This window comes from Leucopleurus acutus (genome assembly GCF_964270905.1).
Source record: "Leucopleurus acutus genome assembly, chromosome: 8".
Taxonomy (NCBI): Eukaryota; Metazoa; Chordata; class Mammalia; order Artiodactyla; family Delphinidae; genus Leucopleurus; species Leucopleurus acutus.
In genome coordinates this window covers 62,617,499-62,689,587 of record NC_139151.1, presented here as the reverse complement: position 1 = coordinate 62,689,587, position 72,089 = coordinate 62,617,499, and the positions used below count along the sequence as shown (strand labels likewise).

Below are 72,089 nucleotides of genomic sequence, written 5' to 3'. Positions count from 1 at the left end.
GAAGGCTGCCTTGCAGACAAGGTGTTCTGCATCAGAGCGGAGACCAGCACTGCTGTGGGAGGAGGCCCGCACAAGGTTAGGCGGGCTGGTTTCTGGCACGGTAGGGTCTTTGATGTTTCCCGTGACAGTGTTGCCTGAGTAGCTCACTCAAGAGAAAAAGATGCAGAGAAAGGAGGGCTTTGTCCATGGCCATGGTGCCGGGCTCTGTGTTCCTCCTGGATTCAAGCTTTCTGGAAAGCTGACTCTCATTCCACCTCCCACTCCCCTTTTTGCCCCTCTAGGACTGAGACCTGCACTCTTCTCTGCCCACAGTGACCTTGCTCCTGCTTCTGCCTCTTCCTGACTCTTGAAAAAATATCCTTGTGATTAATGGACACGTTATCTGTGGTTAAGCATAGAGACAATTCCCATTCCATTATGATTTCCTAGAACGGCAACTCTGTTAAAATAATTGAGGGTATTAATTAGCATTAGTGGTTAACTTCATATTTAACTGATGTGTTCCACTTTGAATAAGACCTAAAGAAATGCCAACTTCTAGGCACAATTAGGTAGCTCCTTGGCTAGTTTTTAACTGTGGCAATCACTGCCTGCTCTATCGCGACTGTCCCTAGTCGTAAGTAAAACTAACCCACTGAGTGTGTAAACCTTGAGTCAAAACCTTCCTGGTGGTGCTAGAAAGACCTTCGTCTCCAAATATCAGCTCTAGACAAATAGTCGAGGTAAGGGGACTCACCATGAGGCTTGTACTGTCTGGATAAGAAGAAGCAAAGGTACTACTTACTAAGCAGCTGCTCTGTACCAGGTCTTGTGCTAAGCACTTGGGTTAAAACCATATGACATGAGTGTTTTTGTAGTTCAGAAGCAGCCAGCTGGTGACAATTTCATATTGTTCAACCTCAGATCTCATTTAACTCTTACCACGCCCTTACCATTGTTGTTACTCTCTCCATATTACACATTAGGAAAATGAGGCACAGAGAAATTAAATAATTTACCCAAATTACGGAGCAAGTAAGTGGGGCCAGGTGCCATCTTTGGAAGACCAAGAGCTCTGATTCCATAGGCATCCAACTCTGATGCTGTACCTCTTATCCAAATGTTCCCACAAGTATTTCATGTTTCAATCAACAAAAATGGTCAAAATGGGGGGCTTCCCTGGTGGCGCAGTGGTTGAGAGTCCGCCTGCCGATGCAGGGGACGCGGGTTCATGCCCCGGTCCGGGAAGATCCCACATGCCGTGGAGCGGCTGGGTCCGTGAGCCATGGCCGCTGGGCCTGCACGTCCGGAGCCTGTTGCTCCGCAACGGGAGAGGCCACAACAGTGAGAGGCCCGCGTACCGCAAAAAAAAAAAAAAAGTCAAAATGAACCTGGTATATATTGTGTGCTCAGGTAATGCTCATTAAATAAATGGATGAATACATCCAGAACTGATTGCAGGGGTGTCTGAGGCTCCAGTATCAGAAAGGTGTGCAGGAACAGGCTGGTTGGCTACTGCTAAGCCCCCGAACACGTGGCCGAGGCTCCTCACGTTCTCTTCTCCGAATCTGACTACCCACACCAGGTTCATTTCCAGAGTCAAATATGGGCCAGACAGGGCTGGAGGGGTGGGATGGGGGGCAGATAGACCCAGAAGCTACATGACTATCAAGGCAGAGCACTAGGGCTAGAGGTCATTTTGGAGGCGCAGAGAAGGCGAGAAGAGGGTGAGAAGAACCATGAGCCACGTGCTTCAGCTGGGAGAAGTAGAGCCTCCCTGGATCTGGGTTCCCTCTCTGGACGATCTGCAAAAGGCTGTAAAGTGTCCATGAACGCTAGAGAGTCCTTGTGCTGCATCCTTCACTCTCTGGGGACTGGGCGTCCTTTCTCTCTGAGCCCTGTGTCTGTTCTCTGGGCTTGCGTTAAATCTGCCCTCTCACAGCCACCTACACCTCAGCTGCTTCTCTTAACATTGCCCTGTGGCAGTGCCCAGGGGACTGAGGTTGAGCATCCTCAGCGGTCAGCTGTGGAGGGAGGCAAAGCCACGTGGGCATTGACACAGCAGGTCCAGAGGCTGCCCCGTCGTCCCATGCATGGCATGAATCAGTGGGGTTGGACTGTGATTTATGTATTTATCAATTTTTGGTCAAACATAGCTAAGAAATTGCAAACTGTAAAATGACACATAATTATATGCAATTGAATAGCTTTGAATAACAAGAAATGTTGCTTTTGGTTCCGCACTAAGTAGTGTTTCAAAAGGGAGAGATTGATTAGCAGATGCTGGTGTTGCCCGTCGCCTTCCCTTTGTGTTGCCAGGCACATTGCACACAGTGATGACAGTAGAAGTCCATGATGACAGGAGTCCAGGGGAGGCAGTTGGTGAAGAGGGAGGCTTCAAATTCTAGGCTGTTGCCTTGAGGCCCAGACGGATGAGTAGATGGGTGCCAAAGCTGGAACAGCTAATCCCTGGAGAATAGCAGGATGGAGAGCCTTGCCTTCTTTGGGTCTAAAACCTCTAGATCTAGGTCACTACTAGGGGTCTTCTGAAGAAAGAAATTCAGTTCCATTCAATGACCTACTCGGCATCCATGTACTGCTCTTATGGGGTCCTGGGAGATGCGAGAGGAGAATCACCCACATGCCCTGCCCTCAGAGAGCTTGTATATTTTGCCTGGCTAAGACCCTGACTTATCTTGGATGTCACACTCAGTATCATTACCATCACATTCCTGCCCCCATGCACCATGTTTTATGATCTGTAAAGCTCTTTAATTCATTAGCTTGTTTAATTTTGCAATGACCCTATAAAGGGAGAAATAATTATTCCCAGGGGAAACTGAGGCCCCAAGAGTAGGTGACCTTTTCAAGCTTATTCAACAAGTCAGTGACAATGAAAGGACCACAACACCAGTGTTTAGTTCCGAGACCAGAACTCCTCCCATAAAAGCACACGGCCTCCTGGGAAGGGGTGGTACAGAGGAGGAGAACTCTGCTATGCCTGGATTGATCCAGTGTGGTATGAACAGGGTAGAACTCATCTGGCCTCTGGGACCCACACAGAAAGCATGAGTCTTCATGAAACCACGGTGCAAACAACCTTATATGGGTGGAAGAAAGCAACAAAGGGACAAATCATCTTCCAGACGTTCTCACACATGCATGAGTGTCCTGAGTCATTTATCATCCATTCAACAAATATTAACTGAGAGCCTACTGTGTGCCACATGCTGTCCTGAAAGGCGTTTGGGGTCTGGAAGACGTCTGTCACAATCCCCAGACTCTGCCGTCTCCCTCCTTCCCACTTTCAGCCTGGCTGTCACAACCAGCAGACATTGGTACCACGACAGCTCAGTGACAGGGATAGGCCGGGAAGGAAGGCAGAAGGCGCCACCCACCTCCTGTCTTTTCAGGAACATCCTCACTTCCTCTGGGAGAATCCAGGGAAAACCTGACCTCACCCTACATCTCCCGCACATTAAAGTCAACGTCTACCCCATCCCTTTGGCATATGGCACCCAAAGGCCAGGAAAGATTATCATCTGGATGTTCCGAGGCTGCTCAGACAGGTCACCCAGATCTGTTCTTATTCCTTATTCCTTCCTCATCTGCTTTACTTTGTGACACTATTTTACGTGACTCTGAACTCTTGCTCCACAGCCCAAACTCTGATCCTGCCACTGTCCTTTTGGACTTCAAGTGTATTCTGGGTGTTTCTAGTGCGTGAGCTTTGATTTTTCCTAAAATGGGACCTGATTTAGCTTTCCTCTGCCTTGCCTCGAATAGGAGCTCCCACATGGCACCCAGACCCACAGGTTAGCCATATTCTGTGTCCGCTCTAGACTAAACCTAAAGAGACGATCGGTGTGGGCATATCTTCAAAGTGGCTCACTAGGAGAGGAAGGAAAAGCTGGAGTTTAAAAATAGAGGGAAAGCCAATAGACAGGAGAGGTTGCAATTTGTTATTGATAGAGAAGGGCATGAAAGGAGTTTCCATATGAAGTTTTCTATTCTTTAGAGTTTTCTGATATGAGTGAGGGGAGGTTAAAGGAGAGGGAATAAATTCTGAAATAGTTTCTGCAGAAAGCCAGAGATAGACATACTGGGGACCAACAGAGGGATGGATGGGTAGTGTTGAGGGTGTGGCAGAAAAGAGCCTATAGTTTATAGGATTCTGGTCCTTGTGTTTGGTTGATTGTCCCCAGTAGCACTCAGCTCCTTGCATGCAGAGAAGGAATGATAAATGCTTGGACTGACCCAAGATTAGGGCAGTGGGAAAACAGAGGTCAGTGGGGTTGAGTGTGTTGACAAGACAGTGGTTAAAGTGATGGATCGCTGGAAAGATCAAGAGGAACTAAAGCCAGGAGAAGGCTGAAAGACTTCTAGGAAGAGAAGGACTTGAAGAGCTGCCAGGCACAATAAGGACCAAAAGAGTAGAAGGAGGGGCAAGGAAGTGTGAATACCCCGAAAGTATCAGGTCGTGGTCACAGGGGAATACTAGAGAATAAGGCTTCAACAGATAAAGCACTTTGGGTAAGGACAAGGTCAGGATTGCGCCTATAGAGAAGGAGCATGGAGGTGAGGGATGGAGTGATGTGCAGATAGAAGAAGGAGGTGGAAACACTGAAAGGCCAGGGTATTGAGTGGGTCCCCATAGATATCAGAGCCTCTCACCCCACCCCCGTGATGGCTAAGAGTGCGTTCTAAGGGGCATAAGTTTCAGGAGCCATTCAAGAGCCATTGACAACTATGAGAGTTTCATTTATAAGAATTGTGAGAGCAAAGTTGAGGCACTTAGTGAAAAGAAACTCCATGGTTTCCTTCCCTGCCATCAACACCCAGTTAAGCCTACATCTAAAAACACTGGGTCAATATACAAGACTTAGGAGGAGTTCCATTGTTATGTCTCTTATACTCTGCCCATAAGAGCTCCCTTGAGCTATGCTTAGGTCCTCTCTGGTCACCATTTCTCAGCCTGCAAAGGAACGTCGTGGTCAGAGTTGGGGACCTGTGGTAGGTTGCAAAAATGGCTGCAAATTATTCTTCCTCTATTTCCTCTATTTTGAAATGTGACTTGCAGCATCTCCCATCAAAAGTCTTTTTCCTAACCCTTGAATCTCAGACAGTTTTGTGACTTGTTGGCCAAAAGGATACGGCAGAAGAGACATTGGACGAATTCTGAACCTAGAACAAAAGAGGCCTTGCATGCTTCTTTCCAACTTGAGCAGCCACGTGGGCAAGTCCAGAGTACCTTGCTAGTTGATGAGAGACATATAGCCCAGTTGCCACTGTTCCCCCAACTGACAGTCAGCCAATGTCCAGAAGCAGAACTATCAGCCGTATGAGTGATGCCATCCTGGGTCATCCAGCCCATAGCTAAGCCTCTAGCTGAAGGCAGACACATGAAGAAGCTTAGCCTAGATCAGTGAAACCAGGTGCAAATCAGCAGAACCACCCAGCCAGTCCAGGGACTCATGAGCAATAATAAGTGGTTGCTATTTTAAGTCACTAATTTGGAGGAGTGTCTTAGTCAGCTTGAGCTGCTATAACAAAAGACCATAGACTGGGTGGCTCAAACAACAAACTCCTATTTCTCAGAGTTCTAGAAGCTGGGAAGTCCAAAATCCAAGTGCTGGCTGATTTGGTTCCTGATGAGAAATCTCTTTCTGGCTTGTACATGGCTGCCTTCTTGTTGTAACCTCACATGTGGGAGAGATAGAGAGATCATCTCTTTTGTGACTCTTCTTATTAGGGCACTAATCTCTCATGAGGGCTCCACTCTCATGACCTCATTATCTCCCAAAGGTGTTACCTCCAAATGCCATGACCCTGGGCACATTGGGCTTCAATATGTGAATTTGGAGGAGACACAAACATTCAGTCCATTGCAGGGAGAGTTGGTTTGTTATGCAGCAAAGGCTAGCTGATACAGGGTGGCATGGAGAATAGATAAGAGGTGCATTGTCCTAAGTAATAAAAAGATTATGTGATAATCACAGTATCTGACTCATCACAGGGCTACTTCTCTTCAGCTAGAGGTACCCTCTTCTCCCTTCCTCCAGGTCGGTGCAGCCCCACACAAAGCCGTGTGGCTTGCTAAAGAGTGTGGATGGAACGTTAAACCCCACTTGCCCCCTCAGCCAGACACCCTTGTACAGGGCACCCCTCACCCAACTGTAAGCAGCCCCCTTGTACGCCATCCCAGTGTCTGATATCACCCCCACTAGGCAGCAAGTGCTGTGCTATGTAAATCCCCCAACACAGTCAACTGGACAAGACTTTGGTATCTGACCAGGAGCTGGCAAATCAGATTCTTGTGTTTGGAAATCTGGATTATAAAATACAGAGAAAATCACTTAGTAGCAGGAGCAAGAAAGTAAAAAGGATGCATCCAGAAATGACTTGCAGTTGAGTGTGTGGCCAGGAGTCCTGAAGGGCCATTGAGGGTTAAGGCAAGCGGAAATCGACAAAGTATGAGTTAAAAGGAGCTGGAAACTCAACAGGCCTACAGAGGGTGTGTGGGAGAGGAGGGGCAGACTCGCAGGGTTAGTGATGGAGCATGGCAGTGAGGAATATGAAGACCAGCCACAAAAGCTCTGGAACCTTCCAGCCCAGGCTCATGACACCTTGCATCGTTAGGGTCCTGTCCTTGAGTTGCTGGAAAATGCAGATTCCCTGTTTTTTTGCCTCCCTTCCTTGGGATGCTCTGTTCCTTGCCCACCAAAGACCCCTGAGTAAGACAGAAAGTTATCCTCCACCACCTGAGGCCTCAGAGCCAAAGTCAAGTGGCCCCCCCCACCACCACCACTATTCATCTATTACCTTCTTTCTGGTCCTGGTTTGGGAGCCAGTGTGGGGTTCCAGGGGTGGGATGACAAGAGCCGGTTATCTGCTTCTCTGGGCCCCATTCTTCAGGGTACCATGGGGGACATATAGGGTTGTGCCTAGGGAAGGGACCCCTGAGGACAGGCTCAGGGCCCACGACCCAATCGTGCTGCAGGGCTAGGAGATGGGGTGGAATGGATGGACGGGGGAAAGCTACCTGAAGCAGCTTTAACCTGATAGCTGGGGCCGAGCTATGGCCGCAGAGCTAGCTACACAGGGGTGGCTGCCCCCATGTGGGGGTGTCCTGAGGGCCTGTGGCGAATCCTGACCCCACCCAGGCCCACAGTAGCCTAAGCGCCTGGCGGGGCAGGTAAGTCTGACCCCTGGAAAAGAGAGAAGGGACATGCCATCATCGGGTCCAGCACCCCTGGACAAGCTTCCCCTTAGCAGCTCACCAGGGGGGTTGGTGACTCTTCAGCAAGAGAGAGGACCCCTTATCTGGTCATCCAGCTCTTTGACAAGAGGGACAGTGGTCCTCTTCCTGCTCTCTAGCCTGCAAAGTTGTCAGCTGGTGATCCCAGAAACTGTTGCTTTGGTTCCCATACTCACAGTGCCATCTGCTGGGAGGATGGAGGAGTGATCCGGGGGCTGCCCTGCATTTGGGCCCAAGCCAGAAGTCCCGTCCAAGGAAAGCCCCTCTCTCTTGCTAGTCCCAGCCAGAAGGTCCCAGTCTCCTTCTCTTCCTCTGACCTCCCAAACCCTCTCTCATACCCCCTCTGGGTACCCATCCCTCTCTGTCTTGGGTTCCTCGCCTCCAACTCCCTACCTTACCCTGAGGACGGATTCAGTCCCGAGCACGGAGGTACAGGCACAGAGCAGGAGATTTGGGGCACGTGGCCCCTCCAGCAGAAGATGATGCCTGTCCCCTCTGGTATGCCAGACGAGGTCAGGCAAGGGAGAGAGGGCCACAGGGCTCAACCTGTCATAGGTCTGGAGGGGAGGCTACATGGATATGCTGCTTCCAGTCAGCCCAAGGGCTGCCAGCCCACAGGTCCAGGCCCATTCCAGAGCTAGCTGCACATGAAGCCTGGAGGGGAGAGGCAGGGTGGGGTGTGACCCTGCTTGTAAACTCTGCAAGGAAGTCAGGGGAGTCAGAGCCACGTAGCAGAGCAGGGAAGAGAGGGAAGAGACCTCTGAGACCTCCCACCACAACCCCACTTTATGGACGGGAAAACTGAGGCCCAGAAATACGGTGCATCACACTGAGCTTTCAGATAAGAGGAACTACGAAAGCACATTCTTGAAGGACTCAGAGGACATCTAGTCTAATCCTTTCGCTTATGGATGGGGAAAGCAAGACCTGGAGGGTAGCAGGAGGGAGAGATGCTGATGTGCTCCAGGTCGTGATGCTAGTTAGTATCTGTCCTGTGCTTTTTCTGTGCACCAGCCTGCCCAGTTTGAAGAGGTCAGCTCCTAATGTAGGATCTGCTTGAAGGCAGGAGGGCTCTGGGAGAGGAGATGGGCAGGGAGGCCGCCTAGCCTTCTGGTGAGGAAGAATGCTGAGGCAGCAGTCACCGACTGCCCTGTCCTGCTGTGAGTTCTTACCGTTCCCCTTGCTGCCCAGAGCAAGGCCAAGGTAGGAGGCTTATTTTTTCCTGCACTTTTATTTATTCATCTTTTATTCATTCCCATCATGTCAGTGTATATTGTTTATATTGTAAATCATATGTATTCCCACACTCCCTCTTAACGAAAATGCCCAAGAGTACAGATTGTTGAAAAGCTGTAAAAAAAAAAGGTGGCAGCTGCAGCACATCTCCATCCCCCTTGGGGGCTCCCAGCGGGGCTGCAGAAAGTCCTCATTCTACCAAGCTGAAGGCTGAGACCACCTAGACCTCCCCAAGCACCCACTCAGGGCAGCATGCTCCCAAAAGATAGAGCATGAGAAGGAGGAGGAATGAGAGTGCATGGGGGTCTGCAGGGAAACCTGAGGATGGCATTTTCCCCACGCCTCCTTCCTGAGCTGACCAGGTAGGGCTGGACTGGGGTACCAGCTGCCTGAAGCCATCTGAAGGAGTGAGCCGAATCCATCGTAGTCTACAGGAAAGCCTCAGGTCAACATAGAGATGGATTGGAAATGCCAAAACCAAAGGAGAAGAAGCAGATTTGTGAAGAAGTGATGGAGACAAGAATTGGTAACCTACCAGGGCATGGCATTCGAGCAGAAGCAAGTCAGGAACAGAAGCAGCAAGCCCAGGAGGGGCTTGGTGGGCAATCGCAGTTTGCATTTATAAACTGACTGAAGTGGAGGGAGGGCCTAGAGCTCTGGCCAGACTGGGATTTGAAGAACCAGGCTGAGCAGATGTATCCTGCAGCTGTGAGACTGAGCAAGTGGAAACTGCTACATATATCTCTGAGTAGTAAAAAAAAGAATCATTATTTTTTTAACATCTTTATTGGAGTATAATTGCTTTACAGTGTTGTGTTAGTCTCTGCTGTATAACAAAGTGAATCAGCTATATGCATACGTATATCCCCATCTCCCCTCCCTCTTGCATCTCCCTCCCACCCTCTTTATCCCACCCCTCTAGGTGGTCTCAAAGCACTGGGCTGATCTCCCTGTGCTATGCGGCTGCTTCCCACTAGCTATCTGTTTTATATTTGGTAGTGTATATATGTCCATGCCACTCTCTCACTTCATCCCAGCTTACCCTTCCCCCTCCCCGTGTCCTCAATTCCAATCTCTATGTCTGTGTCTTTATTCTTGTCCTGCCCCTAGGTTCATCAGAACCATTTTTTTTATTCCATATATATGTGTTAGCATACGGTATTTGTTTTTCTCTTTCTTACTGACTTCACTCTGTATGACAGACTCTAGGTCCATCCACCTCACTACAAATAACTCAGTTTTGTTTCCTTTTATGGCTAATACTCCATTGTATATATGTGCAACATCTTCTTTATCCATTCATCTGTCGATGGACACTTAGGTTGCTTCCATGTCCTGGCTACTGTACATAGAGCTGCAATGAACACTGTGGTACATTTTTGAATTATGGTTATCTCAGGGTATATGCCCAGTAGTGGGATTGCTGGGTCATATGGTAGTTCTATTTTTAGTTTTTTAAGGAACCTCCATACTGTTCCCCATAGTGGCTGTATCAATTTATATTCCCACCAACAGTGCAAGAGGGTTCCCTTTTCTCCACACCCTCTCCAGCATTTAGTGTTTGTAGATTTTTTGATGATGGCCACTCTGACTGGTGTGAGGTGATACCTCATTGTAGTTTTGATTTGCATTTCTCTAAATATTAGTGACGTTGAGCATCTTTTCATGTGTTTGTTGGCAATCTGCATATCATCTTTGGAGAAATGTCTATTAAGGTCTTCTGCCCATTTTTGGAGTGGATTGTTTGTTTTTTTGATATTGAGCTGCATGAGCTACTTGTATATTTTGGAGATTAATCCTCTGTCAGTTGCTTCGTTTGCAAATATTTTCTCCCATTCTAAGGGTTGTCTTTTCGTCTTGTTTATGGTTTCCTTTGCTGTGCAAAAGCTTTTAAGTTTCATTAAGTCTCATTTGCTTATTTTTGTTTTTATTTCCATTTCTCTAGGAGGTGGGTCAAAAAGGATCTTGCTGTGATGTCATAGAGTATTCTGCCTATGTTTTCCTCTTAAGAGTTTTATAGTGTCTGGCCTTACATTTAGGTCTTTAATCCATTTTGAGTTTATTTTTGTGTATGGTGTTAGGGTGTGTTCTAATTTCATTCTTTTACATGTAGCTGTCCAGTTTTCCCAGCACCACTTATTGAAGAGGCTGTCTTTTCTCCATTGTATACTCTTGCCTCCTTTATCAAAGATGACCATATGTGCATGGGTTTATCTCTGGGCTTTCTATCCTGTTCCATTGATCTATATTTCTCTTTTTGTGCCAGTGCAATACTGTCTTGATGACTGTAGCTTTGTAGTATAGTCTGAAGTCAGGGAGCCTGATTCCTCCAGCTCCGTTTTTCTTTTTCAAGATTGCTTTGGCTATTCAGGGTCTTTTGTGTTTCCATGCAAATTGTGAAATTTTTTGTTCTAGTGCCGTGAAAAATGCCATTGGTAGTTGATAGGGATTGCATTGATCTGTAGATTGCTTTGGGTAGTATAGTCATTTTCACAAGGTTGATTCTTCCAATCCAAGAACATGGTATATCTCTCCATCTGTTTGTATCATCTTTAATTTCTTTCATCAGTGTCTGATAGTTTTATGCATACAGGTCTTTTGTCTCCTTAGGTAGGTTTATTCCTAGGTATTTTATTCTTTTGTTGCAATGGTACATGGAAGTGTTTCCTTGATTTCTCTTTCAGATTTTTCATCATTAGTGTATAGGAATGCAAGAGATTTCTGTGCATTAATTTTGCATCCTGCTACTCTACCAAATTCATTGATTAGCTCTAGTAGTTTTCTGGTAGCATCTTTAGGATTCTCTATGAATAGTATCATGTCATATGCAAACATTGACAGTTCTACTTTTTCTTTTCTGATTTGGATTCCTTTTATTTCTTTATCTTCTCTGATTGCTGTGGCTAAAACTTCCAAAACTATGTTGAATAATAGCACTGAGAGGGGGCAACCTTGTCTTGTTCCTGATCTTAGAGGAAATGGTTTCTGTTTTTCACCATTGAGAACGATGTTGGCTGTGGGTTTGTCATATATGGCCTTTATTATGTTGAGGTAGGTTCCCTCTTTGCCTACTTTCTAGAGAGTTTTTATCATAAATGGGTGTTGAATTTTGTCAAAAGCTTTTTCTGCATCTATTGAGATGATCATATGATCATATGGTTTTTATCCTTCAATTCATTAATATGGTGTATTACATTGATTTACTTGCATATATTGAAGAATCCTTGCATTCCTGGGATAAACCCCACTTGATCATGGTGTATGATCCTTTTAATGTGCTGTTGGATTCTGTTTGCTAGTATTTTGTTGAGGATTTTTGCATCTATGTTCATCACAGATATTGGCCTGTAGTTTTCTTTTTTTGTGACATCTTTTTCTGGTTTTCATATCAGGGTGATGGTGGCCTCGTAGAATGAGTTTGGGATTTTTCCTCCCTCTGCTATATTTTGGAAGAGTTTGAGAAAGAGGGGGGTTAGCTCTTCTCTAAATGTTTGATAGAATTCGCCTGTGAAGCCATCTGGTCCTGGGCTTTTGTTTGTTGGAAGATTTTTAATCACAGTCTCAGTTTCAGTGCTTGTGATTGGTCTGTTTATATTTTCTACTTCTGCCTGGTTCAGTCTTGGAAGGTTGTGTTTTTCTAAGAATTTGTCCATTTCTTCCAGGTTGTCCATTTTATTGGCATATAGTTGCTTGTAGTAATCTCTCATGATCCTTTGTATTTCTGCAGTGTCAGTTGTTACTTCTCCTTTTTCAGTTCTAGTTCTGTTGGTTTAAGTCTTCTCCCTTTTTTTCTTGATGAGTCTGGCTAATGGTTTATCAATTTTGTTTATTTTCTCAAAGAAGCAGCTTTTAGTTTTATTGATCTTTGCTATTGTTTCCTTCATTTCTTTTTCATTTATTTCTGATCTGATCTTTATGATTTCTTTCCTTCTGCTAACTCTGAGTTTTTTGTTGTTCTTCTTTCTCTAATTGCTTTAAGTGTACGGTTAGGTTGTTTATTTGAGATATTTCTTGTTTCTTGAGGTAGGATTGTATTGCTATAAACTTCCCTCTTAGAACGGCTTTTGCTGCATCCCATAGGTTTTAGGTCATTGTGTTTTCATTGTCATATGTTTCTAGGTATTTTTTAATTTCCTCCTTGATATCTTCAGTGATCTCTTGGTTATTTAATAGCATATTGTTTAAAGTAAGGAAAAGTAAGGCTTAAAGTAAGGAAAGCTTTCTTAAGCATACAACCCCAAAGCCTTATAGGAAAGGCTAATAAATCAGGCTATAAACAAGGCAAAATCTCCTCTTTGACAAAATCTGGTTACTTCCAGGTAGCAGAGTGGATATTAGCTTTCTTGTTTGTATCTGTATTGTTTCTTATAATAGACATGTATTAGTTTTATAAAAACAAAATCACTATCTTTAAAAAAGGAAATCAAATAATTAAAACAACCAATTATTTTGAAATGTCAAGAATTAAAAGCAACCATATAAAAATTTAACTCAAAATTGGTAATATATCTAAATGTAAAAATATAAAACTCACAGAAGAAAATGTAGGAAAAAATCTTCTTGACCTTGGGTTAGGCAAAGTGTTCCCAGATATGACATCAAAAGCACAATCCAAAAGAGGAAATATTGATAAATTGGACCTTATCAAAATTAGAAACTTTTGCTCTTTGAAGGATACTCTTAAAAGAAAAATATCAGCCACAGATTTGCAGAAAATATTTACAAATCATATACCAGATAAATGGCTTGTACCTAGAATATGAAAAGAATTCTGAAACTCAACAAAAAGAAAACAGCCCAATTGTTTAAATGGCAAAAGTTTTAAATAGACACTTTACCAAATAAGCACATGAAAAATGCTCAACAACACTAGTCATTAGATAAATATAAGTTAAAAATATTGGGACATTCTGGTATACATAGATAAGAATGGATAAAATTAAAAAACAAAAACTGACAATATCAAGTGCTGATGAGGATGTGGAGCAACTGGAACTCTCAGACAGTCCTGGTAGAAAAGCAAAATAATACAGCCTTCTGGAAAACATAGTGTGGCAGTTTCTTTAAAAGTGAAACACACAGTTACCTACGTCCCCAGAATCCCATTTCTTTGTATTTATCTTAGAGAAGTGAAAGCCATTTCTCTACATACAAAACATTTGTGTACAAAAACCTGTACACAAATGTTTATAGCAACATTTCTTAATTGGCAAAAACTGAAAACAACTCAAATATTCTTCAACAGATGAATAAACTGCTGTGTCCACACAATAGAATGCCACTCAGCAACAAAAAGCAATGAACTACTGATACACACACCAACTTGGATGAATCTCAAATGCATTTTGCTAAGTGAGAGAACTCGGTCTCAAAATATCACATACTATATTTTTCCATTTATAAGACATTCTGAAAAAGGCAAAAACATAGAAACAGAAAACAGATAAGTAATTGCCAGAAGAAGGTGTAGGGGGAGGATCTGAAGACAAAGATGCAGCACATGGGAATTCTCTGGGATGTTGGAATTGTTCTGTATCCTGAGGTGGTGGTTATAAGAATCTACGTACCTATAAAACTCATAGGAAAAAAAGTGAATTTTACATTTGTCAGTTTTAAAATTAAAAAAAAATCCCCAGTGATTCAACTTTCCACATTCAAAATGCTGATGTGAATGAACAGCTGTATCAACCCAGAAAGTGAGGGAGAGTGTAAAGATCTATAAGGTGCCAAAACTTTATGAAAACATGCGACTGTATCCTTGTGGTGACACTATTTATTCACATAGCTGCATCAGTTTCGTAAGAAAAACAAAATTAAAAGAAGACCACCCAAATAATTACCATTTCAAAAAATATTGAAAACAAGGGCTATTGAGGAGAGTTTCTGCTACTTACCAGTTTTGCCACCCAATTTATTTCTGCCTTTTGTTTTGATCGCATAGTAGTGAGAATATTCTGATGCCAGAGAAATGTAGTGAAGACAGCAACATATTTTAAGTTTGCCTTTCAACCTCAGGATAATCTTCAATTAACCTGTTTCAGAAGCTTGAAAGTAAACAGTAGAAAACTTTTATTTTCCAATAGAGAATCACCAGTTATCTGTTTGCATTCCTTATTGAATAAAGTGTCACAAATGAAGAACTCCAAACTTATCACCTTTTATGAACACAATTTATAAGAAATCCAAATATATTTATATAAATGGCAGAAGAATGAAGAATCTTTATCCTTAGGCTGTAGTTTTTTTTAAATGAGTTAACCTGACAGTGCTCGTTAATACAACAGAAATTGTCAATATATTCAAATTTAATATATACTGCATTCGAGTACGTGGTCTATTCTCAAAATAGTTAAAAATATATTTGAAAATAAAATTAAGAACAAACATCAAAGGAAGCCCTGCAGCACCTGAATTTCTACAGAACACCATTTAAAAACCACCCAGCCACAGCATGGTAAACACCATCTAAGCCAAACGTAAGAATGTGGATGATCAATCATTCACTGTAAACCTGTTCCCACTTTATTTACCCAACTGTGGTTTTCAGCTGTTATATAATAGGCATGTAAACTGATTTCCAATCAGTTTAGTTTTTCCAAAGCACTTTGTCTGTAGAATCTAGACATTATCATCTTCATTCATTCATCCAAATATTATTGAAATTTACCATGTACCAGGCACTGCTCTAGGCACTGGGTATGCAAAAACAAGCAAACTCCTTGCCCTCATGCAGCTTATAGTCTAGAGGAGAGGGGCAGGAGAGAAATGAAAGTAATAAGCAGCAGAAGGTGATACGTTGCTGCTGTAGACTTAATGTTTGCATCCCCCTGAAACCTAACCCCCAATGTGATGGTACTTGGAGGTGGAGACTTTGGGAGGTGATTAAGTCATAATCTCATTAGTGAGATTAGTGCCTTTATAAAAGAGATCCCAAAGAGCTCCCTTGCCTCTTCCACCCTGTGAGAACACAGAGAAGACGGTCATCCATGAACCAGGAAGCAGGCTCTCACTAGACACCAAATCTGCCAACACCCTGATCTCAGACTTACAGTCTCCAGAGCTCTGAGAAATAAGATCTGCTGTCTCTAAGTCTGTGGAACTTTCTTACAGCAGCCCGAACAGACTAAGACAAGTGCCATGGAAGAAAATAAAGCAGAACAGGGGGGCTAAGGGGTGTTTTACCTTTAAAACGTTGGCCAAGGAAGATCTCACTGAGAAAAGTGACATTTGAGCAAAGACTTAAAGGAGGTGAGGGGTCAAGCCATGCAGATGGTTGGGGTAAGACCATCCCAACAGAGAGCACAGTGTAAGGGCTCAGGGTGGCACTGCCCAGGCACGTGTGAGTGACAGCAAGGAGGCCAGTGTGGCTGGAGCTGGAAGAGACATCCCGGGAGATGTACTCAGAGAGGTGAGGATATTTACGAACCCTGGCTGCCTGGGACCCCCTAACTTCATAGCAGGATCCAACCCCTGTCTCTGCCCCTTTCGCTCGAAGGATCACCGTCTTCCAGTACATTTGGGAGAAACAGCCTTTGCCTCAGGTGCATTCTTGACCGGATACACTGCAGCCTACTTCTCTGCATTCACCTGGCCGACCCACAGCCCTCCATCCACCTTGGCTGTTGGGATTAGCATTCTCTACTGCTTCAATGCTGCTGCCTCCGCCCTGGCCTTACAAGATGACAGTTCCTTGCTCCGAGTGGAGAACAGTCCCCTCCCTTATTCCCTAGCACCAATGACACATGTTGTGTCAGACTTTTCTAAAGGTTTGAAGAAATCATAAGAGGAATCAGTGCAACAGGAAAATCTGGATATCACTGCATTAAATCCATAGGCCACCAGGCATTGCCCATCCCAGGGAGCTCTTTCCTGGCTGACTCTCTATTAGCCCAAGCTCCTCCACAAATCACCAGCCTTCAAACCCTGCCTTCTCTTCCCCAGACCCTAGGCTGTCAAATTCCTGTCTCTGGGTCGCCAGAAGTAGCCCCAGATTTTGCAATATAACAATATCTCATTGAAGGAAAACATCACTTGAATTTATTCTGAGAAGCCCCTTTGTCTTGTCTCAACTCAGTCCAGATGACCCTCTGGACCTTGCCTTTGCCTAACCAGAAGATTTCTGGACGCATTTTCCCTCTGCCAAGATCAAGTCTTTCATCTTGCCTAGAATGCAAACATGTCTGCTGGCAACTTTTCTAAAAATGGCAACATTTTACTTATATGATGCTTGATACAATTAAAAACTGTTATGTGTCATGGAAAACAGAAAGCAGCAGCCACATTACTAAAATGCTTTAATTTCTCTTAAAGTCAGAAGGAAAGAAGGATTTTTAGGTAGAATAATAATATATGTATATATATGTATGTATAATAATATATGTATATATATGTATGTATATATATATAATATTAACATACATGTCTTTATAGCAGTGCAGTCATAAAATATAATTTTAAATATGTTTTTTGGAGGGTGGGGCTCATGACATTCCTACTGTGACCCTGCAGCCAGTCAGAGCTGCCATGACTTGAACCTGACTGGGCATTCATGCTGAGCAGTAGTGTCTATGCCACTCAGATTTGGTAACAAAATTACAGCAAAACCAATGCGGCCCTTAAACAAAATAGAATAATATTTAATTGCTCGTTGTTAGCGATCAATAAGAAGACAGTAAAGCTATAGTTACTGATTGCATAAATATCTCCCAGTGAGAGAGAAAGTGGGCATCAATCCAATCAAGTTATGAAAAAAGCCCAAAGGGAGGAAATTAGCTAGAATTAAACTGACTTCTTTATGACTCTTCTCTAGGCTCTAGGTCCTTGATCCTTCGTCCTTTCTGGAAGCAGGTTAGACATTGAAAAATAACTATGTGCACTTAATAATAATAGTAGCAGTGATGGTAGTAGCATTTAATCTGAGGTAAGCTCTCTTCTAAATGCTTTGTGTGCAAATTCACTTATTTGTTGCAAGAGTCATGATACTTTCAGTTGCAAGCGATAGAAGTCCAACTCAAGTAAGCTTAATGCACACCCCAAAAATGGGAGGAATGTATTGGCTCATGTAGCTGGGGTAGATTCAGGGAAGCTCAAGGAATCAAGGAAGCAACAGGAGCAAGGAGAGTCTTGGGGGTGGAACCAGGATTCAACACCACCAGGCTCGCTCTCCATCCGCCTCTTTTCTGCTCGTTTCTTCTGGCTTCGCTCTCCTCCTTCAGACAGGCCTATTCCACATGGTGGAGAAAACAGTTATCTGGAATCCCCAACTGTGTATCTGTCTTAGTTTGGGCTCCCTGAAAGCAGACTCCAAGGCAAGAGTTTGGGTGCACTGCTCTATTTGGGAGATGATCTCAAGAAGCATGATGAGGGAGTGGGGAAGTGAGACAAGGGAGGGGAAGAAGCCCCAAAATGGGCGTGTGGATGAGCAGTCACAGCTGGAGCAGGTAGAGCCCAATTCCACTGGGATGCCTCAGAAGGAATGTGCAGAGAATCCCTCCGGTTGTCCAGCTGGAGCAAGGAAGCTGAGGTATTTATCTCCCAGCTCCCCTCTCTCACTGTTTGAGAGTTGCTCTGGGGATGGGAGCTCTCCAGCAGGCCTAGCTTGCTCCCCCAGCCAGAGAATGGCTTTATGCAGAGAGACGACCCCAAATTCTGTGCAGGAACTGTCAGCAGGTGACCTCAAGGGTGGACCAATGGGATACACTGGAGCACCTATAACATCCACAACAACTCCTTCCAGCCCCATGGCCCCCCAAGCAGTGTGGGGCTGCTGCTTTTCCAGCTCCAGTTCCAGCAAGCCCTGTGAGGAACCCTGATCTAGCAGGCTTAGGTCACATGCCCAATCATGAGTGGACCAATCATTAGTCCAGGGGAGCAGAGGGCTGCTTCCTAGGAAGGGGAGTAGCTTCAACTGTTGGAATGGGAAAGATTCCCTTGGTCTTTTCCTCTACCCTCTTTAGTTACCCAAACCATATTCACTACAGAAGGACTGAGTCGTAAGGAGAAAGGCACTGACAGACACAAAACTGCCTGGTTCTCCAGTTTTCACCAACTTGATCTCCCTGCAGAAAGAAAACAGTCATTATCAAAAGGCCAATTGCCATGCAGCCTCTTTAGAAAAATTCCCATTAAAGATAAAGCAAATTTTAATTAGATTAAGTATCCAATTACTGTAATTACATTTTTTAAAAATTCACATCATGAAGATGACCCTTTTTAAAAGGGTTACAGGAATAATTAGTGTATTCATATGAACGAAAATGTATTGTATAATATTTATACCCAGAAGACAAAGTACATTACACACATTTCACCTTTGGGGGAAGCTTGCAAATGTCTTGGCAGTGGCATGAATATTTATAGGCAGGAGTGTGCTTTAGCAAGATTATGTGAGCAAGCATTTAAATGCTCATTTTTTACCCAGGGGCAAAGTATACAGAAAATGTAGTGCAGAGATTATGGATATGCAAAGTGTGACTTAAGCAGGGAATTTCTACCAGTTTGCTTAATTAATTGGAGCCAAAGACTATTCCTTCTCATTGAAGGCAGAAAGGCCCAAGGTATCCAACTGTGACTTCTCTCTGTTCTGTGTCACCAGGGGCAGGGGCCAGCGAGGAGTGTTGGTAGCAAAGCAGTAAGGGTATTCTCACCTCGCCACCAGGAAATCTGGGTCCTCATGCCATTCACCTTTACCCACACAATCCCAGTTGGGTAGAGCTTTAGGGTGAGGAATATGGGCCTTCTAGAGGCTTCCTCCCTGTAGGTTTTCCTCTGAAACCATCTTCCCTTTTCGGATTCCAATTTCCTTTCATTGGACATGCTTTGAGCTGCAGCTCCTGCTGCTGTTTTGGTCTCACACACAATTGCCTTCCAGGCTCCATCACATTTGCTAGCTCACGGGAGGGAGGGAGGGAGGGGAAGGGGGTAGTATAATCTCCATTTCACAGGTGAGAAAGCTGGGGCTCTGGAGCTTGGAATAACCCCCAGAACTACCTTGGGAAAACTCCACAGAACTAGCCTAGTAAGGGAACTCTGCCACCACTGACCCCAGACCTGCGTGGCCTCTGCTCTGCCTTTAGGAAGCTACTTGTGGCCGCCACCAACCGCGGGAGCTTCCGCTTCTGCTACCACCTATGGCCGTCAAAAAAGGCAGCCCAGGCATCGATGTTTCCTCTCATAGATAACTTCCAAACCGAAATCAGGCATGGGTACATCTGACTGGGGAAACAGAGTTATGTATCTGCACCCCAGTGGCCAGGGGAGATATAGTTTGTTGGATTCTACATTGAGAAAGTGAGGTTCTCAATGTGTCTAACATCTGACAAAGAAAGGCTATTTAAAAGATTGTGGACAACCACAACCGGCAGATGTTTATCACATCCCCCTTATCCCTGATAGAAATCCCATCCAGCTCTCAAGGCCCTGGTCCAACGTACCCTCTGGGGTGTATCCTGTCCCATCTCCTGCTTGCCTCCTTTAGCTTTTTCATTCTGGGCTTTGAAGTTACAGGCCTTGCTCAGTTTTCTGGATATTTGGGTCTCACTTCCCTGCTCACCACCCTGATTCCTGCCTTTAATAAGGGTCCATGACTCTACAGTGGAGCTGCTATGCTTCCTTATAGGCTCTTTAAAATTGTTTTCAGAGGCCAAGGTACATCCTTGGAATCTCCCCTGGGATGGAGAAGCCTCGATAACAGGAGGAATTACATTTTCGGAAATAGCTAAAGTCACTGTGTTAGAGTTCCCCAGAGAAACAGAAACAACTGGATACTGCTCAGTACGTATTTTACTCTGACTCTATCTCCTCCCCTTGACGTGCCAAGCCTTCTGCTTACCGTCCTTTCTGGACTCAAGATCTGTCATCAGAAAAATGTCAAGTTTGAAAATCACTAATACAAGTCATAGAAGTAAGTAAACAGCCTGTTTGACAGAGGGCTAAAGGTTAGACTGTGATCAATGACTATGAATATGACAACTTTACACTGAGTGACTTTCCAATGTCTCTCATGCAGGGACAGTTCGGGGCCCCTAGGCAGTCTCAGTTGGAAGCAGCTGCAGTTAAGTTGCTCTAGCTGCAGTGCCTCGAGGGCCTCATATCAGGGAGCCCCGCCGGTCATCACAAGGCAGAATGGAAATAGATTCCAAGGAGAAGGAGGCAAACAGAGGTCCCCTCTCTTTGGGCCTAAGGCTGAGAGAGCCCCTCTCGACCGCTTACTGCACATCAGAGGAAGGTAGGTTCTCTTCCTTGGATCTTGTGGCCCATGAGCAGTTTGCTTCTGTGCTGAAATTGGGTGTTAAGAAAGCAGAAAGGAGCTAAATCAGGAGAATTGGGAAGGCGATTATCACAGGGATAAGAATACCAGCAACACAGGAGAAGCTGCTAGGGAGTAATTTACAAGTTCCATGACAGTGGGACTGCAAGTGAAAGGAAAAGAGGTTTGTTCTGAGTGTAGAACCATAAAAAATGGAATTAGACCAAATAGTTACTAGTAAGAGCTGGCATTTATTCAGGAAGTTTTGTATAATCATCAAAGGATTTATGCATGTAAAGCACTTAGAAGTATGCCTCCGAGTGACTGCTGCTGCCACTGCTACAACTACTCTGAAAACAAACTACAACTCTTAGAAGAGCGTGTCATCTGATTGCTTACTACACCCTCTGTTCCTGTCACCTTTCATCCTTCCAGTAACTCCTCATTCATTCAAGATTTTAGCACCTGGATCAGTATCTTCTTTTCCACTGCATTTCTGTCCTCATACTTGGGAATTTCAACATAAGGGTGTACCCTAAGTTTCCACTGTGGCCTCTTATCATTTACATGAGCATTCTTGCTAATGTTATCTTCTCCCAGACTTCATTTACTATTGGTGGGCTGATCACTTCCATATTTGTTTCCAGCCCAAACGTCTCTTCTGAGCTTCGGACCCGTATACCCAACTGGACAGCTCTGCATGGACATTTCATGGAACCTCAAACTCAACTCATCAAAATCTGAACTCATCTTTCTCACAGATCTGATTCTTCTGTCCTCAAAATCTTGTTATATGGAATCAATGTCTATCCAGTCACCCGAGTGAGAATTTGGGGGGTGATCTGGGATTCCTCTGCACCTCTTAGACTATCCCATCAGTCTTCACCTTCCTAAGCTGCACCTGCTGTCTGTGAGTCCAGAGCATCTCTGGTTCCAGAAAGTAAAACTGGTGGTTAAGAGAGCAAGTCTTGGAGTAAGCATGCCTGGATTCAAACAATAACTTCCAATGTATATTGTGTAGTTGTTGTTCAAGTTACTTAGGCTTTCTGTTCCTTAGTTCTCTCATTTGTAAAGTGGGTACATCATAATATTTCTTACTTCATAAAGTTGTTAGGAGAATCAATTGTTATGATATGGAAAACACCTGGAACATAGGACGTGCTCAATAACTTTCAGTGCTGTTGATGATATCAATGATGATGATGCCTGAGTGATGCCAGTAGGGGCAACCACCTGGCTGCAGTAATTGAGGAGCCAGATTTGGAGGATATCAACTGCTTCTTGACAGACTTTCAACCAATCCTTCTTTATTCAGTCCCACTCCACATTTCTGCCCTTAAAGGAACTCAGTGCTTCCAATTCCTAGTACTTTATAGGTCCTGAAGGCCAAATTTGTTTGCTTCTTGGAGTCTTTCTTTCTGTAGGCACTTCACTTTTTATGCTCTAAACCTGCACGGTCCGATGGGGTAGCCACTAGGCACATGGTTATTAAGCCATTGAAATGTGACTGACTAGTGCTACACATGTGGAAGTGATAATATTTGGGGTGTTTGGGGTTAAATAAGTATATTATTAACTTCACCTGTTTATTTTCACTTTTTAAATGAGGCTACTAGAAAATTTTAAATTCATATGTGACTGGCCTTATATTTCTATTGGATAACGTTGCATCTTATAAAATTCTGACATTTGTTGTCTGCTGTCACGTTTTCTCCCATTCTCTCTAGTCTTTTAGTTGATACACTCTATCTTTTTATTTTCATTATTGTGAGGTGTCTGGGGAAAGCAAAGATAAGTGGGTGTGCTCCGTCTGCCATGTTTAACTGGAAATTATATCCAAGTTTCTCATAACCTAGTTCCTGCTTACATTGCCTTATCACTTTATGTCCTGTCACCAATCCCATGGCCCAGCTAAAACGAATTACTAATAGTTTTCAGAACACGTAAGGAAGCTTCGAGTTTACGCCTTTGCATCCTTTCCCTGGTATACCCTCCTAGCTCCTCCCACCTGTCTGCCTAGTAACTTACTCATTCTTCAAATACTCAGATTTCACCTACTCTCAGGAGTTTTCTCCTCATTCCTCCTCCTTCCAGTTGAGCTGACTGCTCCAGAGTCCATCATTTTTCCTGCATTTTCTTGTTTCTGTAACTACCTACCCCATACGGAAGCCATCTTATTCATCAGATTCTGTAGTGCCATTTCAGGGTCTGATACATAGTAAGAACCGAAAGAATGTTTATTAAATAAAGCCATAAAGACAGTAACGGAGATCTGTGGGGATACAGAGGAAGGAGAGGCTGACTAAAACAGTTTCATGAGGGTAGTACTTTTCAGCTGTTCTTCAGAGAAGTTTTTAACAGGTGGAGATGCGTTAGTAATTTTCCAGGCAGAGGTAACACGATAAGCAGAGATTCCCTGAAGGCAAGAAATATGCTGGGGAAATAGCAAATGATCTAGTTTGCACGGAGCGTTGGTAAGACCGGACCACGCAGGGCCTTGAGGTCATAGCAGTTTGACCTTTCTATGAGGATAAAGAGGAGTTTCTGAAAGATCTTAAGCTATGGAAAGCTTAAAACGCATTACAGCTGCGTCGTAGTATCATCACCTTGGTATGCAGATGAACAATGGAGGTGCGGGGCCTGGGTGGGGCCTTAACGAGGAAATTAATGGGCGGTCTGGGGCGGGGAGTGAGCAGTGTGGTGAGCTGGATGGAGAGGAGGGACGACCATCGGTTGTTTCGACGGTAGGACGCCGAGGTGGGCGTGGGGCGTGGAAGGCGTGTCTAGTCGGTACAAATGAGAGGGCGCGGGTACCACTCATTGCACCCGGTGACCGCGCGGGGGGAGCAGGTCAGCCCTCCGCCGCGGAGCCGGAGGCGCCTGGTCACTTGTCCCTCGCGCGGCGCCGTCTGCGCAGCTCTCGGTGGGGTCGAAGGAGGCCGCGGGCTTTGCGGTTCCACTTCTGGTTCCGGTTCCGGTTGGAGCTCACCTGCGGCGAGGGCGGGTGGTCATGGCGTACTCCACCGTGCAGAGGGTGGCCTTGGCCTCGGGGCTCGTCCTGGCTGTGTCGTTGCTTCTGCCCAAGGCCTTTTTGTCCCGCGGAAAGCGGCAGGAGCCACCGCCGCTCACCGAAGGTAAGCGATGCTACAGGGAGGGCGGCTCCGGGAATCTCCGTCCCCGCTAGAGAAGGCGGACCCGGCGGCGTGTGGGAGGTGCCAAGCCCCTGGGTTCTTTTGACACCAGCGGGCAGCAGCCCGAGCGGGTCCCTCCTGACCTTCCACCGCAGGCAGGACCAGGAGCGCACGCAGACAAGCCTGGGCACACTCCCCGGTTGCTGGCAGCCCCTTCCCCTCACTGGCCTAACGCAACTAGTCACCGTCTGCTCAGGTGCTCTGAGTCAGGAGGGCTCCCTCTTGGATTCTCCTCTTCAGGGCTTCCGTATGCTTTCTGTCGTGCATTTGAATGAAATAGTTGGAATTGGTACTGTTAACCTTAATTCATTGTGTACTTTCAGTTTGGTGTTGGGTGCTCACTGCTTCAGGCTTTTTTTGTGCCTTTGTAAATATAACTTGAAGATTTTAATAGTAAGAATTTAAATTGCTGAGATGAACAAAGCTCTGCGTTCCCCTTACCTGAACAAGTATTTGTCAATCTTTTGTTATTGGCATGATGTATGTGGTGGTTAAAAATCCACTCTTTGGTTTGCATTCTGGGGCATTATGGGTGAGTGTAACACGGCAGGGATGCTAAGGCTGGGAGAAAGAACTGGAACCGTCCTTTGTAGGTCATGAAGTTACGCTAACTTGAGTCATGGTTTTACAGTCTCCACACTTACACTAATATTCAACCTGTTGATTGTTGGACAGCTGCTTTTGAACTGAAACTCATTTCCCTCTAATTTGTATACACTGGCTGTAACTCCACCCTCTTGTACCTCACAGATAGTGAATACTAGAAACGCAAAGCACCAAGCTCTAGGGATGGAGAGCAGATCGAACTCATAATTGTTTATAGAGTTTGCTTAATAATCTTTGTAAAACTCTACCTGGGAGAGACTTCTTAAAAAAAAAAAAGTACATGGTGGTTTTTTTTCTTCTTTCTGTTTTATTACAAAACCCCAAAGGTTTTACTCACTTTGTCTAATGATATTGTCTGCATTGAAGAAGAGTAAATTTGTGATGACCCTAAGCAGTAAAGATTTGTCTAGAATAGTCTCATCACAGTGAATTTTCATTATGCTGAATTATCTTGAATAAGTTCTATTCACTGTGAGTGGGAGACACTCTTCTGAATGTTGTATAGAGAGGCGTTTAGACATGGCTTTTTCTCTTAACGCAGGTGGTAATAATCAATGTTCTCATCTCAGAATCTTTGCACTTTCTGTTCTCTTCATTCTTGAAGTGTTCTTTTCTCAGCTTCCTTCTCATTGCTCACGTTTCAGCTCAAATGTGATCTCCTCAGAGAGACTTTCCCTGATGACCCTAGCTAAAATAACTTTTTTTTTTTTTTTTTTTGGCCACACTGCGTGGCTTGCGGGATCTTAGTTCCCAGACCAGGGTAACCTGGGATTGAACCCCAGGCCACTGCAGTGAAAGCACTGAGTCCTATCCACTGGACCATTAAGGAACTTCTGACACTACTGTTTCTTTTCACTGTTCCTCCCTTGTCTCCGCATCCCCTCCCTTCCCTAATTAAAAACTGTTTGAACCTGCTAGTTGGAACTCTGGGAAGGTCATGGAGGCCGAATGAAGCCGATTTTCTGTAATCGAGTAATGAGGGACACAGAATTTTGTGCCCAGGAGCCCCTCAGTGTCCTGCTCAGTATCAAGTCTTCCCAGGTTTTTCAGTAGTTCAAAGAAACTAAGAAGCCAAGCTTAGAGAAGATTTAGTTTGGCAGATGCAGAAGAAAACTTGAATACGAAAAGTGCCTAGAAGTGGGGAGGATAATGAGGGGCTTTAAAAATAATCACGTTTTCTAGAGGTTAATGCCAAAGCGAGGGAAATAAAAGGTTAGAAGCCGGACCCAATAACATGCAATTAACCAAGTTCACATTCTATTTATGAATTCATCTAGTTTATGCCTCTTTGTTATTCCTGTGCTAGAAAACCCCAAGTTCCATCTTCACCACACCCCACATGACTTACACAACATTTCAGGTCTGAAGACAAAATATACCTCCTCTGGGAAGTCGTTCCTGGCCACCTCCTGACCCCAGGTGCCCCACACATGTGCTGCACTTAACTCCATCCTGTCATATACAAGGCCCTAGACTGTAAATGTTGGTGACTGAGAGACCCTTGAGGGTAAGGACAGTGCAGGAAGAGAGGAGGGAGAAGGGAGAGATTAAGAGATGATTCTTAGAAAGAACCGCTGGGTGAACATAGGAGATGAAGGAGTCACTGAAAAGTTGCACAGTCTGTCGTTTGAACAGGCACAAATATTAATGCAAGTTCATGTGCCCAACGAAGCGTCGGCGTTTGGAGCAGAGAAAGGTTTATCGCGAGGCCATGCAAGGAGACAAGGTGGCTCATGTCCTCAAAAGCCTCCTGCTCCTAAAATAACTCTTTACACTCCCCTCATTCCCTATTTCATCATGTTTTATTTTCTCTGTTGAAGGCATTACTCTATGATACGACATTTTCTTATTTATTTACTCTTTTTTTTGTCTCCACCTTCTAGAATGTAAGCTCCTGAGGGCAGGCACTTTGTCTTGTTTACTATTATTTCTTCAGCAGTTGGCATATAATGGACAATCAATAAATACTTTTAAATGAATAAGATTATGAAGATACTAATATTGTGAGTTCTCTTTTTGCATTAATTAACCAAAGTAGTATAATCTAGGCAGAAACCTACCTTGAATGATGTATTCCAGTAACTGAAATTTGCTAACTAAAATCCCTGCCCTGGTACACTGACATTTTAAAAACAGTGAATCCTAACCATTATTGGGTTATATACCCCTTTGAGAATCTGATGAAAGTTATGGATTTTTTTCCCAGGAAGAATGCACATGCTTTTTATACATACATTCAGAATTTGAGAATCAACTCAGAGAATCCACAGAACCCAGACACCCCTGTTTTGAATAAAGGGACAGCCCTGATTATTTGAAAATTCCTAAAATTCGTGCCATTGTATCAGTAGCTTCCATTTCTGCCCATTGGCATATATGTGGAACAAGCACAGTCCCTTTTCCATGTAACAACTGTTAGGATAGTCTTTTAGCAAATATTTATGATGTACACTTTTACATAGTTTACACACAACGTATAAATATTGTTAATTCCGTGAAAAAATGAGCCAAATCCCTGCCTTGAATCCACAGTTTAGTAGAGGGAAACAGACATTAAATAAGTGCAAAAAAGTGTCAATTACAGGTACTCAAATCCTTGCAGGGAAGTGGGGAGACACATGTTAGAATGGTCAGTTTTTTTGTATTCTTTTTTTTTTTTTTTTTTTTGCGGTACACGGGCCTCTCACTGTTGTGGCCTCTCCCGTTGCGGAGCACAGGCTCTGGACGCGCAGGCTCAGTGGCCACGGCTCACGGGCCCAGCCGCTCCGCGGCATGTGGGATCTTCACAGACCAGGGCACGAACCCGTGTCCCCTGCATCAGCAGGCGGACTCTCAACCACTGCGCCACCAGGGAAGCCCAGAATGGTCAGTTTTATTGGTGGCTCAAGAAAGGTGTCATGGAGAAGGAGAGCCTTTTTTTTTTTTTTTGGTAATAGCTTTCTTAAGATATAAATCACATACTGTGCAATTCATCCATTTAAAGTGTGTAGCTGAATGGTTTTTAGCATGGTCACAGAGTTGTGCAACCATTAGCACAATCAATTTTTAGAACATTTCATTATTTTCACCCCCCCAAAACCCATACTATTTAGCCATCACCCTTCAACACTCCCCAACCCCTTCAGCCCTAGGCAACCATTAATCTACTGTCTGTCTTTATAGATTTGCCTGTTATGGGCATTTCATATAAATGGAATCATACAATATGTGATCTTTTGTGACTGGTTTCTTTCACATAGCATGTTTTCAGGGTTCATCCATGTTGTAGCATTTATCAGTACTTCATTCCTTTTTTTTTTTTGCGGTACACGGGCCTCTCACTGTTGTGGCCTCTCCCGTTGCGGAGCACAGGCTCCGGACGCGCAGGCTCAGCGGCCATGGCTCACGGGCCCAGCCGCTCCGCGGCATGTGGGATCTTCCCGGACCGGGGCACGAACCCGCCTCCCCTGCATCGGCAGGCGGGCTCTCAACCACTGCGCCACCAGGGAAGCCCGAGTACTTCATTACTTTTTATGGCTGAATAATATTCCATTGTGTGGAATATTCCATCCACATTTTATTCATTCATCAGTTGAAGGGCATTTTGGGTTTTGATTATTAAGAATAACACTGCTGTTAACATCTGTGTACAGATTTCTGTATGGATACATGCTTTGGTTTCTCTTGGGTATATGCATTTGGGAAATGTAAGCATTTTAGTGTAGCTGGAACTAAGAGTGGAATCTCTGGCTCATATGATTACTCTATGAGCAGTTTTGAGGAACTGCTAGATTGTTTTCCAAAGTGGCTGCATCATTTTACATTCCCACCATTAGTGTGAGGGTTCCACTTTCTCCATATCCTCACCGACATTTGTTATTGCTTGCCTTTTTGATTATAGCCATCCTAATGGGTGTGAAGTGGTATCTTATTGTGATTTTTTTTTTTGTATTTCCATGATGACTAACAACACTGACATCTTTTATAGGCTATTTGTGTATCTTCTTTGGAGAAATGTGTATTCAGACTTTTGCACATCTTTAAATTGGGTTTCTTATTGTTGTAAGAGTTCTTTATGTATTTTAGGTACAAGTTCATTATCAGATACATGATTTGCAAATATTTTCTTCCACTTAGTAAGTTGTCTTCACTTTCTCGATGGTGTCCTTTTTTTGTTTTGTTTTGTTTTTATTTTTTGCGGTACGCGGGCCTCTCACTGTTGTGGCCTCTCCCGTTGCGGAGCACAGGCTCCAGACGCGCAGGCTCAGCGGCCATGGCTCACGGGCCCAGCCGCTCCGCGGCATGTGGGATCCTCCCGGACCGGGGCACGAACCCGTGTCCCCCGCATCGGCAGGCGGACTCTCAACCACTGTGCCACCAGGGAAGCCCTCGATGGTGTCCTTTTAAGAAAAGTTTTAATTTTGATGAAGTCTGACTTATTTTCTTCTCTTCTGCTCTTGGTGTCATATCTAAAAACATAATTGCCAGATCCAAGGTCATGAAGATTTATGCCCATGTTTCAAGTTTTATAGTATTTACTCTTATATTTAAGTCTTTGATCCATTTTGAGTTAATTTTTATACGTGGTGTGAGGTAGAAGTCCAACTTCATGTGGATATACATTTATCCCAGCATTATTTTTGAAAACACTATTCTGTTTACATTGAATTGTTTTGACACCCTTGTTGAAATTCAATTGACTGTAAGTGTGAGAGTTTATTTCTGGACTCTAAATTCTGTTCCATTGATACAAATATCATATACACCCATCCTTATGCCAGTACCACACTGTCTTGATTACTGTAGCTTTGTAGTTTTGAGGTCATGAAGCATTAAGTCTTCCAACTGTGTTCTTTTTTCAAGATTAATTTCTGAGTCTTGTGGCCCAGCATTTCCATACACATTTTAGGATCAGCTTATCAGTTTCTGCAGAAGCCAGCTGGGATTTTTGATTGTGTGGAATCTGTAGACCAATTTGGAGAGTATTGCCATCTTAACAATATTAAGTCTTTCAATCTGTGAACATAGGATTTCTTTTTATTTATTTAGGTCTTTAATTGATTTCAAAGAACTTTGTAGTTTTCAGTATACAAGTCTTATTTTGTTAAATATATTCCTGAGTATTTTATTCTTTTTGCTGTTATTGTAAATTGAATTATTTTATTTTCAAATTGTTCACTATTTTTTAGAAACACAGTTTTTGTGTATTAATATTGTATTCTGCAAACTTGCTGAATTGTTTATTAGCTCCAATACATGGTCTTGTTCTCTGCGAACAGAGATTGTTTTACTTCTTTCCAATCTACATGCCTTTTCTTTCTTTCTTTCTTTTTTGCATAACTGCCTGGGCTAGAACCTCTAGTACAATGTTGAATAGAAGCAGTGAAGAGGGAACATCCTTGATTGTTCCTAATCTTAAGAAAGCTTTCATACTATTAACGGTAATGCTAGCTGTGGATTTTTTTAAAGATGCCCTTTGAGGGAGTTCCCTTCTATTCCTAGTTTGTTGAGTATTTTTGTTATGAAGGGGTGTTGAATTTTGTCAAATGCTTTTTCTGTGTCTAGTGAAGCGATAATGGGGTTTTTGTCCTACATTCTGTGGATATGATGCATTACATAATTGATTTTGGGGTGTTAAACCAACCTTGCATTCCTTGGCTAAATTGAGGAGGTAATTCTAAAGTGTTTTTATTAGCCAGATTAAGAAGAACATTCCAGGCAGAGGGAACACAGAGCAAAAACAACACCCAGAGCCTTGAAATAGCTTTAGAGTTGTAAGAGATGAGACTTGGGGCCAAATTGTAAAGATTTTTTTTTCTGCCATACTTAAGGAGTTTGGATAGTATTCTAAAGGTAGAGGAGGCCATTGTAAGTTTATGAGTAGAAGAGAAACATACAGTCTGAAAGGACACCTTGGCAACAGTATTAAGTCTGTATCGTGAGGATTTTTTCAGGGAGAATATTGTTGCTGTAGTCCAGTTGAGACGTGAGCATCATTAAGCGAGTGTCTTTGGGCTCATCAGTTAGGATTCTCATGATAAGTCACAGGAAATTCAGCTGAACTGTCTTAAGTCAAAAAGAGAATGTATTGATTAGTCCAAATGAAAAGACCCTGTGTTAGAATTGGCCTCCTGTGTGGTTTGATCTAGAGATTCACAATCTGATTTTCTGTGTCCTTTTCACTTCTGGGTTCCTTCTCAAGTTGACTCTGTCTGTTGACTTCTCAGGGTAGCAAAAATAGTTGCAACAGTTCCAGATATCACCTCCTCACACTTAATTGTCCAGAGAAAGAATGTTTCTGTTCTTTTGAACTCTTCCTTCACTCCCATCTTACTCTTATCCCCTCCCCCTCCTCCCACACCTATTCTTTCCCAATAGTTCCAGCTAACACATCCTCCCATCTTAATAGCTTGAGTTAAGCTATTTGCAGTGCTGTGGGTAGAAAGAATATGCTGATTGACCACTGTGGAGTTGAGAGTGATTCCCAAAGGGAAATAGGGGTACAGGAAGAAGAAGGAGTAAATGGAGCAGGGGAGGCATCAACGTTGGATAGGAGGGAAGAAAACAATTTTAAGAGACATTTTTAAATAGACGTGGAGCGTGAGAGAGAGGGAGGCATCTTGAATTATTCTCAGTTTATTGGCTTAGGTGAATACATAGATGGTAACACCTTTTACCAAAATAGTAATGAAGCAAAGTAGATTAAAGGGGAAAGATGATGAGTTCAGGAATTTGCAGACTAGTATCACGTCCCCTTCTTCCATCTTTTTTCCTAAGTTGACATCCCTAGCTGCCTCATCCATTCCTCATATGACATAGTTGCAAGTATCTAAACATAGCCCTCTTAGATGGCAAACAATAGCAAGTGTAAGCCAGTTAGCTCATGGAAGAGCAACCCCCCCACCCCCCTTTTTAAAATTCTTTACTTCTATTAATGCATCTTGGGGATTGCTTTAGATTTTTGGCATTTTACTTGCTGACCTTGCTGTATATTAGAATCTTAAACTTTTTTTTTTTAAAAATAGGAGCTACTGGGCTTCCCTGGTGGCGCAGTGGTTGGGAGTCCGCCTGCCGATGCAGGGGACGCGGGTTCGTGCCCCGGTCCGGGAGGATCCCGCGTGCCGCGGAGCGGCTGGGCCTGTGAGCCATGGCCGCTGAGCCTGCGCGTCCGGAGCCTGTGCTCCGCAACGGGAGAGGCCACAGCGGTGAGAGGGCCGCGTACCGCAAAAAAAAAAAAAAAAAAAAAATAGGAGCTACTCATCTAGGTTTTGTCAATTTTGTACATTCACTTGATGTTTTGGAACCAAATATAGCAGTTTCTAGCCTTTCCTGTTGCATTTTATCTATTGGTCCAGAATTCTAGCCTCTTGACATTTTTTCAGAATATTTATCGTTCCATTCAGTGTATTTGTTTTACCATCTCTCTCAGCTATATGCCATTCTTGATTTTTTTAAAAATCTTTTTTGTTAGACATTTTCAAACATAAGCAAAAGTAGAGAGAGTAGTAAGATGAATCCACATCGCTCTGCTTCATCATCTTGTATCATGTATATCCCCACTTACTTTTCCCCCCATACACTCAATTATTTTGAAGGAAATCCCAGACATTGGGTCATTTCATCCGTAAATAATTTTGTATACATCTCTAAAAAATAAGAATTCTTCTTAAAATAGCCGCAATATCATTATCACACCTAAAAAATCAATAATTCCTTAATGTCATTAAATATCCAGTCGGCATTCAGATGTCTCTGACTGCCTCATAATTTCTTTTCACAATTTCACCCTTGCTTTTGATTAGCATGTCTTCTTCATCATTCAAATTATTTTTTTAAATCTATCAGTCATTTGAAACTGCTCTTCAGGTCACCCCAGTCTATTCATTGAAACCTTTTGTGTAGAGTCATTAAACCAGTTGGTCATTTGATTGCTTTACTCCATCTTATTCTGTCTGTTTTAGGCTGTGGTCCACCTTCTTCCTCCCTTCTCCCTTCAGTCTGTTCTCAACATAGCATCCATACTGATCCTTTTAAAGCATAAGTTTCTCCGTCCATAAAACCCTCCAATGGCTTCCTGACTCAGATGAAAAGACAAAGTCTGTACATGACCTACTTAATCCTCTTCCCCATTTCCTTCTCCTTTTCCTTTCTTTCTCATTTTGCTTTGACCACGCTGGCCTTCTCACTGTTGCTTGAACATGCCAGGTGTGCTCCCACCTCAGGGCCTTTGCATTTGTTGTTTCCCCTGCCTAAAATGCTCTCCCTTGGATTAGCCATGTGCCTTTCCTTTATCTTCTTTAGGTCTTCGTCTCCTGAGCCTTCTCTGGATACTCCAGCTAAAATCTTTATTTCCCCCCAACACATCCTATCCTCTTTGCCTGCTTCATTTTTTCTCTTTAGTATTTATCATTACCTTGTGTATTATCTCTTTTCCCATTTAGAAAGGAGGTTCCATGAGGGTAAGGATTTTTGTTTGTTTTGTTCGCTGCTGTATCTCCAACTTTAGACCAGGCCTGCACATTGTAGAAAATCAATATTCATGAATAAAGGAATTAGTGAATTGGGTGAATTAATGAATGCTGGCTCCCAGGGATCATGGTTTCCTCTATTAGCATTTATAAGCCATTACTTTATTATTACTATTATTATTACTGTTATTTATGGTTACATAAATTATTGTGCATCCATATGATAGACTATTATGAATCTAGTAAATTATATTCATGAGGGGTTGGAGTTTTTTTTGTTTTTTGTCTGTTTTGGTGGCCAGTTTTCTTTTTCTTTGAAATCAAAGGGGAAAACATACCAGTTTGTCTGGGATCACTGTGGATTTATAAACAGGGTAGACAATACAAATACAGTATTAATTATACCTGAACTTGAAATCTGATACTGTGTACCATACCTATTTTTTTTGAGGGACTTTCTTTTTTTTAATTGTAGTTGATTTACAATGCTGTGTCAATTTCTGCTGTATAGCAAAGTGATTCAGTTATATATACATATACATTCTTTTCTTTTCCGTTATGGTGTATCACAGGAGATTGAATATAGTTCCCTGTGCTATACAGTAGGACCTTGTTGTTTATCCATTCTGTATATACTAGTTTGCATCTGCTAACCCCACACTCCCACTCCATCGCTCCCGCAACACGTCCCCCCAACGACCACAAGTCTGTTCTCTATATCTGTGAGTGTATTTCTGTTTTGTAGATAAGTTCATTTGTGTCCTATTTTTTAGATTCCACATATAAGTGATATCATTGGTATTTGTCTTTCTTTCTGACTTACTTCACTCAGTATGACAATCTCTAGGTCCATCCATGTTGCTACAAATGGCACTATTTCATTCTATTTTATGGCTGGGTAATATTCCATTCTATATATGTACCACATCTTCTTTATCCATTCATCTGTTGATGGACATTTAGGTTGTTTCCATGTCTTGGCTACTGTGAATAGTGCTGCTATGAACATAGGGGTACATGTATCTTTTTTGGATTATAGTTTTGTCTGGATATGTGCCCAGGAGTGGGATTTCTGGATCATATGGTAATTGTATTTTTAGTTTTCTGAGGAACTTCCATACTGTTTTCCATAGTGGCTACACCAACTTACATTCCCACCAACAGTGTAGGAGGGTTCCCTTTTCTCCACATCCTCTCCAGCATTTGTTATTTGTATACTTTTTAATGACGGCCATTCTGACCAGTGTGAGGTGGTACCTCATTGTACTTTTGATTTGCATTTCTCTAATAATTAGCGATATAAAGTATCTTTTCATGTGCCTGTTGGCCATTTGTATGTCTTCTTTGGAGAAATGTCTAGGTCTTTGCCCATTTTTCAGTTGGGTTGTTTGCTTTTTTGTTTAAGTTGTATGAGCTGTTTGTATATTTTGGAAATTAAGCCCTTGTCAGTAGCATCATTTGCAGATATTTTCTCCCATTCTGTAGGTTGTCTTTTTGTTTTGTTTATGGGTTCCTTTGATGTGCAAAAGCTTGTAAATTTGATTAGGTCCCATTTGTTTATTTTTGTTTTTATTTATATTGCCTTAGGAGACTGACCTAAGAAAACAATGGTACTGTTTATGTCAGAGAATGTTTTGCCTGTGATCTCTTTTAGGAGCTTTATGGTGTCATGTCTTATGTTTAAGTCTTTAGCCATTTTGAGTTTATTTTTGTGTATGGTGAAAGCTGTCCAACTTCCCCAACACCACTTGCTGAAGAGACTGTCTTTTCCCTGTTGTATATTCTGCCTCCTTTATTGAAGATTAATTGACCATACGTGTATGGGTTTATTTCTGGGCTCTCTGTTCTGTTCCATTGATCCATATGTCTGTTTTTGTGCCAGTATCATGCTGTTTTGATTACTTTAGCTTTGTAGTATTGTCTGAAGTCTGGGAGGCATATGCCTCCTTCTTTGTTCTTTTTCTTTGAGATTGCTTTGGCAATTCTGGGTCCTTTATGGACCCAGGATTTAGGATTATTTATAAATAAATAAATTTTAGGATTATTCTAGTTCTGTGAAAAATGTCTTGGATAATTTGATAGAGATAGCATTAAATCTGTAGATTGCTTTGGGTAGTGTGCTCATTTTAACAATATTAATTCTTCCAATGCAAGAGCATAGGATATCTTTCTATTTCTTTGAGTCTTCTTCAATTTCTTTTATTAATGTTTTATAATTTTTAGCATACAACTCTCACCTCATTGGTTCGGTTTATTCTTAAGTATTTTATTTTGGGGCGTGTGATTTTGAAAGGTATTGTTTTTTTACATTCCCTTTCTGATATTTCATTGTTAGTGTAAAGAAATGCAACCAATTTCTGTATGTTAATCTTATATCCTGCTACCTTGATGAATTCATTTATCAGTTCTAGTAGTTTTTGTGTGGAGTCCTTAGGGTTTTCTATGTATATAGTATCATGTCATCTGCCTATAATGACAGTTTTACCTCTTCCCTTCATTTGGATACCTTTTATTTCTTTTTCTTGTCTGATTGCTGTGGGTAGAACTTCCAATATCATGTTGAATAGAAGTGGTAAGAGTGGGCATCCTTGTCTTGTTCCAGAATTTAGTGGGAAGGCTTTCAGCTTTTCACCATTGAGTATTACATTGGCTGTGGGTTTGTCATAAATAGCTTTTATTATGTTGAGATATGTTCTCTCTATACCCACTTTGGTAAGAGTTTTTATCATGAATGGATGTTAAATTTTGTGAAGTGTTTCTTTTGCATCTACTGAGATGACCATGTGGTTTTTGTGTTTTCTTGTTTATGTGGTGTATCCCATTGATTTGCGTGTGTTGAACAATCCTTGTGAACTTGGGATGTATCCCACTTGGTTGTGGCATATGATTTTTTTTATGTGTTGTTGAATTTGGTTTGCTAATATTTTGTTGAGAATTTTTGCATCTCTATTTATCAAAGATATTGGCCTGTAATTTTCTTTTTTGTGGTGTCTTTGTTTGGTTTGGGTATCAGGGTGATGGTGGCTTCATAGAATGTCTTTGGGAATGTTCCTTCCTCTTCAGTTTTTTGGAAGGGTTTGAGAAGGATCAGTATAAGTTCCTCTTTGTATGTTTGGTAAAATTCGCCTGTGAAGCCATCTGGTCCTATAATTTTGTTTGTAGGGAGTTTTAAGATTACAAATTCTATTTCACTTCTAGTGATTGGTCTGTTCAAATTAGCTGTTTCTTCTTGATTCAGTTTTGGTGGGCTATATGTTTCTAGAAACTTGTCCATTTCTTCTAGGTTATCAAATTCGTTGGCATATAATTGTTCATAGTATTCCCTTATGGTTTCCTGTATTTCTGCAGGTATCGGTTGTTATGTCTCCTTTTTCAATTCTTATTTTGTTTATTTTGTTCTTGGTGAGCCTGGCCAGAGGTTTGCCAATTTGTTTACCCTTTCAAAGAACCAGCTCTTGATTTTATTGATTTTTCTTTCTGTTGTTTTTTTTTAATTTAGTTTATTTTCGGCTGCGTTGGGTCTTCGTGCTGCACGTGGGCTTTTGTAGTTGCAGCGAGTGGGGGCTACTCTTTGTTGCAGTGCACGGGCTTCTCATTGTGGTGGCTTCTCTTGTTGTGGATCATGGGCTCTAGGCACACGGACTTCAGTAGTTGTGGCTCATGAGCTCAGTAGTTGTGGCTTACGGGCTCTAGAGCACAGGCTCAGTAGTTGTGGTACACAGGCTTAGTTGTTCTGCTGCATGTGGGATCTTCCCAGACCAGCGCTCAAACCCTGGTGTCCCCTGCATTGGCAGGCTGATTCTTAACCACCTTGCCACCAGGGAAGCCCTCTATTGTTTTTTAGTCTCTATTTTATTTATTTCCTCTCTGATCTTTATTGTTTTCTTCCTTCTGTTGACTCTAGGTTTTGTTTGTTCTTTTTCTGATTCTCTTAAGTGGTAGGTTAGGTTGTTTATTTGAAGTTTTTATTGCTTTTCGAGGAAGGCCTGTATCACTATGAACTTCCCTCTAAGAACTGCTTTTGCTGCATTGCATAAATTTTGTATGGTTGTGTTTTCATTGTCATTTGTCTCAAGGTATTTTTAAATTTCCTGTTTGATTTTATCATTGACCCATTGTTTGGTTTTTTAGTAGCGTGTTGTTTAGTCTCCATGTAATTGCTTTTTTCTCATTTCTTTTTTCTGTGGTTGATTTCTAGTTTCATGCCATTGTGGTCAGAAAAGATGCTTTTGATAATTTCTATACTCTTAAATTTGTTGAGGCTTGTTTTGTGTCCTAGTATGTGATCAGTCCTAAAGAATGTTCCATGTGCACTTGAAAAGAATGTGTATTCTGGTTCTTTGGATGTCATTTCCTGAAAATGTGAACTGTTCTATTGTATCATCTAGGATCTCTGTTGCCTTATTGATTTTCTGTCTAGAAGATCTGTCCAGAGAAGATCTGTCCATTGATGTGAGTGGGGTGTTCAAGTCTCATACTATTATTGTATTCCTGTCATTTTCTCCCTTTATGTCTGTTAGTATTTATTTTATGTATTTGGATGCTCCTATATTAGGTGCATATATGTTGATGAGTGTAAAATCCTCTTCTTGTATTGATCCTTTTATCATTATATAGCATCCTTTATCTTTCTTTATGGCCTTCGTTTTAAGTCTATTTTGTCTGATATGAGTATTGTGACCCCCGCTTTCTTGTCATTTCCATTTATGTGAAATATCTTTTTCCATCCCCTCACTTTCAGTCTATGTGTGTCCTTTGCCCTAAAGTGGGTCTCTTGTAGGCAGCATCTTGTAGGCTTTTGTTTTTTAATCTAATCTGCCACTCTGTCTTTTTATTGGAGCATTTAGTCCATTGACGTTTAAGGTAATTATTGATAGATACGTATTTATTGCCATTTTAAACATTATTTTCCTGTTGATTTTATATTTCTTCTTTGTCCCTTTTTCTTGTTTTTCCTTTTGTGGTTTGATGATTTTCTTTTGTATTATACTTGTGTTCTCTTCTTTTTGGTTTTTGTGAGTCTATTTTATGTTTTTGATTTGTGGTAACCCTGTTTTTCAAGTATGTTAACCCCATTGCATATCTACTTGCCTTAGACTAGTAGTCATATAGGCTCAAACACATTCAAGGAAATTAAAAAAATCTATGTTTGCTTACTCTCCTCCATCACATTTTATGATTTTGGTGTCCTCTTTTACATCTTCATGTTCATCGTTTTGCTGTTCATTGTGGTTATCATCACTTTCACAGAAATTTTTTGATTTTTTTTTAATCTGTGTACTGGTTTATTTAGGTGATTTGCTTTCCAATTGTGATTTTCTCTTTTCTATATATTCTTCTATTTAGAGAAGATCTTTCAATATTTCCTTTTAGGGGATAGTTTTAGTATTGCTGTATTCTTTTAATTTTGGCTTGTCTGAAAAATTCTTTGTCTCTCCTTCTATTCTAAATGATAATCTTGCTTGGTAGAGTACCTTAGGTTGCATATTTTTCCCTTTCAGGACTTTGACTATATCTTGCCACTCCCTTCTGGCCTGCAGCATTTCTGTAGAGAAATCAGCTGATGGCCTTATGGGGGAACCTATGTAATTAACTCTTTGTTTTTCTCTTGCTGCCTTTAGAATCCTCTCTTTAACTTTTGCCATTTTTATTATAATATGTCTTGGTGTAGGTCTGTTTGGGTTTACCTGTTTGGGACCCTCTGTGCTTTCTGTATCTGGATATCTGTTTCCTTCTTTAGGTTTGGGAATTTTTCAGCCATAATCTCTTTTAATACATTTTGGATCTCCTTTTCTCTTTCTTCTCCTCATGAAGAGTTCCAAATAATATGGGAAAATTGTATACTATAAATGAAAAGTAAAGATGTATTCACTGTATGTATTCACTAGGAAGAAGTAGGTCAACATCTTAACAGTGGTTATTTCTGGGTCATGGAAACATGGGTGGTTGTTATTTATACTTTTCTCTACTTTCTCAATTTTCTATAGGTATGCGGGGTTTTTTTCTTATATAACCAGAAAAAAAAGTTTCTTCCCTTCCATGTCCACTCCATCAAACAAAAAAAAAGGAAGAATCCTTTTTAGAATTGAGTCCAAGAAGCGTTCACTTCTCTATAGTTGAAAAGTCCACTATCCACCTTTTGCTTTTTGCAAACTGGAACAGTAATTATGTCTCCATTCGTTCAAGATTTCTCTTTTTATCAATATAATTTCTTAAAACTTTCTTCAGTTCAGTGACCTTATGTGCAAGTTTTACCAGTTTTCCTGGTAGAAATTTTAGTGAACAGACTTGATCTTACCCTCCTCACCCATCTGGAACTTTTTTTCCCTCTAGGATTGTTAATTCTCTCCCATTTAACCCCAAATTGATACTCTTTGATAGAGAATATGGAAGCAAAATAGAGGTTGAGAAATTCTGCTTTCTCAGCATTACATTTTATCATCAAGCAAATTGCCTTTTCACTCTAAAAATACCCTTTTTGCTTTTGCTAGCCTTTTTTTTTTTTTTTGCGGTACGCGGGCCTCTCACAGCCGTGGCCTCTCCCGTTGCGGAGCACAGGCTCCGAACGCACAGGCCCAGTGGCCATGGCTCACGGGCCCAGCGGCCCCGCGGCATGTGGGATCCTCCCGGACCGGGGCACAAACCCTTGTCCCCTGCATCTGCAGGCGGACTCTCAAGCACTGCGCCACCAGGGAAGCCCTTGCTAGCCTTTTTGTAAACCTTAATTTGTTTTGGACCTTGGCCTCCTCGTGTGGTCCTTCCAAGTCTTGCTACTCTTTCATGCTGATTGCTGATGTGCTCTTCTGTTCAGTTTTTTGTCTGTTCTTTTAGAATAGCTACCAGTACATCTACTGTTTTCCTTTGCCTTCCCCACCTGCTTAAGAATTTTTTCAATGCCCAAGCAAAAATGCATTTTAAGAGCTTTCTTCTTAGAGTCTCATGAAATGGAACCACGTGTCTCTGTTCTCAGGACTTCTTAATTCTGCCTTCCTAGAGCCTGTGCCACACACCCCCTACATTTTTGCCACAAATTCTAAGATGGCATGATCTCCTTCTCCTATGGTTCTCGTTTGATTTCACCAACACGTTTCTTCTTTGGCCAGAGTAACCATTCCCTGACTCACCTTATGTACCTGTGGAACATGAAGATGTCAGCATACCAGGTCAGGAACTTGTCAGTCGTTCCTGGTTAGCTGACTGGGACTTTGAACAGGTTCCAGCGTAGTTGAAGCCCTCCAAGGTGACAGTGTGCTGCTTCTATGCTAGAATTGGCTTCAAGAGAGTCCTACCTTCCATCTCCGTTGGCTGGGGCCTGGGGGACTCCTACCGTAATGTTACGTTTGGCATCTCTCCCGCTGACCCTGCCCACCTGTGTTTTCCATTGAGCATCTCACTTTGAATGCCTATAAACAGGATTCCTTACCAGCCCCTCCCCAGTAACCCTGTTCCTCTGGAATGGTTCAGACTCTTTTTGTCACCATATTCTCCTCAAGTGAGTCCTGCTCACTGAGTCTGAAGCTCTCCAAGATGTGAAAATACATACACACACATATGTGTATACGTATTTATACGTGCATAGGTAACACACACATACGTAATTCTTTGTTATCTTAAATTAGCTCTTTATGTGTTGGTATGTAGGTGCCTGAGACAAATGGATTATTTTGGTCCTTTACCTTTTCTCTTAATGAAACATCAGACATCTACTCTGAAAGTGTGCAAAGAGGAGCAGAGACAGTTTGAGAGTCTGTGAATGAATGTAAATTAGACACATTTTCAATTTCAGAAACTCAGAGGTGGGTGGGTGTGGGGCACCTCTATCAGTCTGACTGCCATTTTCTGTTCTCAAAACTGTGAAATTGAAAACACTCAGGATAATGAAGTAAAAAACTATTTTTAGCTCTGAGAGTGACTGGGCTGGGTCTTCAGATTACAGCAAGGCCAACAGGCCTAGTGTAAGTCATTCAGATCAGTTCAACAAAGTGTATAGCATGCAAGACCCAGAGCATGCTCTGTAAGCATAAAGGAAATACTAGACTTCTATTAAAGAAGTTCATAGTTTGTCCTTCAGCCACAGAGCACCAGGAATGCACCTGCAGTTGAATAAATTGGGTTTATTGCTTGTTGCAGCAAAGGAGGATGCACACCATGAGGAAGCACGCAGCGTCTCAGTAAGAGTGTTAGAAAAGTCTTACTATAGGATTTAGGCTTGTGTTAGGTGTGGTTTTTTTTTTTTTGCGGTATGCGGGCCTCTCACTGTTGTGGCCTCTCCCGTTGCGGAGCACAGGCTCCAGACGCGCAGGCCCAGCGGCCACGGCCCACGGGCCCAGCCGCTCTGCGGCACGTGGGATCTTCCCGGTCCAGGGCACGAACCCGTGTCCCCTGCATCGGCCGGCAGACCCTCAACCACTGCGCCACCAGGGAAGCCCCATGTTAGGTGATTTTGAGGAAGGTTTAAGGATGTCGGGCTTTGCTGTGGATCGGGTGCTGTCAGAAAGTGGGGCACATTCTATGACTGGGTATCTTAGTAGAGTTTATGTCAAGAGAGAGCAGTCTAAAGAAAAGCTATAGCTGTAATTGGCAAAGAAGCAGCAGCCACTCATCATCCAGGAATAGGGGCTATTTGATATTTTTTTGGTTTGGGCAGTGTTCATGTTTTGTGTGCGCTCAGACAGATTACACAGTGTTCTTATTTCTTTTGTCTTGATCCATCATGGTCACAGAATGGTCTTGCCTGATGTTCATGTCTGAAATTGCTTATGTGTAAGAGGAGAACACCAAGACCTAACTGTGAGTGCCAGGCTAGCTCATAGCAACACCAGACCAGCTCCTGGGTATCAGAGGCTGCTTTTCTTATTCTCAGGTATGATTTGTAGGTTTTACTCAGCACTAGCTAAAATTGGGTAGAAATGGTACTTAGTGGAAGATGTTACCCATTTCTGTTCCAATCCATTCAAATAGAGGATGTAAGACACATAAATAGAACTCTTGAATAAGGCCAGGTGCGATAAGTGCAATTAAAGAGGTTCAGACAGTGTATTCTAAGCAATGGGGATGATAAGAGAAAATGCTTCAGGGACAAGGGCAGTATTTGGCCTGGGCTCAGGATAGCCTGGATTTAGATATGTGGAGTTGGAGGGAAAAGCAAAACCATTGGAGTGAGCAAAGGCTGAGAGGTAAGCAATCACAAGGCAGGCTCAAAGCACGCTGAGAAGTCTAGTTTGGCTGAATCAGGAGTATGTAATGAGAAAGAAGCATGAAGAGGTACTTTTGGGCTAGATTGTGGAATTCAGTTGTTTAGGAGTTCACTTTGTAGGGAGGGAAAAATCAGAATTTGCTAAATACCTACTGTGTGTGCTGGGAGCTTTGTATGTGTTATTTAATCTGTAACCCTTGTAACAACCCTGAGAAGTAGGTCTCATGATAGTCATTTTATAGATGATGAAAATGAGCTCTAGTAAGGTTAATTTAACCTCCACTTAAATAGTTGGACACACAGCGAGGATCTTAATAACTCTGACTGAAAAGGTGGTACTCACTTTATTGATACTTCCCTCTGCTGTCTCCTGTGTGATGCAGTCTCTTGTCATTATGGGAACCGTTGAAAGCTTTTGATCAAAGGAATGGCAAGACCAGTTAGAATTATGCTTTAGGAAGATTACTCTGGTAACAAACAGTAATAGTTAACATGTGTTGAATATATGGACTAGGCCCCATGCTAAGCAACTTAGACACACAAATATCTCTTTTAATAATATGTAGGGGGGCTTCCCTGGTGGCGCAGCGGTTGAGAGTCCGCCTGCCGATGCAGGGGACACGGGTTCGTGCCCCGGTCCGGGAGGATCCCACATGCCGCGGAGCGGCTGGGCCCGTGAGCCATGGCCGCTGAGCCTGCACGTCCGGAGCCTGTGCTCCGCAACGGGAGAGGCCACAACAGTGAGAGGCCCGTGTACCGCAAAAAAAAAATAATAATAATAATATGTAGGGTGAGTTGGGAGTGAGGAGGTTGGTAAAAGATGAAGGAAAAAATCTGATTAGACAAGCAGAAAACATTAAAGCAGTGGTCAGCAAAGTAGAGTTAGGTGGGAGGGGAATGCAATAAGATGGGCCCTTGGAGGAGACGAGCTGGTGAGGAGGAGACAGTCAGCTGTTGTTGGAGACTCCACTTTAAGTAATACTGAATCAAATATGACCTCAAGAACGTCCTCAGTATTTAGGGAGACGCTTTCGTATCTTAAAGGACTGGCTACGTTAAGACCTTTCTTGTTCTGTGGTAATCTTGTTCTTTATTGATTTATTTGCTCTAAGAATGAAATGCTGCAAATGGTTTAATGTTGCTCTCAGAAAGCTCTTTTGTTAACAGTGCTAGAGTTTCTGTTTTTGTTTTTAGCAATAGGGATGGTTATTAACAAGGGAAAGTAGAACTGCACTCTGTAAAATCCATTAAGCTTTTAGTCAAGCTTAAATGATTTGCTAAGTGAACTTTTAATAATTAAATAAACCTAAATATGGGGAAAGCTTTCAATAAACAATTGGGATTTAGTCAAGTCCATTTAATAGAATACTTAAGTACATATAGAGATAGGGAACACAGCTGTTTTCTATTTTGGAAGGTCTGCAGTTTTAATGTTCTAATATCTTTAATGTTCTGATCTCTTTAGTTGTTTGTTTTAAAGCAATTAAAAAACAAACTCACAAATCCCAACCTCCTAATTTATCCCACCCCTCCCCGCTTTCCCCTTTGGTAGCCATAAATTTTTCTATGTCTGTGAGTTTCTGTTTTGTAAATAAGTTCATTTGTATCTTTTTTTAAAATTCTACATATAAGTGATATCCTATGATATTTGTCTTTCTCTGTCTAGCTTACTTCACTTAGTATGATAATCTCTAGGGCTGTCCATGTTGCTGCAGATGGCATTATTTTATTCTTTTTTATGGCTGAGTAATATTTCATTGTGTATATATTACCATATGTATGGGATTAACATATACACACTACTATATAGAAAACAGATTAACCAACAAGGACCTACTGTGTAGCACAGAGACCTATACTCAATATTTTGTAATAACCTCTAAGGGCAAAGAATCTGAAAAAGTGTGTGTATGTATGTATACATATAAAACTGAATCACTTGGGACTTCGCCTGGTGGTGCAGTGGTTAAGAATCCGCCTACCAGTGCAGGGGACACGGGTTTGAGCCCTGGTCCAGGAAGATCCCACATGCCGCAGAGCAACTAAGCCTGTGTGCTACAACTACTGAGCCTGCGCTCTAGAGTCCACAAGCCACAACTGCTGAGCTCACGAGCCACAACTACTGAAGCCCGTGTGCCTAGAGCCCATGCTCTGCAACAAGAGAAGCCACCACAGTGAGAAGCCTGCACACCACAACAAAGAGTAGCTGCTGCGCGCAGCAACAAAGACCCAACGCAGCTAAAAAAGAAAACAAAAAAACTGAGTCACTGTGCTGTACATCTGAAACTAACATGACATTGTAAACCAACTGTACTTCAATTAAAACCCCAGAAATCCTTTTTGTAATGTAGCTATAAAGTAGAACATTTGTAATAGTGAAAAATTGTGATATAGGTATACAAGGAGATGTTATATAGCAGTTTGAGTGAATGAACTGGAGTTGCATGTATTAACTGTATACATTTTGCCAGAAAAAGGCAAAAAGGAAGTTGCAGAAACATCAGTACAGTGTGATACTGTAATATAAAGGTTTTTTTCAATAGTGGTTAAAATATACATAACATTTATCATTTCAACCATTAGATACACAGTTCAGAGGCATTAAGTACATTCACACTGCTATACAACCATCACCACCATCCATTCATAATATAAAGTTTTAAAATACTCAGTCAATATTGTATATTGTTCATGGATGTATACTTACATAGTAAAGTCTAAAAGTACATATTCTCATAATAACCAAATTCAGAGTTGTGGCTATTTCAGTGAGGGTGGGAGGAAGAGACATAAGGGGCTCCAGTTATATCTGTGTGGTAGGTAGGTATACAGGTGCTGATGTATTATCATCTGTAGTTTTTTGTACCCTTGGAGTATTTTCTTTAAAATTTTTTTCTTAATCATTTCAGCTAGACATCTCCAGGTGTTCGCTAGCCATTGACTTTTTAGGCATTCTGGGCTGTTCAGTTCTAAGAAACATGGTGATACCAAGATCCAAGAGGTGAGGTTGCTCCCTATTGAGAACAGTTAACTTTATGAAGAGAAAAATCTGTTCCAAATTCAGCATTCTGACCCTAGCCTGCCATCTCAAGTGTACCCTTGGTCACAGGTGGCAGAGGTTATAGGTCTGAAGCCTAAAGGTCTGAGAGAGTGACTCTACAAAGAAGAAATACAGGAGGAGAGCAGGTTTTGGAAGGTGAAAATTAGTTTCACTTTTAGGTTTGAGTTGATAGACACACAAAAGGACATATATATTAATGGGATTTAGAGATAAGTGCTTAGAGGACAGGTCAGAACTAGAGCTATACATTTTGGACATTACAGTGTATGCCTTGAGAATGAATGAGTTTACCAAAGGAAGAAGAATAAGGAAAGAACAAAGGTGGAAACAAAACGTTGGGGAGAGAGGATTAAAGAAGAACCAGTAAAAGAGATGGGAAGAAATAGGTTGAAGGACTAGTCAGTGGGGAAAGAAGAAATCAGGAGAGTGATATGCCACAGATATTAAGGCAGGAAAGTTTGACAAGAATTTGTTCAGATTAATCCAATATTTATTGAATGGCTTGTGGTAATCACTTTCTTGTGTAGTAGAGGAGTCTTAAGAGTGAGAGCTGAGTAAAAGCCATTGGATTTGATGGTTACAGTACAGTTAGCATGTTGTAACTATACTCATTCATAAACTCTTTAAATACAGGAATTGTTCGATTTATCATTTTAATCTCAGTGTGTGACACAGTACCTGGCATGTTGTTAAGTGTTCAGTAGTAAATATGTGAACTATTACATTGAATATAAAATGCAGATTTCTCCTAGGATATAAAACACATTTTTACCATCTAGCCTGTCTCTTCCATTGCTCTCAGTTCCCCCTCCTACCTTTGAAAATAGTATTCTCTACTATTTCAGTGCTTCTTTGATTCTAGTCTACAATCTCTTTATCAATAATCTCTTTTAAAATCAATTTTAATGTTTCTCTACTTCTTGCCACATCACCATTCATTTAGTATTGCTTTTTGAAACCCTATATCACACTTCCTTTCTTACTCCCATTGCTCACCCCTTAACTCAATATAAAGAAGACAGTTCTAACAATCAGAGCTGTACAGACGTGGCATGGGCTTCCTATGGGGAGAAATACTGAGTTTCCTGTTTGAGGGTATTCAGCAGAGTCAAGACCACCACTAGATGACTCTTCTAAAAAATTTCCAATTTATTGAGAGATAAATAACATATTGTGTGATTTACCTGTTTAAAGTGCACAGTCAGTGGCTTTTAATATAGTCACGAAGTTGTACAACCATCATCAGAATCGTCACCCCTCAAGAAAAAAAAAACATACCCATTAGCAGTCACTCTCCTCTGCCCCCTCTCCACCCTCCCTCCCTCCCCCCAGCAAGCAACCACAAAGCTACTCTCTGTCTCTATGGACTTGCCTATTCTGAACACTTCATATTAATGGAATCATATAATACGTAGTCTTGCATGACTGGCTTTTCTTCACTTAGGATTATGATTTCGAAGTTCATCATGTGTCTGCACTTCCTTCCTCTTTTATGGCCAAATACTGTTGCATTGTATGGATACAGCACATTTTTATTTGTCAGCTGATGAACATCTGGCCATTATGAATAATGCTGCTTTAAACATTTGTACAAGTTTTTTTTTTTTAATTGGGGTATCGTTGCTTTACAATGTTGTGTTACTTTCTGCTGTATAACAAAGTGGATCAGCTGTATGTATACATATATCCCCTCCCTCTTGGACCTCTCTCCCACCCCACCCCCCATTGCATCCATCTAGATCACCACAGAGCACCGAGCTGAGCTCCCTGCGCTATACTGCAGGTTCCCACTAGCTATCTGTTTTACACATGGCAATGCACAGACGTCAATCCCAGTCTCCCAATTCATCCCACCCTCCCTCCCCAACCCCCACCATGTCCACACGTCTGTTCCCTATATCTGCATCTCTATTCCTGCTCTGTAAATAGGTCATCTGTACCATTTTTCTAGATTCCACATACGTGTGTGTATATATATAACACCATACACAAAAACTTAAAATGGATTAAAGACCTAAACGTAGGGGGCTTCCCTGGTGGCGCAGTGGTTGAGAGTCCGCCTGCCGATGCAGGGCACACGGGTTCGTGCCCCGGTCCGGGAAGATCCCACATGCCGCGGAGCGGCTGGGCCCATGAGCCATGGCCGCTGAGCCTGCGCGTCCGGAGCCTGTGCTCCGCAACAGGAGAGGCCACAACAGTGAGAGGCCCGCGTACGGCAAAAAAAAAAAAAAAGACCTAAATGTAAGACCGAACACTATAAAACTCTTACAGGAAAACATAGGAAGAACACTCTTTGACATAAATCACAGCAAGATCTTTTTTGTACATAAGTTTTTGTGTGAACATATTCTTCTTGGGTATATACCTAAGGGCAGAATTGCCGGGTCATATGGAAACTTTGTTTACCTTTTTGAGGAACTGCCAGACTGTTTTTCAAAGCAACTGCACTATTTTACATTCCCACCCAGCAGAGTACAGTAGTTCCATTTTCTCCACATCCTCACCAACACTTTAGATTATGTCTTTTTTTTTTTTTTTTAATTAATTTATTTTTTGGCTGTGTTGGGTCTTCATTGCTGCACACGGGCTTTCTCTAGTTGTGGCAAGCAGGGGCTACTGTTTGTTGCAGTGCGCGGGCTTCTCTTTTTGGTGACTTCTCTTGTTGCAGAGCATGGTCTCTAGGCACTTGGGCTTCAGTAGTTGTGGCACGCGGGCTCAGTAGTTGTGGCTCATGGGCATAGTTGCTCTGCGGCATGTGGGATCTTCCCGGGCAAGGGCTTGAACTCGTGTCCCCTGCATTGGCAGGCGGATTCTTAACCACTGCGCCACCAGGGATGGCCCATCGATTATGTCTTTTTGATTATAGCATCCTATGGGTGTAAAGTTCTGTCTCATTGTGGGTTTAATTTACATTTCTTTGATTGCTAGTGATGTTGAACATCTTTTCATGTGCATGTTGGCCATTATATATCTTCTTTGGAAAAATGTCTGTTAAGATATTTTGTTCATTTTTAATTGGATTGTCTTTTTGTTGAGTGGTAAGAGTTCTTTATATATTTTGGATACTCAACCTTTATCAGATATATGATATTTTCTTTCATTCAGTGGGTTGTCTTCACTTTCTTGATGGTGTCTTTGCAGCACGTAAGTTTTAAAATTTGATGAAGTCCACTTATTTTTCCTTTGGTTGCTTGTGCTTTTGGTGTCATATCTAAGAAAACAGTGCCTAATCTAAGGTCACAAGGATTTATGTTTTGGTTTTTTTTTTGTAGGATTTATGTTTATTATTTTTCTAAGACATTTATGGTTTTCGCTCTTATATTTAGGTCTCCAATCTATTTTCAGTTAGTTTTTAGAAATTTAACATGGTGTGAGGTAGGGGTCTAACTTCATTCTTTTGCATGTGAATGTCTTGTCCCCATAGCATTTGTTGAGAGGCTGGATGACTTTTAGGGCTCCTTCTGACTCTGAAGATTCTATGATGCTTTGTAGTATATTGGTTTCTGTTATTGTCCAAATAGGTGGACAGTCAAGATTACATATGATGGCCATCCTTTTCCCAAGAATACATTGTGTCTAAAAACAGGGATAGCCATTAGTCTTTTATCAGTTTGTTCTAGATTTCGCAGTTGCTTTAAAGTCTATCCTCCTTTGACTTTTATGATACTGGTTTGCTTCCGGTCGTCTTTGACCAGCGCAGTTTTCTTTTCTTCCTATTTTTGCACATAAGTACACATACCCCTCCATGTTTTTTGGTATGGGAACTGTTCATGCAATTTTAATTAGCTTTGTCATTTAGGTAGCTCAGAGTTTCTTCCCAAGCCTAACTACAGTCTAATAAAAATTTCCTCTGAATATGCCAACAACGCCTAGAATTTAACATGTGAAAAATAGGTGTTCAGTCTTCCCCTAACCATAAGCCCTCCCAGTCTTCCTCATTGTCTTCTCTTAGTATCTTAAACCAACCTTCGAGTTTTCCAACCCCCCACTCCCCATTCATTATTAAATGTTGCTGACCATTACATGGTAAAAGCCCTTGGACCCATCCTTTCCTTTCTATAGCTATAGCTGTCTTCTGGCTGATTTCCCAGACCCTAGTCTCTCTCTTTTAGGTCCTTACTCAACTGCTGGAATAATCCTCCTCAGACACCCTTCTGATTAAATCATTTCCCTGATCCTAGATCCACAGTATTAAATTTATATGACACAAGTTAACATTTAACCCACCGCTGCTTTCCTCTCCTTATCTCTTGTTACTTCCCTTATTGGATTTGGTAGTTAACCTTATTTATTCTTTGTTCTTATTTCTTTGTTCTCATCTTTTTCCTCATTGCACACAGTCCTCTTTTCTCGTAGTGTGCCTTTGCTTCTCTTCTATTCTGAATCTCACTCCCTTCAATGATTGATCCCATCTGATTCCTCTCCCTTTTTTTTTTGCATTCTTTCAATACTTAGACATTTAGTTTGTCTAGTAATAAGATCCGTAGTACCCTGTTCCTTTTTTGCTGTTTGTTTTGGATATGCTACTTTTTAAAAGCATTGTTTCACGTGGGAACCATTGTTTCCGTCTCATTTATGGTTCTCTTCCTTTCCTACCTACAGCACAGAGTCCTGAACATGATAGTGGTCCAATAAATCTTCTTGGCTGACAGATCTATAAAAGTTTTGGGGGCAGATGTGTGATGTTTAGCATCATCATTTTTCGATTTTAGAAATGCAAAATAATGCCTTTTGTGCCGTTATTTGGTTTTAATTTTTTATATTTTGTTTGATGCCAGGTTTTGAGAACAGTCTTCTCAGTACAGTTAAATGAAGTTCAACAACATATTGCTACAGATATTAAATCTAGTTTATTGAGCAGCAACCACCCGATATATCAGATTCTCTCAAGGGAAAGGTTAGCTTCTTACGTGATGGCTAGGCATTTGTTCAAAGTGCATTATAGCCTTAAAGCTAGGACCATTTAAGATATTAAGATCCTTGACAGTTTAGTAGCAAAATAGTCACCAGTACCCGGAATAAGGAGTAGTGACCTGCTAGCTTGCTTCTACTGTCTGAAGTTGTGCTTCTGTTGCTGGCCTCCTCTTAAAAAGAAGCATTTCTTCTAACTTCCTTGTCACCCGAAGTCAGTATCAAGAGGGAAAAAAGGATTGTTGGGGTGGAGCCCGGCTGAGAGAGGATACAGGCAGAGGGCAGCCCCCAGGCCCAGTGGCTGCCTGTCTCACTCCTTGCCTGCCCACCCACCATCTCTCTCACCTCAGGAGCAGAGAGTTGACTTGAAGATAGTCCTATCTCAGTTCATAGCCCCTGATTAACATCAGCAGTGCAAGGTTGCTTTATTATTTCCTTACTTTCTTTTTAACCCTTTACCTTCACTCCACATGCCCATTCCTTTCTCCGTTCATGTGCACCCACTCTAATGTGTTTGTTTTATGTCCTTATACCTACATATTTGCTTGAAAGATATGTAGTATAATTATAGTGTGTCTTTAGCTTACATGTGGTATTTGCTTATTTTTCTCAATGCTGTGCTTTTTAAGATATGTTCATATTGCTGTGGGTATATCTAAAGTGTTCTCTAAAAGCTGCGTGGAATTTCATGTTTGTATCTACTCCATTTTGAGTCTGCATTCTAACAGTTACAGAGATCCAAGTTAATTCAGGCGCCCTGCTACAACATCATCACAGTGAACATTCTCACACAGGTCTATAGAGTCTATAGTTTGAATTCGGATACGGACAGCCTTACTTGAGAATTTCTCTGGAATTTATCCACCAGTATAGGATCACTGGATAATAGGGCGTAGCTTTAATGTCACTCAGTGCAGCCAGATCACTTAGCAGAATGGCTGTGTCCGTTTACACTCTTACCCATAATGCACGAGAGTTTTTGCCTCCCCACATCTTTGACAGTACCTACTATCACCCACCATTCTAATTTTTGCCCTTCTTATAGGTATAAGTGCTAGCTCATTGTTTTAATTAGCATTTTTCTTGTTGGTTTTATTTTGATCATCTCTTTATGTACTTGTTAACCATTTGAACTTCTCTTTCTGTGAGTTTCCTACTCATATCTTTTGGCCATTTTTCTATTGGGTTTCCTCTGATGTTCATATCAAATTGTAGGAATTCCTTGTCTATGCTAGAGATTTAATCCGTTGTCAATTTTAGACATTGCAGAAGCTTTTCCTTGCCTGTCATCTATCTTAACCCTGTTATGGTATTCTTTATTGAACAGAAATCCATAATTTTATTGAAGTCAAATCCAACAGTTTTTACTGTGTAGTTTGTATTTTTAGAGCCTGAGTCGGGAAGTCTTTCTGCTCCTTAGTGTTTTCTGTCAATGGATTATCCACACAAGCCTGTTTACATGGCCTTTTGAAGAGAATTCTTTCCTTCTTTGTCACCTGTGACTTGGAGGAGGCTTGATGCTGTTAATGTTTGGCTGCCCCTGATGGAGGAAAAAAATGTGAGAAAACTGATGCACGCTCCTTTCTCTAAGCCCTGCACTTCCATTCACAGGACGGAGCCCCTGTGACCCTGTTTGTACTACATGAATCCTGTCTGCTCAGCTACAGCTGATTAGAAAGTCCTGCATACCTACCCAAGCTGAGAAGGTATGCAGGGAATTTGGAATTATGACCAGTCTCTGCTGGCCCCTTGAAGGACATGCAGATTGAGGTGTTTTGGGGGTGAACATCTTCCTTTATGTTCACAGAGAAGCTAGAGAAGTGCTGGCGGAGAAATGAGAATGAGGAAGATATGCACAGAGGAACAGAGAAAAAAGCCCTCTGGCCCCACAGAGAGGGAGAACGATTGAAGTAGAATGTGAGAGTAGCTGTCTGGTATCCTGATGGCTTTCCAGTTTCTGATTGTGTTCTCTTCTGAGATCAGATTGCATTTCCTTATGTGTATTAGTTAGGGATGGCTAACTACTCTTAACAGATAAACTCCAAAGTGTATAATGGCCCTAGCACAACAGAAGTTTATTTCTCACTCACATAAACAGGTCCAGATGGTTCTAAGTTGGTGAGGTGGTGGCAGTGGACGGCTCTGTGCCACACAGTTACTCAGGAACTCGGGTTGATGGAAGCTCTGCCATTTTCAACACATGACTTCCAATGTCTCTGCAGGTGTTAGCATCCAGCCTGCAGAAAGGAAATGAACATGGAGTTCAATACATGGGAAGTTGTATAGGCCAGGCCTTGAACTAGCACCTGTCATTCACATTGCTTTGTCTGGAACTCAGTCACACGGCCACATTTAAGTGTATGGGAAGCTGAAAAATGTTATCCACCTGTGGACCCAAAAGGAAGAGAAAATGGGTTTGGTGAACAGCTAGAGATTGCCATGTCATATTTATTATATGTGTGATACTCTTGTGATGCCTCTATATCCTTATAATCAAGTTGCCGTTTTTTCTTAAACTTGTTTGAGTTGACTTCTGTTATATATCTCAGTGCGTGAGGTGTTTTCCTAATAGCCATATTTAAAATAGTAGAAGTAATAAAGACTGATTAATTTATTTTCTCAGGGAAGTTGGGTCGATTTCCACCTATGATGCATCATCACCAGGCCCCCTCAGATGGCCAGACCTCTGGGGCTCGCTTCCAGAGGTCTCACCTTGCGGAGGCCTTTGCAAAGGCTAAAGGACCAGGTGGAGGCACTGGAGGAGGAGGTAGTGGAAGAGGCCTGATGGGGCAGATTATTCCAATCTACGGTTTTGGGATTTTTTTATATATACTATACATTTTATTTAAGGTAAGTGGAGTCATCCTGATCATATTACATCAATGAAAATCCAGTATCATCATAATAAAAGTCATTGTCAGCATTAAAACCCTTTATAGTTCATAACCCTTTTTCAAATCTATCATCTCTTTAAATCTTGCCTCCTCTTTATGAGGTACCTAGGATAGCTGTCACGTATCTCAGTTTTACAGATGAGAAAATCTTCACTCAGAACCTGAACAATTTGCCGCAGAATTCACAACTAAACATGCGAACCAACACTTGAACCTGAATCTTCTAGTTCCTAACCCGCTGAGCAATAAAGTTCAAAGCCTGCCCTCCCCCGACCCTGCCCCAATTTTTTCTTGATTGGGCATCTTTGCAAACTGTAAAGGCGCAAAGGTGTTCTAAGAGGAACTTTATCATGAGGACTGGCATAATGATTTCGAGGTAGCCACTGTGAGGCCAAATAATGACTGTACCAACACCACTTTTTCTTCCTTACCCGCAGGAGCATGAGGTGCTGTTTTTAACATCAGTTGTAGTAATTCTCCTGAAACAGAACTGCCGCGTCCTGAAACTAAGCCTGATATTTCCCAGCTCTGGGGAGATATGATTTGGGTCCTTTTATTTTATTTTTTTGCGGTACGCGGGCCTCTCACTGCTGTGGCCTCTCCCGTTGCGGAGCACAGGCTCCGGACGCGCAGGCTCAGCGGCCATGGCTCACGGGCCCAGCCCCTCCGCGGCATGTGGGATCTTTCCGGACCGGGATACGAACCCATGTCCCCTGCATCGGCAGGCGGACTCTCAACCACTGTGCCACCAGGGAAGCCCAATTTGGGTCCTTTTAAAAGTAGACTCCCAGTTAAGTTCTACCTCCAGGCGGGCTTTGGCCAGCCACGGGCCTGGGCCTGGGCACTGTAAGTAGAAGCAGGAGGCTGCCATCCTAGCTAGAGTAAGAGGTGACTTCATTCTTGCCTAGGAATTCTGCAGGCAGCCCAGGTTGAGTCTTGGATGAGCATGGGCAAGGCAGATGGCTTGTGAAGAGATTTTTTTCTTGTGCCTTGACCTTGATAATTTTTTACTTGGAAACCTTCTGTTGGCTTTTTTTTTTTTTTTTTGAGATGTTTCTCTAATGTTGCTATTTGATTTGATTTTCTCCCAACCTTTTTTTTTTCCATTTAATATGAGGGGTTCCATGACTTTGAGGTTCTGAGCTGCTGTTGATGTACTGTACCTCCTTCAATTCTCAGCTCTCAAAGGGGAAAAGTACTGCAGAGGATCGCAAGTGCTGTACTGCCACACCTGGAAGCACCCACAGGAAAATTAGTAAGTGCCCCTTTCAGTATATTTATAAGTTTTATTGAGTCAGACAGCTGTAATACAGCCAGAGGGACAATCTGTGGATATGTCTTAAAAGCATTTCTCAAAAGTTGTCCCAGATTAATCTGATGCCGATTTTTAACCTCAGCTCTGGGAATTCTCAAGTTTCCATACTGATGTTGGGCTTTTGAGGGAAAGATAGTTATAAAAAGTACACAACCACCAGTTCACTTTTTTATATATTAGCAGATTAATATTTTACACTCGGAATGGGTTACTTCTCATTTCTAGACTTCAGAATATTGGTAGCAAATTTCTTTATTTCACATAGGGGGAAACTGAGGCAGTGAGATCAAGTGATTGTCAAAGTCAGTTATTAGATCTAGGGACAGAGTTTAACACTTCTGACTCTTGAAACATGATCATCCAATATTTACCGACCAATTAGAATATTCTGTGCTCTCTGGAAAAATGAAATATATATGGCATGGCTCTTCTCTCTGAGAATTTATAGTCTAGGATGAATGTCAGGGAAAAATAACTTGTGAAAAGTTTACCACCTAGAAGGAAGGGACTTGGCGAAAGCCTTCCGGGAAATCGCACCTAGCTGTGTATGAAGGAGGGCCTATTTGATAGGGTGCTTGAGTAAGATGCAGTCTGACAGAGGGCAGCTGTGGGAAAGAAGGCATGAAGAGTAGGCAGGATAAGCTGTGTTGTTGAAGGCCAAACTATCCTGTGGATACTGAAGTCTCATCGGAGTTTTTTAAAAGAAGGACATCAGCAAAATGACTGTGATCCCTGCTGTATTCTTTTTTTTTTTTGAATTTTTGTATTCTTAATTGAAATAGTGTCTTACCAAAAGTGATTGTAAATGCATCATGAAGTTGTTTTTAAAGACGTGTGAACTAAAGAGTAGCAAATTCTGTATCCTGTCACATAATGCATTTAAAACAGAAGTAAATAAAATGAATTCCTAAGAGCAGCTGTTTTATAATGTAGTAGCAATTTTTTATGCTTCAATTTTGAATCATACAGAAAATAAAAATAACCTAAGCATTTATGTGGCACAGATGTTAATTACATGCATAAAAATTTGTTGTACAAGTACTAAAAAGCCTTTGAAATATTACATTTTATAGTGACCCTCTCAATATGTCTGTGTACAATGATACTCGGGTGTGAAACAGAATAACTAGATTATCTACATAATGAGCAACATTTTATTTTCCTGTTACCTTAAAGTTCATTTCATGTACTGATTGAGTGACTGATTTTTATGTTCTACTTTTAGGGTCTTAACATTACTTTCAGTAGTTGTGGTTCTGTCTGACCCTTGTTGAGAAAGCTGCTTCTGGGAGATAGGGTTATACCACTCACCCCGGATGACTGAAGTAGAAAACCTTGGGCAGGAGGGTCTCAGCCCTAGTTCAAGACTTCTTCTGTTGAAGAAGAGTAACTTTTATACTATTATCTTCCATATAAGTTTTCAGATCCTAGCGACAGGTGAAATATTGTTCATTTCAGGGTCTTAACACCTTTTCTGAAGTCCTTTAGCAGATTTGGTACTTTATCCTCAAGTATCATTTGAATTAGAAAGGAGTTATCGTCATTCCTTCTTGGCTGACTGTGTAGGGCTATGTTTTTCACTCCTAGGTATTTTCTTTGGCTGGTCCTGCTATATTTCTGTGTGTGAGAGAGTGATTTATTCATCACTTTCTAAACGTGTATCCTTTAGATCTTGGTGTCTAGACCTCAGTACCCTTTGTGTCCTGATTGGATTAGCTGGATCTCAGGACCAGCCTGGATTATTGTAGAGCGTCACAGCCAGCCATGTTTCAGAAAAGGGCTTAGGGAGTTGTACGTGTTGGTTCTTAGATTGATGCTTATTTTTCAGCCAATTTTGAGCTTGTTCAACTACAAGAAAAACTGAAGGAGACAGAGGAAGCCATGGAAAAACTAATCAACAGAGTGGGGCCTAATGGTGAGAGGTACGTTTTCGCATAACAGAGGTCAGACTGTTTCCCATTTAGAGAGTCAATTCAAAATTTTGTTTTTCTTTGATTTCTGGCCCACTTGCTTTCATTGTTATCATATTTGTCACTTACATATTATTTTTCCCTGCACATTTCCATTTTCACACTCTCAAGCAGTTTCATCTTCAAGAGTATATGTTCCATGTTGTGCAACATTATTGTGAGAGAGTAAATTTGTGAGCAGATACTACAGGCTAAAATAACTGGGTTTTAAGGAAGACAATATCGTAGCTGTCTAAAAAAAGGCAGAATTTTAAGTAAAACCAGATTATTAAATATTGTGGTTTCTGTCTGAGGCAAAATGAGAGAAGAGAGCAAGTACGATCAGAGTACACGTTCGTTTTGTGTTGACTATTCCAGAGCAGAACTAGACGTGTAAAGTAGGCGTCAGGAGCCAAACTAGCCCTTTAGGATGCTCTGCAGCGAAAACACACTCCTCTTGCTACAGGGCTGGCTGAGGATCCGAAAAGGTGGCTTCAGGGGGTTGATGGAAGTGGGCATCAACTAAGAAAACGTGGGTGTAGGAAGGCCAGGGAGGAGAAACCAGAATGTGAGGTTGAGAACAAAGAGGGATTCGGTTCGCGCTAGGCCTTCTGACAAGAATGGAGGAAGCACTGGGGGTGAGCGGCAAAATTCCGTGCAGGAGGATGTATTGAAAGGTCCCTACTATAGCCCCGTGGGCTCAGTGTGGAGTCTTTGCCCCAGAATACTGCTCTACCTTAGCCTCTTCTGTTTGCCCTCCTTGTGCTACTAGTTAGTGCTCCATACTGTTCCCCTGCTTCCTGGCTCCTGCCTTGCCCATCCTTGGCCAGATAGCAGAAGAGTAAACGTCCTCGAATTGAAGTCCCTTGGCTTGGCTTTTCCCTGCAAAGTCTACATTGCTGCTGAAATGACATTTATGAGGGTGAACCTTGCCTATCTGGGCCCATGGCCGTTGACCTTCTTTTGGTCCAGAAAGCAGAGTGACTATCTGTACTTCTCCAGAGTGGTAGAGATAGGTGTACATATCTGTACGTGAGTATCTCTCTGTGAGTGGATAATACTATTAGGCGTTATTGAGCACTTACTAAGAACAAAGGTCTAAGCTAATGCTTTATATACATTATCTAATGTTTGACTGTTTTGTATGAGTGTGACTAAACCAATTGTGCAGCTATACTTTTCTGGCATTTTCTGCCCTTATCCTGTACCATTCACAGTCTGGGTGGGGAAGTACCAGACTTCTATAGACCCTTGTGCCTCAGAAAATATCTGTACCCTGGCCCTGGTCTATTTGAAGCACTAGGCCACACCTAAGTGTCAGGAAAACTATAGGCGAGTATCTGTGGGCAGGGCCTCCCACCTGGGAGAGCCAGCCCTGGGCTTTGGGCTAAGAAACCATGTGAAGATATTTTCTCGCTATTCTTCACTGCTATTCAGACTCCCTTAGCTCAAACCAGATGACCCCACCATGCATACCATTTGTCCATTGCCGGAGCCAGGGGTGCAGTACTGTGACCCCTAACTACTGTCTGTCCTCCTTGTGCCAGCTAGGGTTGCTGCTCCACGTTTTATGTGTGAAGGCAGAGGAGTTGCGTGCCACCACCGCCACTGCCGCTGGAGCTGCGCCATCTCATTGTTTCTGGGACAGCGGGTCCTAGCTCAGGTTATATATTCCTAGTAAGTTGCTGGAGCATGGGCTCTTTGAGAACATGCTGAGGCCACTGCCACGTGGCAATGATTGTGTAAAATATTTTCCACAGTACCTCTCAGGAACCAGGGAGCAGCTCTCCTTCCCCTCAAGAGAGCATAGCTTGTGTCTCTCTTTCCCAGATGTCTCATTTTCCAGTCTATAAGGAGGTGACCTTCTCTCTGAAACTCCTTAATCTAAAACCTTTTATCCTTACAGGTAGGCCCTATGGGACTTCCACCTTCAAAACTGCAAGGGCTAGGTAGCTGCATGTTTTACATTCTTTTCCTTTTTATACTTAAAGCCTTTAACCTTAGTTTCTGTGGCATTTGTTCTTTTACAAGTCTGTGCTTCTAGGATTATTAGAAGAGCCCAAAATACCCCAGTATTTTTTCTGTCAGACAAGATTTTATCACATTGCCAGGCTTCTGGAGGTCAAGGAGAGGATTTAAGACAAAGAAGCCATGTTCATTTGCAGCCTTCTAAGTCCTTTTATATAATATCACTCCATAACTGTAAGATTTTGCTTAAAATTCCCAAAATATGCTCTTTCTGATACTTCATCTTAATGCTTATGTAAGCATCAAGATATGGGAAAGGTTTTTAATACTATCTAACAAAACTTTTCAGACAGCTTTCACCTGTGAGCGATATAAGTCTGCACACATTTTTAAATAATTAAGCCTCCCGGAAGGTTGGTATTGTGCCATGTTATGTCTGACATTAAGCAGACTCTCTAGCCCAAGGACACAAAGACTAAGGAAAGGATCTAGGAATCCGAATCAAGGTGTCCTCATTTTTGTCCTTGTGATCAGTGAAAGTTCCTTCCTGGAGCAGCATGTCCCACTGTAATTATTTACCTAGAAGCATGGAATGGCCCAAGAGGAGAAGTGAGGGTACAGCCTCTGGCAGCAAACACCTTGGCAGGCATGTTGAGCATCATGTGGGACCACAGATTTCTGGCAGGCGTTGTGGGGGTGTAAAGTCTGAGGACAGGCTTAGTCTCTTTTGTTCACTGTGTTCACATAGTAGGTATTAAGTAAATACCATTGGAAAAGAGTAGATATTCACTTTTGGTGCAAGCATCTGTACTTATTACCATGATAGAAGAGTAAATCATGGCCATTCCCTGTTGAGATCCTTCTCTTCATTTGCTGACCTCTATATTCAGGGTCCTACTGGCCATGTCTCATAGATAGCTACTCATCAAACAGTAAATGTCCCCTGAGTGAATGAACATCCAAAGTGGAACTCATCATCTACCCCCACATGAACCTATTCTACCTTTAATGGTCCCCATCTCAGCAAATGGCTCCTCCATCTGCTTAGTTGCCCAAAGCAGAAATTAGATGTCATCTTTAATTCACCTTTTCCTTCACTTCCCATATCTCATTAATCACCATGTCTTGTCATTTCTTCCTAATTAATAAGTCTGTCTCCCTGTAAAACACTCTAAACTCTACTAGGGCAGGGCTTATCCTTCTTATTCCCAGAGCCTAGCACAAGCCAGTAGTAGGCTTTAGAAAAGTATTAATTGAAATGGAAGAATGAGTAAGTGAGTGAGTAGAGAATGCCTTTATTTTTGACATAGGTCAGAACTGTCTCATGTGGTTTCTTTTCCTCTAATTTGCCTCCTTTCAATTCACTTTCCGCTTTCCAAACCAGTGGATTACGTCTTTTGTTTTAACCCTTCAGTAGGTCCCTGTTGCTCTTGATAAAGAGTAGAATCTTTAACATGACTTACATGGTCCTAGGTGACGTGGCTCTGCGTACCTCAATTGCTTTATCTTTCTCCGTTACTCTCTCTCTCTGTGTCTGTGGTCCAGCTACACTGCTTGCTGCTGCTCTGAAGTACCTGGGCACTTCCGCTTCTAGGATTTTGCATATACTTTTTTCCTTTGCTTGGATGTTGCCCCCGACCGCCTCCCCACACACACTTGTTTTAACTCTTGCTTGCCTTAGAGGTCTCAACTTAGACATCATTTCCTCTGAGAGTCTTTCCCTGAACCCACAACTTGGTTAGGTGTTCCTCCCATATCCTCCCTTGGCCACCTCTGTTTGCTGGATAATGTAAGCATCGTATCACTTCCTTATCTTCTGTTAACTTTTCTGTCTTCCCTAATGCCCTGTAACCTTATTGAGGACAGGGAATTTTCATTGTTCAAACTTGCATTCCTAGAGCTGGCTCATTGTTCAAATTTCGTTCCTAGTGCTGGCACATCGACAGTGTCTGTACATGTTGAAAGAATGAATGAGGTAGATGTAAAGAAAGTAGTTTAAAGCAGGCATTTTCAGCAATAATAAGAATATCTTTGGTACCTATTTTGATTCGTTCTGCACAGCCCTCTATGGCTGTCAGTAGCAATTATTTTCTCTTTAAGGAACTGCATCTCAGAGAGAAAAAGTGTGCTCTGGGAACGTGTATTAGTTTTCTGTGGCTGCTATAAATTATCCCGAACTTGCTGTCTTTCATACACGTTGTTATCTTATAGGTCTGTGTGTTAGAAGTCCTACACTGGGCTAAAATCAAGGTGTTGGTTTGCCAGACTGCGTTCCCTTCTGGGGGCCCCAGGGTAAAATCGGTTTCCTTGCCTTTTTCAGATTTTAGAAGCTGCCCACATTCCTTGGCTCATGGACCCTTTCCTCCACTTTCAAAGCCAGCAACAGTGGGTTGAGACTTTCGTACGTTACATTATTACTTTGGCCTCTTCTGCCTCCCCCTTCTACTTTTAAGGACCCTCATAAATACACTGTGTCCTCCCAGATAATCCAGGATAATCTGTTTTAAGGCCAGCTGATTTGCAACCTTTATTCCATTTGCAACCTGAAGTCCCCTTATGTATAAGGTAACATCATTATAGGTTCCAGGGACTAGGATGTGGACATATTTAGGGGGTGGTGAGGAGACATTATTCTGCCTACCACAGAAGGTCTCAAGAAAAAGAGAGAATTTAAATAAGCCTTACAGGATGGAAGGATTCCCTCTGGCAGAGTTGGGGGAAGAATGTTCCAGAGGGAGAGGGTGGCACAAGCAGCAAACAAGGTGAGAGGTCAGGCACATTTTTTGGAATAGCAAGTAGTTCGAAGTAACGGGAGTAGGGTACACCAGGGCTGTGGTAAATGGTTAGGGAGGTAACTCATGGGAGAAAGAACTAGAAAAGTAAACTGGGGGCAGACTGGAAGGCCCTGGACGGTAGGCTGAGAAGTTGGCATTTATTGTCTTTACAGTGGAGGGCCTCTGGCGGCTTTTGAAAAGAAATGGCATAATCTGCTGTGCTTTAGAAAAATAATTCATGTCTAGGGTGGCTGTATGCTAGGGTATTGAAAAGGTTCTAGTCTAGGGTGGCTGTATGCTAGGACATTGAAAAGGTTCTAGTCTAGGGTGGCTCTATGCTAGGATATTGAAAAGGTTCTAGCAAAAGTGATGCATAGGCCAGTGAGAGGAGAAAAGAGGTGGGGGCAGATTAAGGGGACTTCAAGGAGGAAAAGAGAATCGCAGGCTGTATCAGGATTCCTTGGTTGCAGGCAGACAACTCTCGGTAGCAAAAATTTGTTTTTTGGGGGGTGCGGCCGAATTTATTGGAAGAGTATGGGGTCGCTTACAGTATCAACAGAATAGCCGAAGATCTAAGTTTCAGGAAGAATGGGAGCCAGAGCAGCTGTCGGGATTTAGGAGCAGGAGCAAATAGACAGTCTCTTTAAGGACTGCTGCCGGGATGAATTAACATGAAAAATTTTCAGTTCAGGCTTCACTGTGTTCAAGATCCAGTTTTAGGAGAAAGTGTAGTTGGCCCAACTGTATATATCACTGAATCAGTCACTGCAGCCAAGGGGATGGAGTGTGATGATAGGCCGTGGGCCACGTGGCCACTGTAGAAGGAGGAGTGAGGGGATGGGTGGCTTCAGCCTCTGCACTGTGAGCAGAAGAGGGATTGGTTTTCCAAAGGCAGACTGACTAGATAAGAGAAATGAAGGAGAGGAGATGGCCGATTTGGAGACTTATAGCCCAAACTGGGAGGAAGATGATGGCATCAACCAAAATAAAAACACAGAAGAATGACGATAAGGCTTTGGAATAGGGATCATGAGTTCAGCTTTGAGTATGGTCGAAGTGCCACCAGAACACCCATGTATGATAAGCAGCAACAATAGGAAATTTGGGTATTGAGGTCAGAACAGAGGACACAAGTCCGGAAGTCACTTGGCTGGGAGCAAGAGGTAAGGGCCATGCGGGAAAGATGAGATCCCCAAATCCTTGAGGCATATAATTACTGCGTGGCAGTCGCCAGCATTCTTTTGCTGGTCTGGTTTCCGTTCTCATCATGAATGGTGTTGGAAGACACTGTTTCATTCTTCTCTCTGTGTTTAACTCTTGGACTCAGAACTTGATGATTCCTCTGGATTTACAGCAGTAGCATTCAAAAGTCTGAGTTATCTCCCAACTTGACTTTTTATTTTTCTAGCATCTTGGAATCGGCCATAGCCAACCTCACCTAGCTTACCTGTTCACGCAGCTGCTCACGATCCTGGGCCAACTAGGACGTGGTTTTGAAGCGTGAATTTAAGTTTAACTTTATTATAGTGACAAGGCCTCCAAGTAGAAATGCCCAGGAGGTAACTGGAGTTATGAGACCGGCCTTTGTGTGAAAAGTCAAGATTAGACGTAGATATTGGGCATCGTCTGTGTAGAGGTGATGGTTTAATCTGTGTAATTGGGTCAGCTTCCTGAGGGCATGCCTGTAGGAGTGGAGAAACAAGAGTCCTAGGATTGAGCCTTCAGGAAAACCATGTTTTAGGATGTGGGAGTAGGAAAGTGAGCCAGGATCAAAGATACAAGGAATGGTTAAATAAGTGGGAGGAATACAAATGCCAAGGGAGGAGGACATTTCAAGGAGAGGATGGTCCTTAGTACAGAAAAGTCAAGAAGAATGAAATGTGAGAAAAAAGACTTTTGGCCTTTAAAGTGGTCATTGGGGAATTCCCTGGGCAGTCCAATGGTTACGACTCTGCTTCCACTGCAGGGGGTATGGGTTCGATCCCTGGTCGGTGAATTAAGATCCCACATGCTGCTCAGAAAAAAAAAAAAAGTAAAGTGGTCACTGGTCACTGATTTTCACAAGCTTTGGTAAAATGATGGAGTGGAAGCCAGATTTCAGGGAGGTAGAAGACATGGGGACCAGTCAAACCAACACATTCATTGAGCACTTAAAATGTTCATGGCACTGTGCCTGTACACTGTGTCTGTTGTGAGCTTATCACTGCCCTCCAGGAGTATCAAACCAAGTTGAGACAATGAGAAATCCATGAAAGTCTTCATTGCAATAAATTCAGAAGATGTAAGGTGGACCACGATTAATTGCCTAATGTATGATATGGACACTGAATACCCCTGAAGACACTCTAGTTTGGAATGCTCTAAGAAAGCTTCTCTTGTCTGTTTCTGCTTCTCTTAGCCTACCCATCCCCCTTTTGTTTAAAGGTTCCGATTTTCCATGAGTTAGGAAACAAAGTTAAGACTGTTTCCTTTAGTAAAAATCAGAAAGTACTAAGTACAGTCCAGAGAAGTAACGTGTGCAGCATGTTGTGATAATCACATAGGCTGTTTTAGCTAGGGGTGACCTAGATGCCCCAGAAGCCTCCCACAAAGTGAGTTGTTGTAACAGTAAGAATTAGGGATTATAGAATACATGAGTAGTTAGGGTGAGTCAGCACTCCTGTACTGATGGGAGGGAGTAAAGCAGCTGTTGAGCTGCATGTAGAACAGACAGGCTTCTTCAGTTCGTGGCTTTGAGGCCATTTATTGTAGAAAAAGTGGAGCTCATGGGGCTTTTGTTTTCCTCCCACTGAGGTCTGTAGAAATGTTGCATCTCCATTTTCCTTAGTTGCCATCTTAATGTTGGCGGGAGAAGCAGTTTTTTCTTCTTCCCTATTAGTCATTAAGGGTAATGTAATGTAGGTTAAATGTAAAAAGAAACGTAGGCTCGGGGCTGGACTATTAGAAAGACTGGTGGCACCTCCATGAGGCTGGTACAGAGTGTATCATTTCTTCTTCATGAGTGTTATAGTGACTTCGGGTGCTTTGGGTTTTTAAGAGGAGCATAAGTAGCCTCTGTTAAATCCTGCCACTAGGTAAAACTGGTCCCAAAGCAGACAGTTCTCAGTCATCTGAGTAGGGCCTTGCTTGCCTGCCAGTTCGATGCAGCGCTTCCCTCTCAAAGAGTCACGCCATTATCCTTGAGCCTCATCTTACTTGTGTAGACGTTTCCCCAGAGCCACATAGCTAAGTTAGGGGTCACACCCAGGTCTTCTGAACTGTGCAGCTTGAGCACTGTGCGTCAAGAATGGCACCAGGGGCTTCCCCGGTGGCGCAGTGGTTGAGAGTCCGCCTGCCGATGCAGGGGACACGGGTTCGTGCCCCGGTCCGGGAAGATCCCACATGCCGCGGAGCGGCTGGGCCTGTGAGCCATGGCCGCTGAGCCTGAGCGTCCGGAGCCTGTGCTCCGCAACGGGAGAGGCCGCAGCAGTGAGAGGCCCGCGTACCGCAAAAAAAAAAAAAAAAAATTGCACCAGAATGCTGTCAGAAGTCAGGAGACTTTACTTTTAGAACTGACATTAACTAACAGTGTGATGATGTATAGTTTCCCCTCCATGGGCCTCAGTTTTCCCAATTTCTCTGGTTTCGGTGATTTGTCAGAATGAGCCAGCTCTGAAATTTTAGGATATATCTTTATTTCTGCACAAACAGATTCAGCCTGGTAATTCCAGGGTTGGCCTAGTAACATATTTTTCCCTAGTTGAGGCAAATGGTCCAGCACATTTTCTTTTGATGACATTACTTCAGAGAAAAGTGGCTTGTTTGTAAATGGAATAATATAAGTAATGGTGAAATTGCTTGAGATTAGAGAATCAGGGCAGTGAGGTGTAATGAAAGAACACTGAACTGAAGGCTCAGACATCTGGGGTCTTGTCTCAGTATTGACATTAAATCATTCTGGGACCTTGGACAGTCACTTGATCTATTCTGGGCCTTAGTTTCCCCATTTATAAAATCAAAACATTGAACTGACATCTCCAGTTCCCAGCTATGCAGTTCCAGGATCAGTTCCCAGAGTAATTATCTGTTGCTGTTGAACTTCCTGGAGTCCAGACAGATCACAGTGATGTTTATGTTCCTTGCCTAGGAGTATTTACCACTAACTGGCCGGATTGTCTGCTGTTTCTAAGCAGAGCACAGGCCGTGACTTCGGACCAAGAAAAACGATTGCTGCATCAGCTCCGAGAAATCACCAGGGTCATGAAAGAAGGAAAATTCATTGACAGACCCACTCCAGAGAAAGAAGCTGAGGAGGCCCCTTACATGGAGGACTGGGAAGGTAAACAGTGTCTTCTTATCTCTTTGTTAACCATCAGCCCAGAAAAGAGATCTTACAGAATTTTTAAAAGTCAGCTTTATTACGGAGGTATAATGTAGATACAATACAGTTCACCAATTTTAAGTGTGTAGTTGGATAAGTTTTGACAAATGTGTAGAGTTATATAATCATACCATAGTGATTTAGTCATGCTATTTCCATCATCTCAGAACATTCCCACCCACTTTGCTGCTAATCCCCTCCCGCTCTGGCAACAGCTGAACTGCTTTCTGTCCCTAGAGTTTTACCTTTTCTATATAAATGGATCATACTGCACGTGCTCTTTTGTTTCTGGCTTTGTTGATTTAGCATAACGCTTTTGAGCTTCATGTGTTGAGTGCATTAGTAGTTCTCGCTCTCTTTTAATTGCTGAGTAGTGTTCTGTTGTCTGGATATAGTTTGTTTCTCCATTCACCAGTTCAGGAACATTTGGGTGCCAGCTTTGAGCTATTATGAAGCAATCTACTATGAACTTCTGTGTACGTGTTTTTGTTGGAACATGTATTTGTGTATATATCTAGGAATGAGGTTTTGGCGTTTTATACATGTATGTTCAACTTTGTTAGAAACTGTCAATCTGCTTTCCAGAGTGGCGCTGCCATTTTGCCTTCCCACTGGAAATGTATGAGAATTGCAGTCCTCCACATCCTTGGTAACACTTGGTATCATCAGTCTTTTTAATTTTAGCTATTCAAGCGAGTGTATAATGGTATCTAGCTTGTGACTTTAGTATGCATTTCCCCGGTGACTAATGATGTTGAACATTTTTTCACACACTTATTTGCCATCTGTATATCTTTGGTGAAGTTTGTTCACACTGTTTGCCACTTTCTTTATTGAGTTGGTTGTGTTCTAGTTGCAAGGGTTCCTTCTATAGTCTGGATATAAGTTGTCAGTTATGAATTTTGCAAATATCTTCTCCTAGTCTGTGGCTTGCCTTTTTATTTTCTTAGTGACATCTTTTCAAAGAACAGAAGTTTTTTTCATTTTGATGAAGTCCAGTTTATCATTTTCTCTTTTATGACTCACTTTCATTGTGTGCGTTTAAGAAATCTTTGCCTAACTCAAAGTTTGCCTAACTCCTCTGTTTTCTTCTAGAAATTGTATGGTTTTAGCTCTTACATTTAGGCCTGTGATCTATTTTTAGTTATTTATATATGGTGTGCGGTATCAGGACTGAGGTTAATATTTTTCCATATTGATACCCTATTGTTCCAGTTTATTTTGTTACATTTAATTACCTTGGTGTGTTGGTTGGAAATCAACCAACCCTTCCCCTTTTGGAAAATGGAAAATCATTTGCCCATGTATGTGTGGGTGTATTCTGGACTTACTATTTTTTTTATATAAATTTATTTATTTATTTTTGGCTGCGTTGGGTCTTCGTTGCTGCGCGCGGGCTTTCTCTAGTTGTGGCGAGCAGGAGCCACTCTTCATTGCAGTGCGTGGGCTTCTCATTGCGGTGGCTTCCCCTGTTGCGGAGCATGGGCTCTAGGCGCGCGGGCTTCAGTAGTTGTGGCACACGGGCTCAGTAGTTGTGGCTCACAGGCTCTAGAGCGCAGGCTCAGCAGTTGTGGCACACGGGCTTAGTTGCTCCACAGCATGTGGGATCTTCCCGGGCCAGGGCTTGAACCCATGTCCCCTGCATTGGCAGGTGTATTCTTAAGCACTGCGCCACCAGGGAAGCCCCTGGACTTACTATTGTGTTTCACTGATCTGTGTCTATACTTAACACCAGTGCCATAATGTCTTTATCACTGTGTCTTTATATTGTCTTGAAGTCAGGTAGCCCAAGTTCTTCAACTATGTTTTTTACCAAAATTATTTTGGTAATTCTAGGCACTTCACATTTTCATATAAATTTAGAATCAGTGTGTCACTTTCTACAAAAAAAAAAAAAAGCCTGATGGGATTTTAATTGGCAAGGAGTTGGATTCACTCTTACGCTGCTGGTGAGGATGTAAAATACACCCACACTGGAAAAAAGTTTGGCAGTTTCCTAAAAAACTAAATATGTAGCTACTACACAGCCTTGCAGTTGTACTGCTGGACAGTTATCCCAGGGAAATGGAAAGTTTTATGTTCAGATAAAGCTTGTACGTAAATATTTATAGCAGCTTTATTTGTCATAGCCCCAAACTGCAAACAACCCAAACGTCCTTCAACAGGTGAAGTTGAAGTTAAACACTGCGTTGGTACGTACATACTGTGAAGTACTACTCAGCAGTGAAAAGGAATGGACTGTTGATACATGCAGCAACTTGCATGAATTTCCAGATGACTATGCTGAATGAAAAAAAGCTAATTCCAAAAGGTTATATAATGTGTTTCTATTTATATAACATTCTTGAAATGGCAAAATGATAGAAATGGAGAACAAACTAGTAGGTGCCAGAGGTTAAGAAGGGAGTGGGAGCAGGAGGGAATGGGTGTGGCCAGAAAAGGGCGACATAAGGGATCCTTGTGGTGATAGATCCTTGTGTATATTGACTGTATCAGTATTAATATCCTTGTTGTGATATTGTAGCATATAGTTTTGCAAGGTGTTACCATTAGAAGAAACTAGGTAAAGGGTACATGGGATTTCTGTATTATTTCTTATAACCAGATGTGAATCTACGATTAACACAAAATAAAAAATTAGTTTAGAAAAGCAATGCAAGAAATTATAAGGGAAAGGATAGTGTTTTACATAGTGCACATAAACCTTTTCTGTAGATCAGAGAATGTCATAAAGTTTTCAAAGCCAGCACTAAACTGGAAAAAGATTCGTAACAAATATGACTGATATCAGCAAAGAAGCTGGTATCTTTAATATACAAAAAGTTCTACAACTAATTTAGAAAACACTGATATCTGCCTACATATGCAGTGCAGAAAAGAAAACAGTGCAACTGGCTACAAAACAAGAAAAATTATTCCATTCTCACTAGTAATCAATGAAATGAAAATTGGAATTCCTTTTTTTCTTGCAAATTGCAAATCTTCATTATATAACCTTGTTCCCAAATAAGGTAAAAAGTTTTTATCATATTTATTTTCTACCTACTGCTTAGGTTTTGTTGAAATTAGGTAGAATTTTAGCTATAAGTGATGTTAGCTTTTACAGCCTTTTCTCTTTTAAGTATTTCTTAACAATGGCATTAAATTTCTAACCACATTATCAATGATTATTTTACATTGATAATTCTTATTGATTTCATTTTTTACCACTTGTATACAGTATCTTCTTTCTTGAATTTAAATTTTTGATTAATTTTTGTATCTGTAAGAATACTTCCTTAAGTTCTTCCCCCCACAAAAAATTTGAATTTGTACAGATTCATCAGCATATGTCTCCGTATGGATTTTTCAAGGTATTTTTACCTAGCATTTATCCATCTGAAGACTTGAGTTATTTTTTCAAGTAAAGAATATTTTCTTGTAATTTTATTGCTTCCATTTAACCTGTTCTGCCCTCTCATTGTAGAATTGTAGTAATTCTGAGATTCGAGCTTGGATGGGTCTTCTGTGCAGCTTATCTTTTTTCTCATGATTTCCATTTCTTTGCCATATTTATCTTTGTCCTGGGAGAATTCCTCACCTTGAACTTCTACTGTATTAATTTGGTTCTCAGTCATGTTTATTTCAACCTACTCTTCTCTTCCTCTATTAAGTTTAAATTTTTTTTTGTAATGATGAGTTTCTAACAGCTCTCTACTACATTGTGTTTGCTCCCTTTTTTATATTGAAGCCTGGTTGGTTTTATACATTCAATAACCTGTTGAGTATTACCGGGAACATCAATTATAAGCTGATTGACATTAACTCTTTTTTCCTGCATTGACTTTTTTCAGGGGCTCTTTACATAGTTTGCTTAGTTTGGTTCCTGTTGTGAGCTGCTGATTTCCTCACAGGACCAGTGAGTTTTTGTTGTTTGCTCATGTTTCTAATGAAGTTTTGGGTAACCAGTGCCTTGGCTGATACGGGCTACCTAAGTAGTTACGTGAGTCACTATTTGATTCTCCTCAGCAGGCTTCCCCCTCGTAAACCAAAGCAGATAGTCATGGAATTCCAACGGCAAGCTTTGTTCCTGGTGGGGACAAGGCAGGAACATGCCAGAGGATGGACTTCTCTTAGGCATGCAGTGGCTGGGAGCTAACTAGCAAATGGACTTCCCCAGCCTCTGCCCTTGACCAAGGAGACTGTGAGGGCCTTGGGTAGCAAAGCTCCAGTTTACCTATGAGCCTGGGAACTAAGACTGCGTTGGCAAGATTCTTGACATACTACTGTTAGTGCTGGTGAGGATGTGATAAGATGGACAGTTTTTTACATCACTGGTAGGACTAAAAATTTATACCATTCTTCTGGAAAGTAATTTGGCAGAGTGTAAAAAAGGCTTTTAAAATGTCCATTCCCTTTGGTCTAGTTTTCATATTTCTAAAAGTCTATCTTAAAGAAATAGGGAAGTGGACATAGATTTATATTCAGGGATCTTAACTAATATGAAACTTATAATGGAAAATTGGAAAGAATCTAAATGTCTTATAGAAGAGGCATGGTAAATCATGTCAGTTACGTAGCTGTATGATGGGATACTTTGCAGCCAACTTTAAAATGCCTAATAACATGGAGAAGGGCTCACGATACAATGTTGAATGAAAAAAATCTGGGTACAACATTTTATATACAGTATGATCCCTCTTTGTTAAAAAAAAAAGAGAAAGATATATGTTTATATGTGATAAAAAGGCCAGAGGTAACACGACACATTGTTGTCAGTGGTGGGATTCTAGGTGATTTGTGTTTTCTTTTTAAAACTTGTCTGTGTTTTTCATATTTTCTACAAATGAGTCTGTGTGACTGTTTTTTCCTCCTAATTATAAATGTTGTAAAAATGTCTCTCCACACTCTACATGGCACCAAAAAAGACCCCTGCTTTTCAGAATTTGTAGGCAAAAAGATGGTTTATGTCAGGGTTCAATTTGCCAATTATCATAATGTGCAAATGGATTTCAAATCCTCCAGCTTTCCCATTGCGCGCTGAGCATGGCTGCTGTTGCCAGCACTGGCATATGAGCTCCAGCACGGCCCATCTGCTGCTCAGGCGCGGCTTGGCTGACACAGATGTATTTCATTTTGTTCTTCAATTTGGCAACATTTTCTCTTTTCTCATTATCATTGCTGGGATTCATTTTGTTTACCAGTTTGTTGTTTTCTTTTGTTCCCTTTTGTGAAGAGGAAGAAGCCAACAATGGAAGTTCTGCCTTCTGAAAATGCAGTCCTTGTCCTTCGGGATCTTGGACATGTATTGCTAAAATGCTCTCTCTTTCCGACACTTGCAAGCCATTTCAATTGTTTTGATTAGTAGAAGGCTTTGTCGTGTATTTTTCAAAGAGCTCAGCATTCCTTTCCTCCTCCCTCCTCCCCCCCCCCCCCCACCCCGGGAAGATTTGGAAATGGTTCCAAATAGAAATTATAAACATTAGCCTTGAGCTATGCTCTCTCCATCTGGTGTTTGGTACATTTTTTTTAAACTGAGGCTCATGTTGTTTGTTTAATCTTCATCACTACTGCAGAAGCTTGAGGAGTGAGACTTAACACTCTGCCCCAAGCACCCTGCACTTAAGAAGGGATTTTCAACTGAATTGATTTGTATTTCAAAGAGCTGGGGGACAGTCAGCCAGATCGCCAAGAATTTGCTCAAGTGAAACTTGAGAACCGTTAGAATCTTCTTAGAGATTTCTTGAATGGATTTGTTGGGATAGGATGGCTGCTGCTTGAGAAGCCTGACACTTTATTTGGAAGAGACATTCTTTGTAAGACTTTGTACTGCTTTTTTCTCTAGGTTACCCTGAAGAGACCTATCCAATTTATGACCTTTCAGATTGCATCAAGCGTAGGCAAGAAACAATCCTGGTGGATTACCCTGACCCAGAAGAGCCCTCTGCCGAGGAAATAGCTGAAAGAATGGGAGTGATAGAAGGAGGAGGATCAGGCCATTTGGGGTGGGAAATGCCTACTGACCCCAGAGCTCAGGAAGATAATTCTGCTACCTCATGTGACCCAGAGGCAGAAACATGTTCCCGCTGTTTTCATGAAGAAGAGGATCCCGCTGTCGTGGCAGAGAATGCTGGATTTGGTGCAGACAGTTACCGTGAGCAAGAGGAGACCACCGAAGAAATGTGGTCCCGCGACTCGAGAGATGAAGGGCCAGGCGTCAGTGCTGGTAGAGCAGAGGCAGGGGGCATGCTGAGGAAGCGGGACCCCCACCGTTTAGAGTACAGACAGCCAGTTTGGTGAGGTGCCCATTACTCTAGTCCCAAGGTGACCTTTCTCTCCTCTCTGATTTCATCCTTGGCCCTGTGCCCTGTGTTTCATTCTCTGTGTTTAAATATCATAGACAGGCCACTGCCATGGATATCATGTGTCCTTCCTGGTGCTTACACACCTGTCACCTGTAAAACATCACAGTAATCAGTATGAACACAAGACAGCTTCCCTCTCTCTCCTCCTGCCTTTCCTCCATCAGAGAGTTGATCCACTGAGTAATTTTCTATCTATTGTAATTACAGATGGGACCACTCAGGGCAGAGGTCTGACTCTTCGTGTTAGGAGTAACAGATGGTTTACCTGTGAACAAACCTCAGATTATACATGATGAGGACTTAAGGTTGTAAGAGTGAAGATTTCAGAGTCCAAAATACCTTATTCTGTGGGC

At 42.0% G+C, this 72,089-nt stretch overlaps 1 protein-coding gene across 1 annotated transcript; it reads left to right on the top strand.

The window, feature by feature from the left end:
- Positions 1-23,715: 23,715 nt before the first annotated feature.
- On the top strand, positions 23,716-71,671 carry RIC3 (RIC3 acetylcholine receptor chaperone; the record flags this gene model as incomplete). The annotated part of the gene is made up of 6 exons (XM_082844855.1): positions 23,716-23,854; positions 52,756-52,982; positions 54,206-54,281; positions 56,170-56,263; positions 65,202-65,350; positions 71,217-71,671. Exons 1-6 carry the CDS (start codon positions 23,731-23,733, stop codon positions 71,669-71,671), a joined length of 1,125 nt encoding a protein of 374 aa, XP_082700981.1. The 5' UTR covers positions 23,716-23,730.
- Positions 71,672-72,089: the final 418 nt, after the last annotated feature.